This window comes from Amblyomma mixtum, chromosome 2 (genome assembly GCF_055824585.1).
Source record: "Amblyomma mixtum isolate Tamu chromosome 2, ASM5582458v1, whole genome shotgun sequence".
Lineage (NCBI taxonomy): Eukaryota > Metazoa > Arthropoda > Arachnida > Ixodida > Ixodidae > Amblyomma > Amblyomma mixtum.
In genome coordinates this window covers 97,012,441-97,071,660 of record NC_143013.1, presented here as the reverse complement: position 1 = coordinate 97,071,660, position 59,220 = coordinate 97,012,441, and the positions used below count along the sequence as shown (strand labels likewise).

General features: G+C 51.8%; 2 protein-coding genes, 1 non-coding gene and 1 pseudogene across 4 annotated transcripts; 3 read left to right on the top strand and 1 right to left on the bottom strand.

Annotated features, from left to right (window-relative positions):
* Positions 1-13,642: 13,642 nt before the first annotated feature.
* Positions 13,643-13,832, top strand: LOC149360228 (U2 spliceosomal RNA). Its single transcript, XR_016289304.1, has one exon. It is a non-coding gene; the product is annotated as a U2 spliceosomal RNA (small nuclear RNA).
* An 8,828-nt stretch (positions 13,833-22,660) lies between these two features.
* On the top strand, positions 22,661-29,639 carry LOC149360227 (uncharacterized; annotated as a pseudogene).
* Positions 29,640-36,012: 6,373 nt separating this feature from the next.
* LOC149360226 (uncharacterized) lies at positions 36,013-40,428 on the top strand. Its single transcript, XM_089567811.1, has 2 exons — positions 36,013-36,613; positions 40,265-40,428. The coding sequence occupies exons 1-2, from the start codon at positions 36,013-36,015 to the stop codon at positions 40,426-40,428; spliced, it is 765 nt and encodes a 254-aa protein (XP_089423937.1).
* Positions 40,429-43,973: 3,545 nt separating this feature from the next.
* LOC149360225 (tubulin beta-1 chain-like) lies at positions 43,974-57,356 on the bottom strand. 2 transcript variants are annotated; one of them, XM_089572216.1, is made up of 7 exons: positions 57,213-57,356; positions 56,285-56,393; positions 50,643-50,753; positions 46,710-46,954; positions 46,364-46,563; positions 45,417-45,853; positions 43,974-44,222 (listed from the first exon to the last, which is right to left on the bottom strand). In XM_089572216.1, exons 1-7 carry the CDS (start codon positions 57,267-57,269, stop codon positions 44,050-44,052), a joined length of 1,332 nt encoding a protein of 443 aa, XP_089428342.1. In that variant the 5' UTR covers positions 57,270-57,356; the 3' UTR covers positions 43,974-44,049. The 2 variants fall into 2 exon arrangements, with proteins under 2 accessions (XP_089428342.1, XP_089428343.1); XM_089572217.1 differs by having other exon boundaries at positions 50,643-50,750.
* Positions 57,357-59,220: the final 1,864 nt, after the last annotated feature.

Genomic DNA, 59,220 nt, shown 5'->3' with positions numbered 1-59,220 from the left:
TGATCCGTATAAGCAGTGAAAGGATTGCCCCACAAGTACTGGTGGAACTTTTCAACACCAAATACAAAGGCTAATGCCTCTTTGTCGAGTTGGCTGTAGTTTTGCTCTGCACGAGACAAACATCTGGAGGCAAAAGCAATGGGCAGTTCTAGACCATCAGATTCTCGGTGTGCCAAAACTGCGCCGATCCCATACGGTGAGGCATCGCAGCTGAGACACAGTGGCTTCCATGGGTCGAAATGTACTAGGACTGGAGCGGATGAACTGCTTCACTGCATTGAATGCATTTTCTTGCTCTTTTCCCCACACCCACTTCTTCTCGTTCATGAGAAGTAAGTGCAAAGGGCGGAGGCGTCCGGAAAGGATTGGTAGAAAACGCCTGTAGAAGTTCACAAGTCCCAAAAAACTTTGAAGCTCTTTGACGCCCCGGGGTGCAGGTGCATGAAGGATGGCAGATACCTTGCTCAAACTTGGAGACAGGCCTTGTTTGCTTATGATGTGCCCGAGGTATATTCAACTTGTCGGACGAAAAAATGACACTTGTCGAACTTCAACTTAAGTCCAACATCACGAAGTCTAGATAGGACAGCACTGAGGTTGCGAAGATGCTCTGAGTCATTCGAGCCAGTGACAAGGATGTCATCGAAATATACTGCAACATGTGGCAGCCCTCGGAAAAGGTTCTCCATCTCCCTTTGGAACAAGGCTGGTGCCGATGACACGCCAAAAGGAAGACGTGTATACTGGAATAATTCCATGTGTGTGGAGATTGTGACATACTTTCTAGATTCTTCGTCAAGAACTATTTGCTGGTAGGCGTCCCTCAAATCCAGCTTTGTGAACTTCTCACCTCCTGACAGCATGGCCCACAGGTCCTCAATTCTTGGAATTGGATACTTTTCCATCACAGCCACATGGATTAACGGTAATCTTGAAATCTCCGCAAATCCTGACGCGTCCATCCTTCTTGGCCACTGGAACAATTGGTGCAGCCCAAGCTGAAGAAGTGACTGGCTCCAGGATGCCTTCCCTCTGTAGGCGCTGAAGCTCTTGTGACACCCCATCCTTCAGGGCAAAGGGCAGTGGCCGTGGCTTGAAAAACTTTGGTACAGCATCTTGTGGAACATGGATTGTGGCTTCTGGACCCTTGAAAGTTCCCAGGCTCTGTTCAAACACCTCAGGAAACGCTTGAAGGTCCTCAACATCAGAAACAGCATGAACGTCTGCTTCCACGCGAGCAATGTCAATGCCCAGTTCTCGAATCCAGTTCCGGCACAGAAGTGTAGGTGAACGTTCCCCAGTCAGGAATAAAGGTAGCACTGCTTTTCTGTCACGAAACTGCACTGTGACATCCGCTCTACCTTGAACTTGTGTGAGCTCACCCGAGTAGCTTCGCAGGGGTAAATCAGACGGCATGACAGGTACTGACGGTAGCAGCTCCTGACAGCTCTTGACAGCTCCTGACAGCTAGCAGCTCCGAGTCGCTTCTACTGCTAACCGGGGGGAAAGGCCGGGCGTAGCCTTGCGTGCGCTAAGACGCTAAGACCCCCTCCTCTGCACTCGGACGTCGGCGACGGCGCCATGCCAGAACTAGCCCGACCTCTGACCAATGGGGACGCACGGCCGGTGGGAAGTGGAAAAGGAGACAGCACTGCCGATGCTGCGTGTATGTGCGCGCCTACTTTGGCGTGAAGAACAGAGAGACGTGGAGCGAGCCTATATAAGAAGGGCGTTGATCGCTGTCAGTTTAGTCCGAGCCGCCGTTTAAGCTTCATCGAAGCGCGCCCGTTCGACTCCCGGGAAAACACCACTCGGCCAGCATCGGACCGACGAGGCAACGTTCGCCAGTCTGCGGGACGGCATTGTCGTGGACCTCTGGTCGTCGGACTGTCGCAGTGCCCGGTGAACAAATTGTGTTTTGTTTGTCTGCCTCTCTCTTGTGTTAGTGCACTTTAGGTGCAATATCCCTTTTGTACTGTAGTCTCTCTCTCGAGTTTAACTTTGCACGAGTTGCATTGTTTTGTTAATCACTTTGTATGTGTTTGTACTAGTGATTGTGAAATCCTCTGTATCGTCTCATTGCTGTATAAACATTGTTTTGTTTGTGAACCTTTGACTCCGACCAATTCTCTGGCTTGCGACCAGCGAAAGCTGTGCACCAAACGCCCAAAAACCCCTTGTCACTTGGTAGCTGGTCTCCGCAGAGCTTGCCACGCTGAGTCGAGGGCATCTTGAGTCCCAGACCGCTACCCCCACACGCTTTAAGGGTGTCTGGGAGCTTCACGCTTAAAAGTGCGCGAAGTTAGGTGACAGCGACTCAGGTTATGAGAGACGCCGTAGTGGAGGGCTCCAGAAATTTCGACCACCTGGGGTTCTTTAACGTGCACTGACATCGCACAGTACACGGGCCCCTAGAATTTCGCCTTCATCGAAATTCGGCCGCCGCGGCCGGGATCGAACCGGCGTCTTTCGGGTCAGCAGCCGCGCCGCAACCACTGAGCCACCACGGCGGGGCTGTGGTGATGGTATGCTGACGTGAAATGTGCATGCGACGATTTTTATCGCTGTTTTTGACCTCTAGGGTATAAATGTGCAACTCTCTATAAAATAAACTAGTTGGAAGTCGCGCATTGTACATGTCGTTTGTGTGTCCTCGTTTTCGTCTCGTCTTTTGCGCAAGCGCGTACCCCTTTCTATCAAAATGTCTGTAATGTCTGAAATAGGCGACGCAGGTAAGGAATAAAAAATGAATAAATAAAATGTTCGAGGCAGGCTTGCAAGGGCAGTCTTTCAATTGCTTTGTTATCAGCCAATGTAGAAGCACGAGCGTGTTGGTGGCGGATAATTCTTAAAAGAACATCAAACAGACACGGACACAAGGAAGGGACGTACACAAGAGCGGACGTCGCGTAGTGCCTATAAATTACTACTGTTTCTTTCAACATCTTGCACCACGTTCTTCCGAGAACGGGACATCCAGCGAGGGGAACAGCTTAAAAGTGAATAACACCCGAAGAACACTACACCCGAAGAACAGCTGTTCTTCGGGTGTAGTGTGTGTATGTCGCTTTCATTGGGTAAATGGTGACACATAAGCCTGTAATTGATTTTACTGCACTATACTTGAAAAGTACTAAATTGATTGTAAAACATTTTATTCGCCGGGAAGAGCTTGGCAAGAGGTCGCGTTAAGTGGTCGAGAGTACATAGCCCTCGACGACTTTGTCAGCCCACTCCACCGCCAAAACTTGCGTTCTGGGGTCAGAGCTAGCCAGCACGGTCTCCCACCGCTCGAGAGAAGGAGCTGTAACTAGATCACCCGGAGGTGGCTCTATTTTGCAGTCCCACAGGATGTGATCGTAGGTAGCACGTTGGCCACAGTGTTTGCAGTTTGGGTTGTAAAGATCTGGATAAATGTGCGCGAGGAGTGATGGGATGCGTATCGATCTCGTCTGTAGACGACGCCACGTAACCTCTTGTTCTTTAGTAAGTCTTTTGTCTGGAGGGGGGAAAATTCTCCTCTCTAGTTTAAAATGATTGGTGAGATCATGATATGTGATCATGGAGTCCTTCGTGAAATTCAGGGAGCCAGACTCGTCCACTGCCCGGTCGACGAAACCTCGGGCTTTATTGTGGGCTGCCTCGTTCCCCGGATTCCCCGAATGGGCTGGGACCCATATCAATTGGGAATAATTTGGTGAGAATTTGGTTACGTTAAGGATTCTAAGGGAGATGTTTGTAATTCGCCCTTTAGCGAAATTATTGATACCCATTTTGGAATCGCTGAAGATGATGCTCCCTTGGGTATGCGCTAGGGCGAGGGCTATAGCCGCCTCTTCTGCCGTTTCAGAGGATTTCGTTTTGATTGTCGCCGAGACGATGTGGTCACCATTCTCGTTCACAACCACAATTGCAAAGGCATTGGTATTTTTGTATTCTGCCGCATCTACATAAAGTGTTCCAGCGCACTGTCTGTATTTGTTATGTAAGGCTTTGGCTCTTGCTTGTCTTCTACCCTCATGGTGTACGGGGTGCATGTTTTTGGGGAGTGGTTTGATTAGTAGGGCCGTCCTATAGTCGCGGGGTAAGTCTACTTTAGCATCGTTATTCGTAGGTTGAAAGTTAATTCCGAGCCTGGTAAGAATACTCCTGCCAGTTCTGGAATTGGCTAATCGCGCTGTTTGAGCCATTAAATGGGCTTCTTTCAGTTCGTTGTAGGTGTTATGTATTCCTAACCTCATAAGCCTTTCGGTTGAGGCATTTAGTGGGAGTCCTAACGCAGCCTTATAGGCCTGCCGTATCATACTATCCAATTTGTCCTTTTCTGCTTTCGAAAATTTGAGATAAGGGGTGGCATAGAGTATCCTGCTTAGCGCAAAGGCCTGCACTAGTCGGCATAAATCTCTTTCCCTCACCCCTTGTCTGCGGTTAGCTATGCGGCGGATTAATCGTGCCGTCGCTTCTACCGTCTTTAGTAGACGAAGCTAAAGTACTAAAGACAACGCATATGCCGGAACGGCGGTTTCAAATTGCCCGCGCTCCTTGCAACGCTCGCCACGGCGCCCTGTCGCGACGCTTTCCACCGCAGAAGACAGATGGCGCTACTGCCGCCCTTCAGCAAAAACTCGGTGTTTTGGGTTTCGGCACGCCGATCTCGTCGCAGACGATTACGCTTTTGCATCATTCACGGCTCAACTAAGTAAGTACCGTTGTAAAACTTGCTACGAAACAAAAGTTACCATACTGCGCAAGCTCTGTGTGCAGTTTCACCGCAAACGAGCGAGCGGTTGAGGCAGGAAAATTTTTGAAAGTCTTCACGATAAAAACGCACAATGCTGTATATCCTGGCATAACAGAGCTAAGCCACTCCCAATTTTTGTTAGTGTGAAAGCAGTACTGCAGACGTAGTGACCCCGAGCGAGAATCTTGTCTTCTCTTGTACTGTTTCGTGCTCCAAACTAGCCCGAGATTACCCGAGTTACCCGAGATTACCCGAGTGTCGCGCAAGCTGCAGCCAATGGGAGGAAGCTAGGGTAAGTTCGGAGGAGCCTGGCACCAGCTGTAGAAAATGGGAGGCAGGTGACAGGTGGCAGCTAAAGGAATGATTGGTCGCGAGAGGTTGCTTGGGAATAGCAACATGGGTCGCACAATCCCTATCGGTGGCTGTGATAGAAACAGCCACCTGCTAGTACTGTGGCATATCCCTCAACCGCTGCGCCACTGCGCCGGTATACTGGTACGAGGACTCGTCGCCATCTATGAATGTTAAGCAGGGAATGACCAATTCTGCAAGTATGGGCATTAACCCACTAAAGCAATCACGTCATAGCCTTAAGAGAGAGCTTAAGTGCCCCCTCCAATTGAACAATGAACACCTGCTTTCGCACGACTACTCAGTTTTTCAACGTGAAATCCCTACCGCTTTTTTTATTCGACAAGTGTGCCGCACGGCGTAAGCTTAAAAATCGGGATGGCGGATATAGGAGAAATATAAAAGGAAGAGTGAAGACAGGTTATATTCAGAAAGCCGTAAAGTTAGTCGTTGTAGCGCTTGTTCACTCTCCATTTTTCATAGTCACCTCCGCGCTTAATTCATAGCATAGCTCGAGGGACGAACACATTCGCTGTGCCCAAGCCACAGAACCTGCGCATCTGAGCCGCGGTTAGAAGTATAGGTACAAAGAATGAAACTAAACTTACTGTGGGCAAGGCTTAGAGCCTTATAGTGGGTGGACACCTGCATCGTACAGCGAAGGAAGGGGTTAAAGAAAAGGCGAAAGGGGCAGATTTTTCAATGCGAAAGCACTACTTAACACGATCCCAAACAAAAAACTCGTACGAAGCCTCGGAGCAACTCAGTTGAGCTCGGAGGAGCGTCGCGCAAGCTGCAGCCAACGGGAGGGTGACCTTGAGGGTGACCTTGGTCAAACCTAGCACTACAGCAGCCCATGCAGAAATAAAATCAATATTGTCGCCACGGGGTTTCGAACCCGCCACGAGAGCACTTACCAACGTTACAGCCTTAGTTTTTTTTTTCTTTATTGCATGGAAGAACTTCCGTAAAAAGGGGGAAAACTTCAATCAAACTGGTTCACGTCTCAAGTTACCGGGCTGCTTAATACGAGCCCACCATAGCCCTAACTCAACACTGCATCCCCATCAAAACATCAGAATTCAGGGAGGCACACACATGCGTCTAGGCACGGTAGCCAGCTTGGAGGTTCTTCGCGTGCAGCATATACACTCCTCAACAAAGCACACTGTTCACGAAACACAGATTTGGACGATCTTGGTGGCTCGGCATGTCTGTCCATCATACGGCATTTCCAAAGACTGAATAGTCCCATCAACACACACAGATCATAAGGCACAACAGAGTTTTTGCCAACAGGCAGAAATCTAATAGTGTGTGGTGTAATTTCAATGTCCTTCTTAAGAGTTCGTTGTAGTATGTCCCAAAAGAACATGGCATCACGGCACAGGATGAAACAATGATCAGTTGTCTCAGGCACGTTACACAGACGGCAATTCACATTCCAGGGTACAAACATCCCTTGTCATTAAGAAATCTTGACAGGCAGCGTCGCTGAGTGTAGTTTGAAAAAGAACGTTTTAGCGGCTGCCTGAATGCACATCCGCCTAACACGCTTTAGAACACTGATGTCCAGAGACCCCAGATAAGGCTGCCGATACAATGGTGTAGGGAACAAAGACTCAGTGAGAGCCTGGGCCATCTGTTTTCTCGAGAGGCTATACAGGTAATCTAAAGAGAAGCGCACAGTGAGGAAATTGAAAGTGTCAGCAACCTCCTTAAGGAATCCCCATAAAGTACCCTCACGAGCCAGCACAGTCGGTGCGAATAAGTAAGGCAAATGAAAACTAAGCCGCCTAATGAGCACAGGTACCAGAAACGGGTGGTTTGCCGATTTGAAAAAGAAAAAACGGGAAACAAGTTGATGCACGAACAGGTGAAGGGCCACTCCACCACCCTCTAAGGGAAGGAACAAGTTGTCACGCCTCATGGGTTCCCATTGAGAGCGCCACGCGAATGTTGCAAATATTCTGTGTATTGCTTGCACCTTCCTCCTCGCACAATGCAGGACTTGAAGGACATACGCGAGCTTTGCAAACAAAAATATGTTACAGACCTGTGCCCTCGCAAACACTGAGAGTTCCCTACCCATCCAAGCCTGTGTTTGCCGCCGTAGAGTTACAATTTGTGAATCCCAGTAGGCTGTACTGTTGCGAACTTGGTGCAGCGGAACGCCTAGCTACTCAAGAGGGCTACAGTCCCAGCATACGAGGTCTGTTAGAAAAGTATCCGACTTTATTTTTTTTTTTTGCGAACACCTGATGGATATGAAACAAGCGCGCTTACAGCAGCCGACCTTGAACCCTCGTGCGCATGCACGAATTTTTTCCCGCCTGCCGATAGCGTCAGTCGCTGGGAAGCAGCGTTTGAGTGAGGCAGTGCGCAGTGCTCTCGTCGGTTTTTTGTTGCAAGGAAAATGGCGGCGCGAGAGGAGGAGCGCTACTACCTCAAATTTGGCCCGAAACTTGGCGATAGCCAAGTGGAAACCATTCGAAATGTTCAGGCGGCTTTCGGTGATGATGCTATGAGCAGCACACAGATTAAGCAGTGGTGCAACTGGTTTAAAGACGGCCGCACATCCGTGGAGAGAGAGCCACGCTCCGGTCGGCCATCAACATGCCGAAATGACCAGGTAATTGCCGAAGTGAACGCTGTGGTGATGCGGGGCTGTTGTGTGACTATCCGAGAAATTGCGGAAGAGGTGGACATCAGCAATTTTTCTGCACATTCCATTATCACCGAGGATTTGGCCATGGAGAGAGTTGCGGTGAAGTTCGTGCCGAAGCTGCTGACGGTGGAGAAAAAGCAGCTTCGTGTTGAAGTCTCACAGGAGATGCTGGATTCCACAAACAGTTACCTTGACTTTACCGACGCCGTAATCACTAGTGACGAGTCTTGGGTGTACGGGTACGACCCGGAAACCAAATCCCAGTCGTCACAGAGGACGCATTCCACGTCACCAAGACCAAAGAAGGCCCGCCAAGTGCGCAGCAATGTCAAAGTGATGCTGACTGCTTTTTTGACTCCCTCTGTGTGGCACACCACGAGTACGCATCCCACAGGGTCAAAGAATGACTAAAGAGTACTACAGGAATGTCCTCCATCGCCTACGTGGTGCTGTGCGGCGCAAGAAACCGGAATTGAGGTCAGCAAAAAATGGGCGCATCCCTCGCGGCATTGCTCCTGCACATTCCTCGCATTTGATTCAGACTTTTATGACGAAAAACCAGACTCCTGTAGTTCAACAGGCTCCTTACTCTCCTGATATGTCCCCCTGCGTCTTCTGGCTGTTTCCTAAAATCAATATGCCATTGAAAGGAGCGCGATTTCAGAAAAGAATGGACATTATGGCTGCAACGACAGCAGAGCTAAATTCCATTCCGAAAAGGGCCTTTTCGGAATACTTCCAACAATGGCAGCACCGCTGGGAGATGTATATGGAGTCCCAAGGGGACTACTTTGAAGATTATTAGGTTTTTAACGCTCCAGTTATGCCAGTTTTTTTTCTTCGGGCAAAGGTCGGATACTTTTCAAACAGACCTCGTATGCCACCGAACTGGCTTGGCCTAGTTCCCCAATAACCCAACCAAAAGCCTTTGGATTTCTCCAAATTAAGAGCCGCGCCTGATACATCGCAGAACTGTTTAGTCAAGTTTAGAGCCTCAGGTAGTATGCTATCGCCGCAGCCGATCACGCCTCGTGTTAAACTGCAACAAATTCTCGCGCCGGGCATTGCACATCGTCGTCTCCATCAACGTCCATCTGTGTCGCGAACAGATCAGATCAGCTTGGTTGGATGGAAACAACTTTATCACACACACACACACACACACACACACACACACACACACACACACACACACACACACACACGCACACGCACACGCACACGCACACGCACACGCACACGCACACACACACACACACACACACACACACACACACACACACACACACACACACACACGCCGCCGCGGTGGCTCAATGGCTATGGTGCTCGGCTGCTGTCCCGAAAGACGCGGGTTCGATCCCGGCCGCGGCGGCTGAATTTCTTTGGAGGAGAAATTCGAGGCCCGTGTACTGTGCGATGTCAGTGCACGTTAAAGAACCCCAGGTGGTCGAAATTTCCGGAGCCCTCCACTACGGCGTCTCTCATAGCCTCAGTCGCTTTGGGACGTTAAACCCCATAAACCAACCAACCAACCAACCATGGAGGTAAAAAAACTAGGAGGGAGTGCGCTCAGCCTCTGCAAGCCATCCTCCTCTGACGCCGCTGCCGAGGGCCCTTTTGCGCACTGACTCATGGGAAATAGGCCCTCCTCCACAGTTACCAGACTGCCAGCCAGCGGTGCTTTTTAGTGAACGTCCGTGCTCCGAAGTAGCGCAGCGCAGCGCTTTGGCGGAATGCGTACCGAGCTCGAGGTTGTCTGAACGCTCCGCGTCTCTGTTGATTACACCCTTGAGTTTTTGGGTGCACTGTAGAAAACTGCGGGTAAACTTTTCATCAAAGGGTGCGGCCGCGACCTCGTCACTGTCCAACTGTGGTTCATAAAGAGAATGGAGAGGAATTCCTTTCGTCGTTATACACACATACGGAGCGTTTATTTCAGCGCATGCTATGAGCGGAGAACTCGAGAGTAGGCGAAGAAACGAGCCTCTAAAAAAGGGCGCAGCGGCTTCCAGAGCGCTCACGGCGGACGCACGTGTTGAACGAGCGCTCCGGCGCGCTGCGCAAGATTCTATTTCTCGGGCAGGCGGACTTCGGCCCGCCCATGGGCCCTCCGTTCTCCGCTATTCTCAAGGCACAAGTCGTGCCGAATACGCGCGCGCACATAGGCGGTTCCGACGTGAAATTCAGCAGTGAAGTATTTCTCTCTCTCTCGCTGTCGAGAGAGAGTGCCGGCGGCTTTACGTCTGCCCCTGCGCGGAGTCTCCCGGCCACTGCACACAATCACTTACAAAAAGAAGTAAACTGTATGTATAGATAGCCGCGCGCTCGTAGCGTCCTGTCTCGGACTAATCGCGCGCGCGGCATACTGCACTAGCGGCCGGGGTGGGGCGCCCGGCCGCGTCGGAGGTAGCACCCACGGAGCGTTCGTGTCACGCGTGCACTACCTGGCGAAGAGCGAGCGGAAAGTCAAGCCCGCCTGTTCGATGAACGCACAGAGGCTCACCACTGTTCTGTCACGGGTATAGAGGCTAGAATATCACGGGTGCGCGCAGTGCCGCGCGGCCACAGGAGCGCTTCGAGACTGTCCGGGATGATTCCCAGCGCCCTGCAGGCCGCGAGTATCTCGCGACGCGGCACTGCAGAAGCGGCACAGCGAAGGAGCATGTGCTCCAAGTGTCTCCACTGCGCCGCAGTCAGCGCACGCGTCGCTCGGGGATGGTGGCCGCTGCGGCGAGCGAGCAGTTTGCGCTCACCACGTAGCCGTCAGTGAACGCAAGCAGATGGTCGCGTAGTTGCTCGTACAGCGAGAGAGCGAAACCGAAACCGAAATCCAGCTAAGAGCTACCACTGCCTTGTCACGTGAGGGCCTATTTCCCATGATGCTTTCCATTATATTTTTTATGACTAGGCTTCAAGATTGTGACGTCATGGTCCCTCCTAGTTTTTCTTCCTCCATGCAACCAACCGACCGACCGACCGACCGACCGACCGACCGACCGACCGACCGACCGACCGACCGACCGACCGACCGACCGACCGACCGACCGACCGACCGACCGACCGACCGACCGACCGACCGACCGACCGACCGACCGACCGACCGACCGACCGACCGACCGACCGACCGACCGACCGACCGACCGACCGACCGACCGACCGACCGACCGACCGACCGACCGACCGACCGACCGACCGACCGACCGACCGACCGACCGACCGACCGACCGACCGACCGACCGACCGACCGACCGACCGACCGACCGACCGACCGACCGACCGACCGACCGACCGACCGACCGACCGACCGACCGACCGACCGACCGACCGACCGACCGACCGACCGACCGACCGACCGACCGACCGACCGACCGACCGACCGACCGACCGACCGACCGACCGACCGACCGACCGACCGACCGACCGACCGACCGACCGACCGACCGACCGACCGACCGACCGACCGACCGACCGACCGACCGACCGACCGACCGACCGACCGACCGACCGACCGACCGACCGACCGACCGACCGACCGACCGACCGACCGACCGACCGACCGACCGACCGACCGACCGACCGACCGACCGACCGACCGACCGACCGACCGACCGACCGACCGACCGACCGACCGACCGACCGACCGACCGACCGACCGACCGACCGACCGACCGACCGACCGACCGACCGACCGACCGACCGACCGACCGACCGACCGACCGACCGACCGACCGACCGACCGACCGACCGACCGACCGACCGACCGACCGACCGACCGACCGACCGACCGACCGACCGACCGACCGACCGACCGACCGACCGACCGACCGACCGACCGACCGACCGACCGACCGACCGACCGACCGACCGACCGACCGACCGACCGACCGACCGACCGACCGACCGACCGACCGACCGACCGACCGACCGACCGACCGACCGACCGACCGACCGACCGACCGACCGACCGACCGACCGACCGACCGACCGACCGACCGACCGACCGACCGACCGACCGACCGACCGACCGACCGACCGACCGACACACACACACACACACACACACACACACACACACACACACACACACACACACACACACACACACACACACACACACACACACACACACACACACACACACACACACACACACACACACACACACACACACACACACACACACACACGGGCTTGTGTTTCACGTAAAGCCTCATACACCAGCGATTTCTGGCCGGCGGGCTGAGCGGTCTGTAAAGCAGCCTCCCAGGAAGAATGAGTGGAATTGGGGATGGGGGCTACTGCCTTTGGGGAAGGACATTCCCAAAGGTAGTGGAAAAGTGTGGATTTTGGCACGCCACAGGTGTTACAATCAGGAGGAAAGGTAGGGTGAAAGCATGAGAGACGGTGGGGTGAAATAAAGCAGCCTGTCTGTAATTGCCGCCATGTGGCGCTGGATAAAGGCGACAAGGTACTGTGGGGTGGTGGCAGTGTCATGCGGCTGAATTTGTAAAATGTGGTGATTTTGTGATATGTAGAGAGGACCGATGGGGCTTCTTGCGCAGGGTTGGGTGCCTGATCCTCCGGGGTCCGGGAGGAGAGTACTCGGGCCAGCGCATGAACGCTGGGCATGCCTCGATCCCCGGTAATGAGCGCATGAACGCGCTCATTACCGGGGATCGAGGCATGCCCAGGGACCCTCGACAGAATAACCGTTCGGTCGAGAGAGGTGGCCGTGGTAAGAATACGGTGTGTTGCCGGAGTCGCCACGCCCTTTAGGTAGTGGCGGTACGCGGCCTGTGAATCTGTGCAAATTTCGTAACCCGAGTGTAATATCGTTGACAGACCTGCCGACAACTCAGCAAAGCAAAACAATGAGCTAATCAGGCTAAACACATGCTTTCGCATGTTCGTGTAGTTTTTTTTCTTGCTATTACCATTTTGAGTGCACCTGTCAATTTTGCTGTCCTTTGTTTTCTCCTCCCCGTCCTTGCCTTTATAGGCTCTTTGATATAGTGCAGTTCTTTTTTCCTTTACAAGCACAATGTACTGCGTACTGAACTTAGTACATGTCTCATTCTCTGTACCGAACATACGTGTTTTTTCTCCTTACATTTTGTTTGATGTCGTACTACGCCGCCGTCAATGCTGCACTGTAAGAGGAAGCTAGGACCTCTCAAGCTGTCTATACAGCTTTTTTCATGGCTGTCCTCGCAACACCTAGTTGCGGAAATAAGCCTTCAACCTACTAGTTTAACTACGTTAAAGCCCTACCGCATCTTTTTTAATCACATTTACGCTACCTCTCGCTGAACTTCCTTATTTACGCAACAGGCAACGAGTGCAACTTTTATTAACTCTCAGTGATGAACACTATGGCAGAGAGGGAAAATGAAGAACACAGTGCTTTAAATCCTTGCAATGCATAGCAGCAATATGATACTCGTCCACATCATCCACGTGCGCTGTCTCCGTCAGGTGTTAAAACTGCGCGAAGGAATTCCACTAACGAACTGTATCAAACTGCTTTGAGTTTTACGCGCGGCGTATTTGCAGAATCCTGATAACGCTGGCAATGGCGCATAAGCCATAATCGAGCGAAGCAGGTTGCGCCACTGCGTCAACAGGGACCAACACTTATTCATACACCGCCGTCTTCAGAAAAACAAGCATTTATATTAGATTGTGCGAATTACAGATGAGTCGAATGTAACGCTCGGATAACAGAACGTTGCGAAGATATATCGCCGTAATTCTCAATGCTGTCCCGTTGCTTACTGATGAAGTCAGTGCTTTTTAAATGTTAACTTTTCGCTGGCTCTAACTAGCGTTTTGTGTCGCTCCATCCTGGATGGTGTCTGATGTCGCGACCGGAGGTCGCCATCGCTTCTCGGCCTTTTGGCTTAGATCGTATGCAGAAATCTGTTCTTATCAGCTTGATATCTGATATGGTCTGTACTGGGCCTCGGATATTGAACTTATTTTTGTGATTGGGCACTGATGTGAAGCTTGCTTTCTCAGTGCCACGGGTTGTCCTGGCATTGCAGTATCGCCAGGTTCGGCCCACCCCCGATGGGGGGCATAATCAAATCAAAAGAAAGACGTCAGCGTCACCAGACATAGTTATCTCAAGGGATGTACAGCGTCAGTCGTACGACATGACTAATTAATGCATTAATCTAACTAACCTTAATTAAATTAATTTATCTGTAGTCAATTTAATCGAAATAAATCCATCGTATCCTTGTTGTGCTGCTACTTTTCAGGACGCGAAAGCATATACCTGTTCTCACTTCGAGTTATTGATCAATTCGATCTCCCCGTACCATAACCTTGCCGTTCCGGTTAGAGCAATTGGTAGAGAGACTGCTCCGGTGAAACGGTGGTACCGGGATCGAACCACGGACCAGGACGAATTTTTCTTTAACTGCGAATTTTCAGAGAAAGCTGCATAGCTTTCCTTTGTAGCCGTATGGCTGCGCTTGGGTGGATGTCAATGAGTAATTACTCCCTTATTACAAATTTACTCCACATTGGGGGATTCCTCTAAACATTTAACCAACACTGTTCCCACTTCGAGTTATTGATCAATTCGCTCTCGCCTTACCATAAGCTCGCCGTTCCGATTAGCGCAATTGGTAGAGCGACTGCTTCGGTGAACCATTATTCTGAAAAAACTAACACTCGCCAAGAAAAGGAAGAACAATAGGGTAAAAAACAAATCACGTTTCGGGACCCCTACGGTTCCCTTGTTCACACATGAAAACGAAAAACGGATCGGCCGTGTTTATACGAGTGAAGGTTGCTGTAATTAGCATGCGTATGCTGCAGGCATGGACCCACGTGTCCGATTAATTAAGTGTGTGCGGAGTTGATTGGATATGGAATGACTCTAGGAGTAGGCGGGATGATAATGATTTCTCGGTGGATATGATACTGGCTGCGTCCCAGGCGATAATGTCACCGGTGCATTTATGATGATCTGCCAAGGCGTTTTCCTCGGTGCGCCTCTTGGCAACGTCATTTTATGAAGCTCCGGTGAAGTGGTAGTCTCGGGATCGAACCCCGGACCAGGACGAATTTTTCTTTAACTGCGAAGTTTCCGAGAAAGCTGTATAGCTTTCCTTTGTAGCCGTATGGCTGCGCTTGGGTGGATGTCAATGAGTAATTACTCCCTTATTAGCATAAACATAGTAGGCCCGTAAGAGGAGGAAAATAATTTTATTGTCCAACAAATGCATTCCCCCACCCCCCTCGGCACTAGGCCGCGGAGGCAGGAGGCACCGCTTTAGATGCTGGCCGGCAGGCCTTGTGTCCCGGCGGCCTCTTGAGAAAGTCGGACGAAGCGGAGCTGGAGCTCAGTGTCCGAATTACGCAGCAGGGTCTGTCAGGATTCTTTACAGTCGACATTTAGCGCCCTCTCAGAAGAATTTGGTCATTCCCAGATTATATGGTCGAGGGACCCTCTCAACCCGCAGTGGGAACACTCGTCTGATCTTACCTCTGGCAAAATAAGGTTCACCAGGACCGGGTGTGGGAACCTGTATGTTTTAAGTCGTCTCCGCGCGACTGCCACCATATTATTTAACGACGGGTCTGGTGGGGGTACCAGCCTACGTTCCAATAATGTCGAGTAATTTCCCCATATTTTGCCATGCGTTCACCGCTCCCTTGCCCGGAGGAGTCCTCACTATCCCGGTGGTATAAACCTCGAGCTAGCTCGTGAGGCGCCTCGCTGCCGGGGACGGCGGCATGCACCGGTGTCCAGATCATCGTAATTTTTCTCGCAATATGTCGCTGGCGGAGAATCTTCGCCGCCGCGGACGAGATTATGCCTGCACTAAAATTTTGGATGGCAGTTTTACTGTCGCTTATTATGAAATTTGTTTCCGTGCCGGCGCAAGCCATTGCTGCCGCAACTTCTTCCGCCACTGCAGCGGAGCGCGCCCTTAGGGAGGCAGCAGTAACGGCATTTCCGCGACCATCTACTGCCGCGGCTACCGCTCGTCCGTCGTGGCCACCCGCGGAGTCCACATACGCTACCTGCTCTGAGGGTATCTCATTCTGCTGGAGACGAATGGCCTCGGCTCTTTCCTCTCTTCTGATCTTATTATGCTCCGGGTGCGTATTCTTCCGTAAGGGAGGATGGTTAGCCACTTACTGATTCCCTCTTCAATATCGGCCTTCGGGGTGGGGCCCCTGTGCGAATTGATTCCAACATTAGCTAGGATAGGATAGGATAGGAACATTAGCTAGGATTTGCATGATCGCTTCACACCGCTGTCCCCCCCCCGCCCCCCTATGTATTGGCCCAGACGGGATCTTTTAGGGTACAATAAATGATGATGATGATGATGATGATAGTCGTGCCCATTTTTGTGGCGCACAACCTCTCAGTCTGAGATTCGCGCACCGCTCCCGCCAGTTCCACCCCCGTGTTGTGCATCCCGAGCGACAGAAGTCGCTACGTGGGGCTCTGTAGGCCTGCGTCATCTCGCCACGGAGCGACTTCGCCAGCTCTACCTCGTGCCCCACCCCTCCCTAGATAACAAACACGCAACATCCTGGCGCAGACTACATACACACACTCTCCTGTCACCCCTTACCCTAGCCCACTATCATCCCTACTTCCCCACTCCGGCATGCGCCCTATGCCCAGAACCCTTCGCCTCTTCCCTCCACATCCTTTCCCTCTTCCCGGCGGACCCTCCCCCGCGGGACCTAGAGAACCTCAAGACCTGGGAGGACTGGGAGACCCTGCTGCGCTCGGAGGACCCGGCCGTGCAGACCATGGCCACCGGCCGGGCTGCCAGTGTTATGGACCTCAGGAACATAAACACTTGAGTGCAGTGCGGCCGTGTGGGGACCCTGGGGTGTGCCCCGAATTCCTGTTATAATAAAGTTCTTTCTTTCTCTCTCGCTCTGTGGATGTGCACGTGGGCAGGCCCAGGGCGCCCTTGACGCATGTGCGTATTAATGCCTTAACTTTCATCTTTGCCGCCGACTGCAAGTCGAGATAAGGTGCAGAGTAAATAACTCTGCTGAATCTGAAAGCTTGTACCAGCGTCATCAAATTCTTTTCTTTTAATCCCCGCCATTTGCTCGCAATCCGCCTGATGAGGCTCAGTGTCTGCATTGCGTGGCTCTCCAATCGCTTTTGAGTCTTGCAGTTGTAGCCTTTAGACTGGAGAACTAGGCCAAAAAATTCGTACCTGCTCTACTTTAGGGACTTATGCTCCCGCTACCTGAATTCGAATTTCCGACGGTGCCTTGCAAATATTTGTGCATCTCAATTTGCGATTGTCTTCGTACATTCACGCATTTTTTTTCGTCTACAGGTATTTAATGTGGGTTAAGAGAAACCATTAACCGTGAAACCATTTTTTTAAGCTTGCAGGCCGTCGTCCCATAGAAATGAAAGCAAAGCGTCAACAGGGTGTATTAGAAAACATACCTACTTACGCTGGAAAATTTTTTATGACCTCGAACCCGAATAAGCCGATTCGGACAGGAACTGAAAGTCACCCTGCAGGCGAAGCTGAACATAAGTATACAGCCGAAGCAAACCGGGAAAAAATTTCTGCTCGACCCCTGCTTCTGACTATGCGTGGTTGCAACTCGTCCTGCGACGCCTTTGTCTTTTCCTTCAGAATATCCTCGCACGAGGAAGAAAATTACACAAAAAAGATGTCTATCGTACGTTCATTTGTAAGCTCAGCCTAACTATACGTCGGCGAAAGGTAACATGCACTTTTACCATTACTGCTTTTCTTGTCTATAGTGTCTGCGAAAATACGCAGCAGAAGTAATGACGACAACGTCTCATGAAATGCCCCGCAGTCTTCTAGGCTTGCTCCTGTTATGACAAAACTATCGGTGTGACAGCACGCTACGTCAACTCGAGAACGTACACCTCGCCCATAGGAGACCAACGGAAGAGGTCTTTGACCAGTAGAGGACAGCCGGCACCCACACGAGCTCAATACGCCTATCGGAATTTAGGGTGCACATTCTCAATACCTGCCACGCGGGGGGATGTACGCGTCCGCGGGCGAAGTTGAGAACGGCTGTTTTAGAATCGCTAACTATATAAGCCGCATTGCTTTGGGCAATGGCTATTGCTATAGCTGCTTCCTCTGCTTCTTCTGGGGCACAGGGGAGGTGGGGGTGTCAATGAAATGGGAAAGTAGGGGGGGGGGGGGGGGGGGGGCTGCAGGACGGTAAGCCACAGCTACTGAACGGTCTGGACCACACGCGGCGTCTACCCAGCGCACATCCTCTGAAGTGCCATATTCTTTATGGAGAGCTTTGGCTCGCGCGACTCGGCGGGATTGATGGTATTCAGGGCGGACATTCTTCAGAAGGGGTTTGAGGATAAGCCCGGTGTGTACGGCGCGAGGGAGAGATATGAAGTCTGTAGCGTGTGCGGGTATACGAATTCCCAGATAATCCAGTATATATCGTCCTGTTTCCGTGACAGCCAGACGAAGGTACTGTGTGTGGCGATGTGCATCTATAAGTTCTTGTATAGTGTTGTGCATTCCTAATTTTAAGAGCCTGTCCGTGCTAGTGCTCTTTGGTAGGTTGAGCACTGCTTTGGTAGCCATGCGGATTAGAGCATTGATCTTTTCTTTATCCGCACAGGAGAGGTTCAGGTAAGGAGTGGCGTAAAGAATGCGACTAAGCACAAAGGCATGCAGCACTTTGAGATTGTCTGCTTTCGTCTAGGTTGGCTCGTGAATGTGAAACTCTTCTAAAGAGATGGATGACGGAGTAAGTGGACTGTTCTAAGGCGAAAGCTTTTATTTAATGCCTCATACTGTCGTTAGCAGACGCGTCGGCAGCCGTGTCGACAGACGTGTCGACAGACGTGTCGGCAGGAGTGTCGACAGACGCGTCGGCAGCCGTGTCGACAGACGCGTCGGCAGGAGTGTCGACAGACACGTTGGCAGCCGTGTTGACAGACGCGTCGGCAGATTCGTCCGCCTTTCGGCGTCACTGCTTAAAAGGCTCAAGGTCCCAGCATGAATAAAGGTGCATCTAATGAATGCATGGGCTTCATAAATAAAACAAAAGGAGTGAAGTCATGAAAAGGAAAATAAAAAATAAAAATAAGAAAATAAACTCAAATAAAAATAAAATAAAAATAAGATGTGAAACTAAAAATAAAAAACAATAAAATTAAGAAAAGGAGCAAAAAATAAAGAACAAAATATCAAAAATAAAAACGTAAATAAAAACATACAGTATACCCAGGAAACGCTTTCGCCTTGCAGCACTTTAGAGACCCAAAGTGCCCCCTGAATTTTTCACCACCACCTCCGTTACCGTGCCTCTTTCTCACTTCTTTTCTCCCCCCTCCCCCAATCTCCCGACCCCTAACTTCAAGACGCGGTTGAGGTGTCCACCAAGAAGTAAGACATTTGCAATGTCTTTAATTCTCTCAAAACCAGGTTTTTTTTTTCACTTCACGTATTCGTCGGGGTGATTCAGTGGTGGTGGCGGTGTGGCACTTTATTAAAGCAGCCTTTATTTTAGGCGTTCAATAGGTCCTGGGCCACGGTGACGAGGGCGCGGGCGCGTTGAAGTTTTAGATACAGGGAGCCGAGCCAGATGGGCCACAGTGGGGGTGCGGGAAAGGATAGGCGGGGGACTGGAAGGTTGCGTGGCACTGTGTAAGGCAGTGTTCTATGTCTGCATATGTGTGTGGACAGTTTGGGCACTGAGGTGTGGAAGTGTACTGGTACAGATAAAATTTGGCTGGTGTATGTAGGAGATTAAACTGTATTCGACGAAGAATGCGAGCTTCACGGATCGATAAGGATGGGTGTGGCGGTGGTAAATAAGCAAAGTACAATTTTTGCTGCGCGTAGCATTCGTCAGCAGTGCGTTTGTAAGCCCTGAACGCCTGCTCGGTCGGTGGGCTCGTCCATGGGATCCCCGGCGCCCGGTGTCAGTAGCGCGCTCGTCTACTGAGCCGCAGTTCCCGGGTTCGAACCCGGCAAAAGGCGCCCGTGTGTGTGCGATGTAAGCGCAAGTTGACACCAGACGGCCGAAATTAATTCCGGAGACCTCCACTGCAGCACCTTTTCCTCTGACTCCGCATCCTCCCTTCCAACACGGCGTGGTTCGTGTATCTCCCGAGTTGTTATTGCTGTTGCTGTGACTGAGAGAACGAGGAAAAGGGAAGTGCGCGGGCCTGCCGACTGGCTCAAGCCAACACCACCTAGAGGTGGTGTCGATTGACGCTGACAACGTTTTACACTCTGATCATTTTAAGCAAAGGAAGTGCGCATAATGGCTCCCTGGGTCAGTGGACGCCTGAATCGGTCTGTTAGGTAGGTGGGGTGATGAGAGAGAGATGTGGGCTGCAGGCATTGACAAGGTTGTGCCAGAAGCGCGGCGCTGAAGCCATAGGCCGTCGGCGTTCCTTGTGTTCATTGGCGTTGACAACGTTTTACACTCTGAGGGGGGCGCTACGAGCGGCTGAGGCAAGCGGACGCGTCTCACATCGCCTCCGCGGTTTTTCGATGCTTTCTGCGGATTTAAGTCTGCGTCTTCAGAAACTTTTGCGGGGACCGACGCCGGAAGTCTGCAGGACTACCGGGATAACAAATCCACGGCAAGTGAACTGACTTTTTGTGCTCACATCACGATCTTCAGTTCGCCAGCTTGACGACCAAGCTAAGCCTAACGTTGACTCTGGCCGCCGACGCCCGTAGGGTGCCGGCGAGGCAAGTCACCGGCCTCTTGTGGCCCAGGACTGCACTCGGAGGCCGACATGGAAGTTACGGTTGAAGGTGAGACGCTATCGCCGGAGGACTTTTCCATCCAAGCCGGATGGTTTACGATTGATAAGTCAAAACGCAGCGCTCGTAAGAGCGACAGCCATGAGGCAGGGGGACGCCAGGATGGCGTTCCGAACGAAGGAAGACAACAAGATGGTCAGCGAGGGGCTGCCAACTCAGCTAAGACGGAGGGCTGGAAGATGGCAATGCGTTCGGTGGAAACGCAGCACGTTCGTCTTCCCCCCGGACTACATAAAGTCGTCATTAGACCGCAAGGCGGACTTCGACCGCTCTCAGCATGCAAAACTGAGACGGTCTCTGACATCGTGAAGTCGGCGGCAGGTATTGCGGCGGCTGACGCAAGAGATGATATCGTCCTTCTGAATCAGAAGCAAAACACCATTCTGGTAGGCACCGACAGCTCTGAACGAGTGCGGAAGTATATGAATATTGGGCATCTCACTTTAGGGACGGAAAAACTTGCAACGTTTGCGTATCTTGTGACGCCGGATGGACACGGCAAAGGAGTTATTCACGGAGTTCCGCTGACTCACACGATTGAACGGGTGCGTGAGAACCAGATCAACAAGTACAACCCTGAGATTGTCGGGGTTAGAAGATTAGGAAAAGACTCGAGCTCTATTCTGCTGCTCTTCGCAGATGAAAAGGTGCCATATTGGATCTACTACGCGAGCACCCCCTTTCGGTGCCTATTATATAAAAAAAAATACGAAGTGTGTTTCAAGTGTGGCCAGCTCGGACATCGCGCCGATGTCTGCCCGAACGCAGGCGTGGTCAAATGTCGAGGATGTGGCATGGACAACCCAACGCAAGACCACTCGTGTGAACTTAAGTGTGCTCTTTGTGGCAAGGGACATGAACTGGGATACAAAAAGTGCCGTGAGATGTATAGGATTCCTTACATACTCAAAAAGCGCCAGTGGGAGAAGAAGACCCACGACAAGACGGCAAATTCATTAGACAATACATCAAACCGGAGGAGCCGACCTAGGACCAAGGAGGAAGAGGGCTGTCGCGGCCGCTTGGTTTCCTTCCCTCGTCTCGGGTCACGGGGCCATTCCAGCTCTAGGGACCGTTCCGGCTCCAGGGGCCGTTCAAGATCCAAGCCCCACTCTGGTTCCAGGACCGGGTCCCAGTCCAGGGGCCGCTTGAGCTCCCGAGGGCGATCACCGTCGGTGTCTTCAGCCAAGAACAAGACGGCAGCCGACCATAAAGAGGTGAGCTGGGTAGGTCGATCCTCCCAAAATAATTCGGATAAGGGGGCAGATGAGCTCCTCCAATTGAGAAAGATGGTTGAGACCCTTACTGACACCGTAAGGAAACTTACTAAAAAAACAGAACAGTTAGAGAAGGAAAATTCAGAACTCCGGAAGATGGGCCAATCCCGGCTTACTCAACAACCAAAGATAACGCCTGCACTGGTGGAGGCGGCGGCCGGTGTCAGTGATTCCTCGGTGGCGCCACCATCGCTTCCCCCGCCTACAAAAAAGAGGACGTGTGACAACACGCAGCCCGAGCTCACGCTCGCAGAGGTATGCAGGAGGCTAGAGGACAAAATTGATGCCCAGGTTCAGGCCACAGATAACAAAATTCAGGCACAAATTCAGTCCATTTTTAACGTTGTTCAGGAAATCACTACAGAAACCAAAAGGCTAGGAAACGAGCTGTTAGCTATGAATGCATGGCGGCAGGCCGTAGAGAATAAGACAGACGCTATTACGATAACCCTTCAACAACTTCAAAATGGCCAGGCAACATAAGGACAATAGATATACGCTCTGGCAGTGGAACTGTCGGGGATACCGCCGGAAGCGAGCAGTTCTTCAACAACTCCTCATTGTTAAAGACTGCCCGGACGTGATCGCTCTTCAGGAAACTGGGGGGATTGCAAAATTATCAGGCTATCAATCTTTTAATACCTCTGGCGAGAAGGCGGGAGTTACCACCCTCGTCAAAAGAAACATAACGGCTATTGCGCATGACACGGGGATCAGTCACGTAGAGCACGTTCTTCTAGAACTCATTCCGAACAATAAAATTAAGACCAGCCTATTTGTGCTGAATATATACAGCAGTCCAAAACAAAGACTCGCTTCGGGTCGCTTCTTCAAAAAACTCTACGCATTGCTAACAAACAAGCGGTGGTGGTAATGGGGGACTTCAACGCCCATCACGCTGCTTGGGGGTACCAGAGAGAATGTGTCAAGGGTAGAGAGCTCTGGCTCGATATGCAACAAGGGGCCTTCACCCTACTTACGGACCCTCAGTCTCCCACTAGAACGGGAAATAGCGTCAGTACGGACACATCTCCGGACCTCACCCTCGTTAAGAACGTCGGCAGCGCAAACTGGGTTAACACTCAAGAAAATTTAGGCAGTGATCACTTTATTTTGGAAACGGTAATTACTGCTGGGCCCTATAAACGCCCAGGCCGACGTCACTCACTTGTCGAGTGGGACGCCTTCCGAAAAATCCGGGAACAGAGCGCTAACACCACAGAAATTGATGACATTGAGGAGTGGATAAGGCAGCTCCAATTGGACGCTCGTAAAGCGACCCAGACTGTGGCGGAAGACTCAGGCCTAGAAACAATGGACACCCGCCTCCTCCATATGTGGCAAGCCAAAACCAGTATGGAAAAGCGACTTAAAAGTCAAAAGTGGAGTCGTAACCTTCGCAGAAGGATAGCAAGGCACAACAAAGAGATAGAGGAATATGCGCTCAAACTTTCTAGGCAAAACGGGAATCGCTATGCGACAAAATGGACGGGAATATAAGTCTGGCTCGCACATGGAGTTTACTCAGATACCTCCTAGACCCTGACGGATGTAAAACGGCCCAGAGGCAAAACCTCCAAAAGATCCAGCATAAACATGAGGGTACAGAGCAAGAGCTGCTCGATGAGATTCGATCTAAGTACATAGGGGACACCGAGAAGGTACCTCTGCATGGTTACTGTGGGATACCCAACGATCGCTTGGACGAACCCATTACTGAATCCGAAGTGCGAGCAGAGCTTGCTAGATTAAATACTCATTCAGGGCCCGGACCGGATGGGGTAAGCAACAAATTGCTCAGAAATCTCGACGACAACTCTATAACAGCACTCACTGCCTACATGCAGAAATGTTGGGAGGCGGGTGAGATTCCTAAGCAGTGGAAGTCGGCTAAGGTGGTACTTATTCCTAAACCGGGGAAACCTTTGTCGATCGAGAATCTAAGGCCTATATCCCTAACCTCCTGTGCAGGGAAATTGATGGAGCATGTAGTGCAGACACGTCTCAACAACTACATGGAAGACCACCATCTTTATCCTATCTCCATGGTGGGATTCAGGTCTCATCTCTCAACGCAGGACGTGATGCTGCAACTAAAACATGAAATTCTGGACTCACAAACGCGGGACGCGAAGGTCATTCTGAGTCTTGACCTGGCGAAGGCTTTCGATAACGTCACGCACAAGGCGATCCTGGATAATCTCAGCCTCCTGGGAGTAGGCCCGAAAACCTACAACTATGTTAAAAATTTCCTTTCCGACAGAGTGGCCCAAATTAACTTCGGGGAAAGTAAATCAGACTACATAGAGCTAGGTAGCAAGGGGACCCCGCAGGGATCTGTACTGTCCCCGCTTCTTTTCAACGTGGCCATGATCGGGCTTCCTAGCAAACTAGCAGCGATTGAAGGTCTCAGTCATTGCATGTATGCGGATGACATTACTATGTGGATTGGCAAAGGAACTGACGGTCAAATAGAGGAGACTCTCCAAATGGCCATAGGAGAAGTTGAAAAGTATGTAAATGATAGGGGGCTTAGGTGCTCCCCGCAAAAATCGGAAATGCTTTTTTACCAACCAAAGAGGAAATCACGGTCGGATCCCCCGCGGATATCTCTTAAGGCTCAGGGACTCGATATCCCGACGGTGGACAGGATTAGAGTCTTAGGGCTGTACATTCAAAACAACGGTTTCAATGGAGAAGCAATAAAGAAGTTGGAGATATGCGCGCAACAGACTATGCGGCTCATCCGCAGAATGGCAAATAGGCGCTATGGCATGAAAGAAACGAATCTAATCAGATTAGTTCAAGCCTTTGTAATAAGTAAGATTGCTTACGTAGCTCCTTTCCTTAATCTCAAGGCAGCGGAGAAGTCCAAGCTGGAAGGGATCATTCGCAGAAGTGTCAAGCAGGCGCTGGGTTTACCAATTCGGACCCCCACCGCAAAACTTTTAGAACTAGGTCTTCACAACACATTGGATGAAATTGTGGAAGGCGTGACAGTCTCGCAGTACGAAAGGCTGTCGGGAAGCGTTACAGGCAGGCAAATCCTCGCGAAACTAGGAATAAATTACGAGAGTCAGCGAGGTCCGAAAGTGGACATGCTTAAGAGCGTGCGCGATAGGCTGATGATCCCACCACTACCGAAAAACATGCATCCCGTCCACCACAAGGATCGCAGAGAGAAACGGGCTGAAGCCCTCGGCAAATGTTTCAAAAACTATCCGATAGAAGACGTGGCCTACGTGGACGCAGCTAATTGCGGGAGGGGGAGAATGGTGATAGCGGTAGCTAGCGCCGAGACATATCTCCGAGCCGGCGCTTCGATCACGACGGACAGTCCCGAAATTGCAGAAGAAGCCGCCATCGCACTTGCAATAGTGGGCACGGATGCGTCAACGATAGTCAGTGACTCAAAGGTAGCAGTGATGAACTTTGCCAAGGGGAGGGTCTCCCCTCTGACGAACGGAATCCTGCGGACTGCAAGGGACGACCGCAAAATTCGCATAGTCTGGACACCTGCACACGCATCCCTGGCTGGAAATGAAGCAGCTCACGAACTGGCTCGAGGTCTTGCTTTCCGAGCCAGTGGCCATACCGAGGGCTTCGCAGACAGGGATCGTCTTGTAGGTTACAGAGAAATCACACAACATTATAGGCTCAATCGAACAAAGTACCCCGCTGCTGATAAATCATTGACAAAGAGTCAGGCCACCTCTTGGCGCCGTCTCCAAACTTATACGTTTCCGAACCCGGTTATGTGTAGTCGTTATTATCCGGGACAATATTCAAACGAGTGTAAGCAATGTAAGGCCAAAGCGGATCTCAACCATATTCTCTGGAAATGCCCTTTTGCCCCCCTGGAGGGACAAAAAATAAAGTCACTTGAACAATGGGAGGCTCTCCTACTCAGCTCCGATCCGGAGACTCAAACAAAAGTCGTCCAACTGGCCGAAGACGCCGCCAGGAGCCAAGACCTTCTGGCCGTCGTTTAGGCGGGGGGCCTATATGCCCTTCAGACTGTTGGCAATAAACGTTTTACAATCCAATCCAAAATACACTTTGATCATTTTAAGGAAAGGAAGTGCGCATAATGGCTCCCTGGGTCAGTGGACGCCTGAACCGGTCTGTTAGGTAGGTGGGATGATGAGAGAGAGATGTGGGCTGCAGGCATTGACAAGGTTGTGCCAGAAGCGCGGTGCTGAAGCCATAGGCCGTCGGCGTTCCTTGTGTTCATTGGCGTTGACAACGTTCTACACTCTGATCATTTTAAGGAAAGGAAGTGATCATAATGGCTCCCTGGGTCAGTGGACGCCTGAATCGGTCTGTTAGGTAGGTGGGTTGATGAGAGAGAGATGTGGGCTGCAGGTATTGACAAGGTTGTGCCAGAAGCGCGGCGCTGAAGCCATAGGCCGTCGGCGTTCCTTGTGTTCATTGGCGTTGACAACGTTCTACACTCTGATCATTTTAAGGAAAGGAAGTTTGCACATATTGGCTGTTTGGGTCAGTGGACGCCTGAATCGGTCTGTTAGGTAGGTGGGTTGATGAGAGAGAGATGTGGGCTGCAGGCATTGAGATGGTTGTGCGAGAAGCGCGGCGATGAAGCCATAGGCTGTCGGCGTTCCTTGTGTTCATTGGCGTTGAAAACGTTTTACACTCTGATCATTTTAAGGAAAGGAAGTGCGCATAATGGCTCCCTGGGTCAGTGGACGCCTGAATCGGTCTGTTAGGTAGGTGGGGTGATGAGAGAGAGATGTGGGCTGCAGGCATTGACAAGGTTGTGCGAGAAGCGCGGCGCTGAAGCCATAGGCCGTCGGCGTTCCTTGTGTTCATTGGCGTTGACAACGTTCTACACTCTGATCATTTTAAGGAAAGGAAGTTTGCACAGATTGGCTGTTTGGGTCAGTGGACGCCTGAATCGGTCTGTTAGGTAGGTGGGGTGATGAGAGAGAGGTGTGGGCTGCAGGCATTGACAAGGTTGTGCCAAAAGCGCGGCGCTGAAGCCATTACCCGTCGGCGTTCCTTGTGTTCATTGGCGTTGGCGTTGACAACGTTTTATACTGTGATCATTTTAAGGAAAGGAAGTTTGCACATATTGGCTCTTTGGGTCAGTGGACGCCTGAATCAGTCTGTTAGGTAGGTGGGTTGATGAGAGAGAGATGTTGGCTGCAGGCATTGGCAAGGTTGTGCCAGAAGCGTGGCGCTGAAGCCATAGGCCGTCGGCGTTCCTTGTGTTCATTGGCATTTTCGTGGACAACGTTTTATACTCTGATCATTTTAAGGAAAGGAAGTTTGCACATAATGGCTCTTTGGGTCAGTGGACGCCTCAATCGGTCTGTTACGTAGGTGGGTTGATTAGAGAGAGATGTGGGCTGCAGGCATTGGCAAGGTTGTGCCAGAAGCGCGGCGCTGAAGCCATAGGCCGTCGGCGTTCCTTGTGTTCATTGGCGTTGACAACGTTTCACACTCTGATCATGGGGCTCCTCATCCAGAGCAATCGGAAAAAACACCGACACTCTAGCTAAACTTACAGTCTCTGTATCGCAGACCATTCGTCTAATTCGTCGCATTGCTAATAAACATAGAGGCATGCGAGAGGCTGACCTCCGACGTCTTGTTCAGGCGTTTGCTATCAGTCGCCTCACATATACCCTCCCTTACCTCTACCTTAGCTGCCAGGAACAGGACCGCGTTGACTGCCTTATTCGACAGGCTTACAAGGCGGCTCTTTATCTCCCCCACCGGACCCCCACGTATAAACTACTGGCGTTAGGGGTCTACAACACTGTGACGGAGCTCTCGGAAGCTCATCTCACTTCTCAGTACGAGCGTCTCACTCACACCTCCACGGGACGTCACATACTCGACAAGCTTAGAATACGCTTGGAATAAGCTTCCACACCATATCCACAGTAACCTTATCGTTACCCCTCTTCCTAAAAATATGCACCCAGAGTATCATGTCGCTCGCCGCAAGCACAGGGCTAAGTCTCTGCCCAAAAAATATTTAACAGATCAGACAGCAGTCTATGTCGACGCCGCCGAATACCCCGATCGCGAAGCTTTTTCGCTCGCGGTTGTAAACTATGTTGTTGTTGGTGTGTGTTCTCTCCCCTTGTGTCCGTCGTCCTGGTTTTGCGCTACTCTTACGTTATGTAAACTACTGTGGACGGCCGCTAGTTGCGTGCTCCATTCCCGTCAGATCGCCTGAAGAGGCGGAGGCGGCCATAGCCTTGGCGATGGTCTCCACCTCTGCAGAAACCATCTTCAGCGACTCTAAATCGGCGATTCGTAGTTTCGCCAAAGGCCGGGTCTCCCCTGTCACCCTGTCTCTCCTCCACTCCACCAAACTTCAACTCCGCCCGATCCAATTGATCTGGGTCCCTGCGCACTCGTCGCATCCAGGCAACGAGGCGGCCCACAATTATGCCCGAGGATTCGTCGACCGGGTTGTGGTGTCGCCCGTCCTGCGGACGGCGAGAGATCGTATGGTCACATTTCATGACATAACCATGCACTACCGCTTAGGTAGACTTCTATATCCCCCCGCACATAGTTCTCTCACCAAACCCCAAGAAGTTGCGTGGAGGCAACTCCAAACGAACACCTTCCCCAACCCCGCGATATATGCCCGCATATACCCTGGGGTCTACTCCCCTTCCTGTCAAATGTGTGGGCAACATGCCACTCTATCCCACATACTCTGGGCTTGCCCTCGGGACTACCCCCCTAGAGGCTTGCAGCTCTCGAATCCAGACCAGTGGGAGGCCGCATTGCTCAGCTCCGACTCGGACACACAGATCCGGGTTGTGACAAGAGCCCTAGAAGTCGCCGAACGCCACGGGCTCATGGCCACTTGATGGGGCTATAACCCCACACCGTCAGATACATCTGTCGACGAAAATAAAGTTTATCCTCCTCTACACTCTGATCATTTTAAGGAAAGGAAGTGCGCATAATGGCTCCCTGGGTCAGTGGACGCTTGAATCGGTCTGTTAGGTAGGTAGGGTGATGAGAGGGAGGTGTGGGCTGCAGGCATTGACAAGGTTGTGCCAGAAGCGCGGCGCTGAAGCCATAGGCCGTCGGTGTTCCTTGTGTTCATTGGCGTTGGCATTGTCACCGTTTACGCTCCGATCATTTTAAGGAAAGGAAGGCCAGCGCGCGCGGCGAGGCACGCCAGCTGTGCGCCGTGTGACGTCACTGATCCTCGCGCATGCGCAGTACGGCTCTCCAGGAGCCACGCGAAACTGCTCAACCTCGGCCAGTGTAGCTCACGCTACAAAAAAATTCCGACAAACCCGGGAAATCTCGGTGTGCTGTGTATGTGCGGCGTGATGTAGTACAGCACGTCCTCGTTGGTTTGGCGGCGGCGACGAGTGACGCGCAGGAGTGTGTGGTGGTGACTGCGCGTCGGTGGTGTTGACACGTCGGTGGCTTGCGTCTTCGTGCGGCCAGTTGTTGCGTGGAACGCGCTGTGGTTTCGTGCAATGTCATCATGCTGTGCCCCGCGACAGATCATTGTGGGTGATTTTAATACCCACCACTGCGCGTGGGGCCTAGAAGGCGTTGGTGGGGCAGTGCGCGAAACAGTGCGCGCGGTGATCAGCTGCAGGACGCAGCTACGCAACTGGGCCTCACCCCCCTCAACACCGGCGAGCCCACCTTCCGACGACGCGGCACACCTGGCTCCTGCATCGACGTCTCCTTCGCGTCAAGCGGAATCGAGCACCATCACTCTGGGGCTCAGGTCACCACTCCATTCTCATCGAGCCCACTGCTACGGAAGCGCGCAATAAGCGCACGTACTCCATCGTGAACTGGAGCCGCTTCCGCAGCGAGGTTGGTGCTGCAGCCGCATCCAGCGCGGACTTTTTAAGACGAAAGCCTTTAATGCCTCATACTGTTGTCAGCAGACGCGTCGGCAGCCGTGTCGACAGACGCGTCGGCAGAAGTGTCGACAGACGCGTCGGCAGATTCGTCCGCCTTTCGGCGTCACTGCTTAAAAGGCTCAAGGTTCTAGCATGAATAAAGGCGCACCTAGTGAATGCATGGGCTTCATAAATAAATCAGAGGAGTAAAGTCAGGACACGGTGGAAGAATATAATTAAGAAAAGGAGCAAATAAATAAAAACAAAATATGAAAAATAAAAAGTAAATAAAAACAAACAATGGCCAGGAAACGCTTTCGCCTTGCAGCACTTTAGAGAGCCAAAGTGCCCCCTGAATTTTTCTCCAGCCTGGTGCGAAGTGCGCTCGCAGCTACACGGCGCACTGAGGTCCGGGCAGGCCAACCCACGCCCGATAACAAGCATCTCGACGTGCGCGCCAAGCGAGATCAAGCTGAACGACGCGCACGACGGACCGACAGACCAGAAGACTGGACAGTATACAACCAGCTGGATACGGCAGCACGGCGGTACGCTAGCAAATTGTCCCGCCGGCAGTGGGCCTCGCTCTGTCAGAGGATGGGGAGACGCGCCTCAGCAGTCGGGAAGAGCGGACGTGTCTCACGTCGGCTCCGCCGAATTTTATGATCCTTTCCCGAAGCATTTGCCGAAGCGCTGCGACACCATCTGACTACACTTCCAGAACAACGAGGAGACCGCCCACCCTTGTTCAGGTGCGACCGTTTTCTCAAATCCTTCGAGAATTTGAAGACTAAGCGGATCGCGCGAGTTGCTAAGCCTAACAGTTAGGCCACGACTCAGCTGCCCGCCGCGGCTCCGCGGGCAAATTCTGCCGCAAACCATGACGACCCTGATGGGATACGACCCGGAGGGGATGCAGATTGTCACCATGCCGCAGGCGAAAACCCCAGTTTTCGACAAGGTTACGGAGGTGATTATCCAACGCAAGATAGAAGAGTGGGAACGCGCATCAGCCCGTGACAACCACTCGGCACGGCAAAAAGGTCGAACGCCACATGGACGCGCCACCGCGGCAGGGGATACGCCGCTGCAGCAATCGCCCCGCACGCAAGTCAAGCGTTGGAAGCCTCCGCAGCCGCGTCTGGACAAGCAAGATGCAGTGATCAAACCTAAAGGAACGCTGGATCTCAGCAAATTCAGGGGAAGCAACGCGGTCGGAAACGCCTTGCACATTGCTGCTGGCGTCGACAAGGGCTCAGCCGAGCTCAGCGTTTGGCCCATATGGGAACAGAACATCATCGTCGTCGGGGTGCGAGACGCCCAAATAATCAGAAAGATCCTGGCAATTCACGAAATTCAGCTTGGGGACAAGGCACAGGCAGTGTACTCCTACCTCCGCCCCTCCGACGACACTTGCAAAGGAGTAATACAAGTGGACCCGAGGGTTTCCAACGAAGACATCACGAACGCGCTTCGCTCCCCGGACGCACCAGTGGTGAGCGTGAGAAAATTAGGTTCCTCCAACGTGGCGGCCATCACGTTTGAAGGAAGAAAGGTTCCGTTTCACGTCTTCTACTACGGTGAAGCGGTTCCAGTACGCCTATACAAGAAAACAACGCCAGCCTGCGCACTGTGCGGGAAACTTGGACACCGGGCGGATGTTTGCCCTTGCCCTTCGAAGTCAAGATGTCCGCAGTGCGATCAGCAAGATGTTCCAGAATCCCACGACTGCCAACCCAAGTGCACGGTCTGCGAAGGTCCACATCCCATGGGGTCGAATCAGTGCAAGTACAAGTACCGAACATCACAAAAAACCAAGCCCAAGACAGGAGAAGTCAACCACTGGTCAAGATCCAGGCTTCGGAACCGGTCCGGCAGCACAGGTCCATCGAGCAGCGGGGACCGACTGACCCACCAGGACCAGTCCAGCAACAACTCAGCACCACCCGGCTCACGCTCTTCAAGCAATGGACCTGGGACTACCGATAATGTGTCGCACAACAACGGCAGTCGTCCAGCCGAGAAGACAACAGGACGCCATAACAAGGAGCAGCGCAACGGCAGCAAGGTGAGCTGGGCAGATGTAGCTGCCTCCTCCCCCGAAGCGTTGGCTTACAAACGACTTAAAGCAGAGATTGAACAACTAAAATCAGAAAATAGCACATTGAAACAGCAGTTAGTCATCGCAGTCAATCCAAACAACACATTACCTCCATCGACGCAACAGGCATGTCCGGTGGAAGAAGATAGGGCAGAGCTACACCCTCCGTCTCCACACCAGTTAGATGCTAGCACCCCCGAGAGGCAAGCAACTACACCAGACGCACCCCACCAGGCACCAACTCCGCAGGCACCACCATCGCAGGCACTAAAGAAGCAATGTACAGAGCACCCCCAAACCCAGGAACGCATCACTCGCTTGGAAAAAACAATTCAAGACCTCATTGAAAATAAATTACAAATTATGATCGAGACGACAATCAAAAGTATGTTCGAATCAGTTATTAAACCCATGATGGAAAACATCGAACCAGTTTTAATAAGGATGCAATCGCAGGAGATTAGAATTGACCGCAAACTTCAGGAATTATCAGATGTTTCTCACAACAGGGGCACAAAGCTGCAGGGTAAAATGGGAACTCGTCGTCTGCCAAGCACTCAGCCAGATCTACAACCTGAGGGCGCACCACATAATGAGGCACAAGTTTCTAGTGTTCAGCATGGCTCCACAACGTAGACATAAACTTACTATCCTACAGTGGAATTGCAGGGGACTAAAACGGAAGAGGGAAACATTACAGCAATACATAGACTCTCATCCCGATACGCCGCAAATAATAGCCCTGCAAGAAGTGAATATGGAGGCTAAGATCAGAGGATACTCACACATCAAACAAATCCCTCGACATGCATCTTGGTCCACAAATCATGCACGGCAATCACTGTAGACCTTAATCTAGGCAGCGACATTGAATATACCTTCATAAAAATACTGCCACAGCACAGAAACAGCAAGGGCACCTATATACTCAATATATATAGTCGCCCCAAACAGCACCGCGTAGCCTTCGACGTGATCTTTCTTAAAGCCCTAAGAGAAGCCCAAAAAGCTCCCCTAGCTATAGTTGGCGACTTTAATGCTTCTAGCCCCCTATGGGGATACCCCAGGGAAGACACGAAAGGCAGAAAACTAGCATCCGCCATCGCTGACATGGCCCTGACCCTACTCACGGACCCGCAGCACCCGACGCGAGTCGGCACCAGCGTAACGCGGGATACTTCTCCCGACCTCACGCTCGTCCGCAATGCCCGCAACTATGAGTGGCTCAATACAGGAGAGACCCTAGGCAGCGATCACTACGTGCTGCAGACCATCTTCGAAAGCAACAAGCACAGCAAACCACGAGGGCAAGCCAGAATTACAGACTGGGAGACATTCAGAAAGGACACCAAACTAACCACATCCGAACAAATAACCAGCTACGAAGATTGGGCGGCTTCCATTCTCGACCTTAAAGAAAAGCTCACAAAGTCTCTTGCCACCACGGAGGACCACCCAGCTGTTGACAACCACCTCCTACACCTTTGGGAAGCAAGACGTAGTCTTATAAAACGGTGGAAAAAACAAAGACACAATCGGAAACTAAGACTTCGAGTAGCCAAGCTTACTATTCAAGCAGACCAATACGCATGGGACCTCGCTCGCACCAATTGGCTAACGAAGTGCGAATCCCTCAAAGGCCGCCTAGACACCAAGGCTACATGGAACCTTCTGCGATGCCTAATTGACCCTCCGAAAGCGAAGAGTGAACAACACAGAAATTTGCATGGAGCCCTACACAGCTTTCAAGGCACGGATCATGAACTCGTGGATGAACTCACGCGTCGCTATATCTGCACCGCGCGAGACCCACAACCCTACAATAAGGAGTACCGTGGGGAACCGAACGAAGACCTAGACAGAGATTTCACTTCAGAGGAAATCATTGCAGCACTAGCAGATATGCGCCGAGGCACAGCCCCGGGACAAGACAAAATTACTGTCGGACTTCTGGCCAACCTCGGCACGGAAGCTCTGCAGCAACTGACGGATTACATAAACGAATGTTGGCGTACCGGAACCATTCCACAAGCGTGGAAAACAGCCAATGTACACTTTATTCCCAAACCCGGCAAGAAAATCAGCATTGAAAACCTGCGCCCCATATCCCTCACGTCGTGCGCAGGCAAACTCATGGAAAAGGCAGTCCACACCCGTCTCTCCAATTATCTCGAGGACAATGAGCTACTGCCACACACGATGTTTGGATTCCGGGCACACTTGTCCACCCATGATGTGCTTCTGCAAATCAAACGTGAAGTCATTGATCCCGCACGCACAAACAGCAACCGAGCGCTTCTAACACTTGACCTCAAGGGAGCGTTTGACAATGTCAAACACTCCACAATCCTCAACAACCTCCACAGCATGAACTGCGGACAGCGAGCCTACTCGTACATCTGCGATTTCCTTACGGACAGAACCGTCAACATCAGCACCGGCTCAAAACACACAACGCAAGTGAAGATGGGCACGAGAGGCACTCCGCAAGGGGCAGTACTATCCCCACTTCTCTTCAACATAGCACTCCTAAACCTCCCACCTCTTCTCAATCAGGTACAGGGAATACGCCACGCCCTGTACGCTGATGATATAACCATCTGGACAACCACGGGAAGTATGGGAATGATTGAAGAACAACTACAAACCGCGGCGACAATAGTTCAAAATTATGCCCGGGCGTGTGGACTAACGTGCTCACCCGAAAAATCCGAACTGATAGTCTTCCGTCAACGCAAGAATCAAGACACCATCAATATCCGCGTAGACAACTCACCCATCAAGGAAGTTCAGACCATGAAGATATTGGGTCTGTACATAAATAACAACGGCAACAACCTTCTTGCCCTCCAGAAACTACGGCTCGTGAGCGAGCAAGTCGCCAGGATGATCGCCAGGATAACGACGCGCAAATCGGGGATGCTTGAAGACGATACTCTGCGACTGGTGCAGGCTTTCGTTGTAAGCCGCGTCGTCTACGTAGCGCCCTACCTCCGCCTTAAGAAGCGTGACATCAAAAACCTCGACATCATAATCAGAACTGCCTACAAGAAGGCCCTGGGAGTCCCTCTTGCGACATCGACGGACCGGCTCTTGCGACTGGGTGTGCACAACACGATCGATGAGCTGATAGAGGCACACCTTACGGCGCAGGTGGTACGGCTCTCCACAACTCGAACTGGCCGACAAGTCCTGAGTGATTTAAACATCAATTGCCCCCGACAGCTAGACACCAAACCCGACATCCCAGCCTCGTGGAGAGGACAACTCAAGGCAGCTCCACTACCCAGGAATATGCACCCTGATTTTCACCAGTCAAGACGACAAGCACGAGCCGAAGCCATGAAAAGACACTACGGCGGGCGCGAGGGCGTGTTCTATGTCGATGCTGCGGGTCCCGAGCAGGTAATGACAGCCGTCGCGGTAGTGCACCAAAATACAACAGTCGACGGACTAGTACTAGCTAGCCAGGACATACTGGCTGCGGAAGAAGTGGCGATTGCTCTAGCTGCAACACACACTAGCTCAATATACATTCTCACAGATTCACAGACAGCGTATCGCAATTACCTCAGGGGCAGGGTCGCACCGCTAGCAGCTAAAATCCTGCAAGATAGCTACATCCGTGGCTACCAACCCACACACAAACACTTAATATGGGTACCAGGTCACCAGGGCATCCCAGGGAACGAGAGCGCACATGCCTCAGCCCGAGCATTTCTCCCCCGGGCACCCAGTGCGGATGCCGTGGAACCTCCTACCCCACTACTATCTTACAATGACATACTTCAGCACTTAAGATTATCCCGTCGGGTCTACCCTCCGCCGGCTAAGACACTAGATAAAGGGGAGGAACAACACCTCCGAAAGCTACAGACCAACACTTACAACAACCCACGAAGACTACATGCCATAGACCCGGAGTCATTTGACTCACAATGCAAATTCTGCGGGGAGGAGGCGGACCTGTACCATATGGTATGGGCCTGCCAACGAAATCAGGCGATCACTGTTAATAACCAGCCAACGCAGGAGGGGTGGGAGGCAGCTCTGTCCAGCTCGGACGGAAAGAGTCAAAAGCAACTCATCGAAAGAGCCCGGACAGCAGCCTACGCCAATGGGGTTCCGGACTGAGAGCTCCAACCACGGCTACAACCTCCTAAACCATTTCATTAAAATATTTTCACCACCTGTCAGAGGATGGAGGAAGACAGCTGCTCGCGGCGGCTTTTTTCCACCTTGCGGCGCGTCACACAACCGCAGACAAACCCCCAGCCGCTGGCCGCTCTCGCTATATCGAGCGGCCTCAGCTGCGAACAATTGGCTGAGCGGTTTGCTGACCGGTTCGCGCCGCAACGCCCCGTGAGCGCGGCCACTGCGGCTGCACTTTCGAGCCCCGGATGCGATGACGGCGTCCCCACATTCACCTCGGACGGTCCATGCAACGCACCTTTCACCGCAGCCGAGCTCAACCACGCGCTGCAGCGGTGCAAGCGCCGCTCCACCCTTGGACCGGATGGGGTGACCTACCAGATGCTGCGCAACTTCGACGCGGAGCAACGCCAGGTCCTCCTACAGCAGGTGAACTTGGTGCGGGAACGCGGGGCCCTCCCTGAGGACTGGCGCACGGCCGTCGTTTGTCCCATCCCAAAGTCAGGTCGCTCACCCACGGAGCTGAGCGGATACCGTCCAGTGGCACTAACATCTACGGCGGGAAAGCTCATGGAGCATATGGCGTTGCAGCGCCTGAACGAGCGGGCCGCGGAGGCGGATTTGTTTGACGAACGGCAGACGGGTTTCCGTGGGACGCGGTGCACGGCCGATTCCATCTCTGACGTTGTTGCCGCGCTCGAGCAAGCCGTCGCGGCGAGGCAGGTAGCTCTGCTGCTGCTGCTGCTCGATGTGCAGGGCGCGTTTGACAACGTCAGCCGTGCACATGGGCGTTGTTGTGATTTGAGGCCCAGCCAGAGGTGACAGCAGAGCCAGGCAGGCGCCATCGGGCTGCGTTGACCAAAGGCGCTGGTTTTCGGAGAAGACTCAAGGAACGCTGGTGTGGGGGCGCCTCCGGAGACTGCGTCGCCATGAACAAAAGCAGCTAATCCACTTTGCCGAAGATTCTCAAAGTGGCGCTTCTACCGAACTGCGCTCTCCCGTGGATCGCAGGAGGCAGCGAGCGGCGGCGGCGCCAACTCATCGCCCGCTTGCCCCTGAGCAGCCCGACAAAGCGGGGGTGGACACGGCTGATTTGTCCTTCCCTCCTGAAGAGTTCATCGGTGGCCGGGGTGTGCACTGTCTGCCTCCGTGTCGCTATCTCTCTAGAGATCAAAGAACAGGCACCCATCTCGAGACGGCTCGAAACACATGCTCGCCGGTGCCGCTGTATGTCTGCAACGACGCGTGCCCGGACGCGGCACTTCGCAGATGTGACCCAAAGCGTGGAAGCGGGGCCGCTATTACTCTTTTGGCTGAGCGCACCGCCGCCCCTAGCGTGCGGCCATCACTTACGGTTCGAGTGAGTGATTTTCCAGGGGGGTGCAGACGCCCCCCCTTGCCCCCCCCCCCCCTCCGGACGCCCATGTCCACGTGCGCCGTGTCTTCCTGAACGGAAAATCGAGAAGTTTTTATTGCGAAAGCAATACTGCTAGCACTTTTCTGCCGTCGGTGGAGGTCGTTTCTTCGCTGTCACGTGGCACGACCACGTGACAGCGTGACGTCACGACCAGAGGAGAGGAGGGGCCCCAACTCGTCTCTTCGGCCGTAGTCGTTCCTTCGCTCGGCGCGGCGGCTACCACGTGACGGCCTTGTCGGCCCGCCGCCGCAGGCGCGCTCCGCTTAGTCATGTCTGAGGAGTTGCACAAGGCGTCGCTGGAGCGACGTGCTGCGCGCAAACGCCGGCGCCGTGCCGAGGAGACAGATGAAGAAAGGCAAGAGCGGTTGGCTAAGCAACGCGCTTATGCCGCTGAATGGCGAGCCCGGCGGCGTTCTACAAGTTCTCTTTCTTTCAGTCGCAACAAGGCATCGCGCCGAACGGGTGGTGGCGTTCATCATCATCATCATGGGTGGTGGCGTTCCTCCCTTCCTTTACGGTGCGGTTAGGGTGTCCACCGAGATGACAGGGAATTACTGCGCCATTTCCTTTCCTCAAAAAGCCGGTAGCCACGCGTGGCCTGTAGACGCGGCACTCTGCGTTCCTTCAGTTGGAGGCGCTGCGCGCTTTCGCAACCTACCAGGCTTAACCAAAGCTAAGCCCCCACCAATTTTTTGTGCCCTAGCCTTTCGTCTGTCCGTATCGCAGTGTGGATGCATGTTTTTAGGCAGAGGAGGGAGTGTTAAGTGTTCGTGCACGTGTCTTGGAATTGGCAAGGTGTGTGTACGGATTCCTTCATATTGTATTCCTGCTTTCTTTAGGATGAAACGTCCCGTTTCAGTGCCTGATAGTCTTTCATATTGTGCGGTGAGGTGTGCTTCCATCATTTCCGCTAAGGTGTTATGAATTCCTAGCTGTAGTAGTTTTTCATTTGGAGTATGACGAAGGAGGTTGAGCGCAATTTTGTACGACTGTCTAGTTAGAGAATCCAGGTCGTCTCTTTCTCTGACTGTGAGGGTGACGTATGATGTAGAGTAGACTCTGCTAAGAACAAAGGCTTGTATTAGTTTCCTGGTCTCGGCTTCTTTAACTCCTCCTCGCCTATTCGCGATGTGTCTGATGAGGAAAGAGATTTGGTTGACAGTGTTTCTCAGCTTCTTAATTAGTGTGGTTTTTTTGGTTTGACTGTATCAGCATTCCCAAGATTCTTATCGTTTCCACTTCTGGGATGGCTGCCCCTTCCGCGTAGATTTTGATCTCAGGCGCTTTATTCTTTCTTTGACGCTTTGGGTGTAGGATGAGGACTGCAGACATTACGGGGAACACGCGAGTCCCGCGGCTTGTGCCTCCTCTACTACTACATCTGCCGCTTGTTGTAGCGTGTCTTGTATCGTGGCGATACTCCCCTTGGTGGTCCAAAGGGTGATATCGTCCGCGTACAGAGAGTGTTCTAGGTCTGGGATTTTTGCGAGTGCGTGTGCCATTTTGATGAGGGTTATATTGAATAAGAAGGGGGAGAGGGCCGATCCTTGCGGTGTTCCTCTCTCTCTCCTAAACTGAAGGTGTCGGATTTGATGGTGCCAATTTAAATTTTAGCCGTTCTATCGGAGAGAAAGTCCTTGATGTAGTTAAAAAGTCTTTCGCCTACATTCAGCGATGAAAAAGATTCTAGGATTGATTTGTGTTTGACGTTATCAAACGCTTTCGTCAAATCTAGAGTTAGGATTGCCCTGGTGCTCTTTCCTTGCTCCTGAGATAGAACTTCGTTTGCTAGTCTGAGCATCGTGTCCTGTGTTGATAAATGTAGACAAGAGGCAACCATAGTGAGTGAATATAAATAGACAGCTAGTGCACCATTTCTTTCCCTCAAAATACAGTAATCTCCCGCCATGGCCCTGTAATGCTCCCAACATTAAAACGCCAGGCTCTTCCTTACAGCGCGGCAGCCACATATCTGATACCAGCGTGCGTGCGAAGAAACGCTTTCCGATTTTAGAGCGAAAGCTCTATTACTACGTGTCTCCCATAACAAATCTTGATGGGCCTTTGACCTTGAGGCCCTGGAGCTCAGGCAGACCACGTGACTGCAAAACAGAGGCGCAGCTGCGTGCGCTAGCCGGTTCCGCCGTTGTCATACCACGTGACTAGGAGACTGCGTACAGTAGTTGCGTCGGCATGAGGCCATGGGCTCGCCATGGGTTTCATTCACGAGTTTCGCTGTGGATGAGGCGCGTGCCGGAGCGTGTGCCAACTCTTCGGCGTCGCCGTCAAGCCGTGTTCGATCATCTAGTCGGCGTAGCTCGCCGAGAAGGTGTACCGTAGGACGCGAGCTAAACGAGCCGCTGAAACAGAGGAGCAACAAGAAGCTAGACTTGTGAAGCAACGGAATAGAGCTTCCTGTGTATATAACCAGGTTTATAAGAGTAAATAAACCTTACAGAATATTTTCCTTAGCTGCGCTGCGTGCGTCTGTCACTTAGACCCCCCCCCCCCCCTTCCCGCCGAAGCGAAGCAAGGAGCCCAAGTCCGCAAAAGCGGTGCAGCTCGGCAGCGATGTCGCTGGCGGCACGCCAGCTGCTCGGCGGCGGGGAATGCCGTAGCCCGCCACAACAACACGGACGTTGGGCTTCGATGTTCCTCAGGTAGAACACAAGCCAACGAACGCCGCGGTACGGCTGCTAATTGGGCGTGCTGCTCGGTGGGTAGCGGGTGGGCAACCGAACGCCACGTTCTGTCGAGCTGGACGCGGCGCGACGTTGGACGGCGGGATCCCGGCGGTGGCAGAGGCCCAGGCCGATGATGCCCGGTGGAAAGCAGCGGCGTCCGCAGTGTACTTGCACTCTCCGGCGTCTCCTTTCGTCGCAGAACTGCAGGTCATAACGCACCGACCGGGCAGCTCGCTGGAGCTGCCAGCAGTGCCGACCATCTTTGATGACGCGGCCTGGCGCTGCCGTAAGGGATGCAGCGACGTCGTCGTCGAAGTCGACGCCCTTGCGGTGGAGCTGGGGTCGGCGCAGTGCACGTCTTAACCGGCCAGGTTTTCAGCTTCTTCTGAGGCGCCCGTGTTCCGCGGGTCACGAGGTCTCGAGGAGCGCGACCGCGAGGGAGGCCGTGATCCTTTTCTTCCTCCGCCTGGTTCTCGAACTAGTGTGTCTGCAAACAACCTATTCTGGTGAACCGGATTGGATTGGATTGGAAAACGTTTATTCGGGAAGGAGTGGCGGCAAAAGACAATGTGCTTGTGGAATGAGCGCCCACTCAACTAACGTCGATTTATACTGTGCATTAAATGTTTTTCTCACTCGCTTTCATACATATCTCGACTTCTGAGGGCCATTGGTAATAATTTTTAGACCTACGCTGCCCTGCAAGAGTATGTATGTACCTCAATACACAGCGTATATTTAAAAGTGCAACGGGTGGAATATGGCAATAGATCTCTATCATGCGTGAAAGTTTGATAAATTTCTGTAAATGCGAGAGGACCCACGCAAAATAAAGGGGTCTTTGAGGTAAAAAAATTGCCGCCGCGGTGGCTCAGTGGTTATGGTGCTCGGCTGCTGACCCGAAAGACGCGGATTCGATCCCGGCCGCGGCGGTTGAATTTCTTTGGAGGAGAAATTCTAGAGGCCCGTGTACTGTGCGATGTCAGTGCACGTTAAAGAACCCCAGGGGGTCGAAATTTCCGGAGCCCTCCACTACGGCGTCTCTCATAGCCTTTAGTCGCTTTGGGACGTTAAACCCCATAAACCATAAACCAAACTAAAAAAATGACGCAATTGTCTCGCATCTCGGTGAACATCCCAACCACGCCTTAAGGAAAGGGAGGAATGTGGTGAAAGGAGAGAGAGAGGCGCCGTAGTGGTGGTGGTGAAAAACTTTTTTTTTAATACTCAGAGAGAGTTTGGGGATCAGAAGACCCCGCTACATGGTAGGTATCCTTAGTCCGGGACACCACACGACGAGGCCCCGTCTCGCGCCCGCTTTACTAGAGCCCTTTGAGACTCCAGCGTGGAGCAGTTGAGGAGGGCAGTCTCCCATGCCTCTCGGGTGGGGGAAGGGGGAAGGTGATGATTCTGATTACATGCCCATACCATGTGAAAGACATCGCAGAACTCTCCACAGTGCGGGCAGCGCCCATCTGTGTTCGGATCAAAATGTTTGGCGATGACAGGACAGAGAAGAGTTCCTGTCTGCAGGCGCCGCAGAGTTCGCTCCTCCGCCTTACTCAGCCCCTTGGAAGGTGCTGGGTAGAGGCGGTGGCTATCGTAGTAATGCATTAAGATTTCGCGGAACCGCAGAAGCGGTTTATGAGCTTCTGAGCCAGGAGAGCTAGAATGAGGAGCCCGGCGTGTGAGCGCTCGGGCGGCCGCATCAGCGGCCTCATTGCCTCGTAGACCCTGGTGGCCAGGAGCACAGATTACCTTTGTGCGAGTTGGATCGGCGGGAGCCCGTCTTAGAATTTAGGAGGCAGGACGTGATAATTCCTCTACAAGATAATGTTCACAGGCCCGGCAGGAGTCTGTGATAACCTTTCTCGACTTTGGATCGGCGGCAGCAGAGCTATTGCGACTTCCTCCGTTCGCGTTGAATTTGGGGCCCGAAAAGATAGCCCATCGACATTCAATCCCCGGTGAACTACGGTAGCCGTATAGAATCCTGCGGGCGACGGCCCTGTGATGTCCACGTAGTAGATTCCCTCTTTAGATCCATATTGCCTCTCAAGCGCGCGAACCAGCGCTTGTCGTCTGTCTTCATGTGAAGTCATGTCCACGTTTCGCGGGAGCGGGGAGCGGAGCGACCCATAGCATATGGCGCCACAGCACCGGAATGTTCTCCGTCCCCTCCGGTATGCATGTGTGTTGGATGTGTAAGCGGTTTAGCAGGCGGCGACCATGAGCCGTCTGCGAGAGCCGCTTGTATTGGTTCACGAGGTGAGCCTTCCGCAACTCCTGATAGGAGTTTACCACTCCCAACGCATTCAGTTTGGCGCTGGAGGTAGCCACCGGGAGGTCCAGTGCTCGCTTTGTTGCCTTCCTGATGATGGCGTCAATGCACTCGTCGTCTTTTTTGGTGGTGCGTAGGTACGGCACGGCGTAGAGGATCCGGCTGGTCACGAAGGCATGGGCGAGCCGTAGCGCGTCCCTGCCCCGCAGACCACCCCGCTTGTTGGAAACGTGGTGGATCATGCGCCCTACCTGGTCACCTATGCGCTTGAGTTTCGCTATAGTAGAGTCCGGCCTAAGCCTATGATGGACAGACCCAGCATCCGGAGCTCTGCCACTCTCTAATAGGACCGCCCGACAGAGAAATGTTGGTTGGTTTATGGGTTTTAACGTCCCAAAGCGACTAAAGGCTATGAGAGACGCCGTAGTGGAGGGCTCCGGAAATTTCGACCACCTGGGGTTCTTTAACGTGCACTGACATCGCACAGTACACGGGCCTCTAGAATTTCTCCTCCAAAGAAATTCAGCCGCCGCGGCCGGGATCGAACCCGCGTCTTTCGGGCCAGCAGCCGAGCACCATAACCACTCAGCCACCGCGGCGGGGAACAGAGAAATGTGTAGAGACGTGTTGTCCTTGTGGTTTGTCCTGACATGTAGAAGCTCTGATTTGGCGGGAGCACATTGAAGACCACAGTCGGCAGCATATGCATCGACTATGGGTGCGGCCAGCTGAAGGCGATCCTCCATCTCTCCAAGGCTCCCCTCGGTGGTCCAGACTGTACTATCGTCTGCGTAGAGCGTGTTTTATGCCCTCCACCTGAGCCAGTTGGTCTGGGAGGTGCTGGTGAGCGAGAGTTCTTGGGCAAAATTTAGAACGGCTGAGTTAGAATCCGAGAATATATATTCTGCATTGGTTTTAATGGCCAGCGCTATAGCTGAATGTTCAGCCTTGACAGGATGTTGAACTCGATTGAGAGTTAAAACTGACCAAAGATTATGATCACGGTTCAGGATGTTGAACTCAATTGAAACTTAAAACTGACCAAAGGTTATGATCACGGTTAAGTACCATGATGGCATAGGCCGTGGTGGTAGGATATCCTGCAGAATCTACTTTGTGAATCTTGGATGGCGTAGTGCTTATAGAAGATTCGAGCTGTTCGACGATCTTCATACTAAGGATGGGTGTTTTTTCGGCCGATGTGGATTATGACGAGTTCTTGCGAGGTCTGGAGAAAGTTCTCCTGATCTGAAGTTTGATCATCGAGGGCGATTTTGAGAGTTTTAAGGAGATAGTAGTAATGAAGCTACCACACGTTTCTTTTTCTTAAAACAGATTCCATTGCTTGCTCGGACGGGAGGGGGGAGGGGTGAGGGCTATTCCATTGCGGAATGCGTGAGTGCGAGGGTACTCTAACAGTTGCACTTGGTGTTGCATGTGATGCTGTGCAAGGCGAAAACTTTTCAGACTTGCAGCCTTTACTGCTAGGCGACGCCTGCCGAGCAGCATTGCAGATTCATGAAATACTTGTCAGATCCTAGCCTGTCGTACATTCCGACTCTCGACTACACTCGTCCGGCAACCTGAAAAATGCTGTTGCACTATAGGACAAATTAGAAACAAGCTGTCACAGGAAATAAAACTTTATTGAAAAGCACAAGAAAACAAAAAGGTACGTTTCCCTCACAAGTAAAACAAAAAAACTACGCCTCTGCTTGGTTCTCCTCTTCGAACTCTCCGTCGTCAGCTGTGGCTTCCTGGTACTGTTGGTATTCGGAAACCAGGTCGTTCATGTTGGACTCCGCCTCGGTGAACTCCATTTCGTCCATGCCCTCCCCGGTGTACCAGTGCAGAAAGGCCTTCCGGCGGAACATGGCTGCGAAAATGTAAATAACTTTGTTCGCTTGTCACAAATCACGGCTAACACGTACCGTCATGAGCAAAAGACTGCGGAATTCCGATTCCCGGAAAAGAAATTTGGCGGAGACACTGTAGACTGGTTACGCGTGAGAGGGTGAAAGCCCGCCTGCTCCTTCATCAGGACACCACCTGGATCCATCAGAAACACAACGACCTTCTCGCTAGTGGTAGTCTAGTGCTAGCGCATGAAAGAGGAATGGGGGATTTCTCTGTATTCACTTTGCCACCCGCAACTTGTCGCCTGCCACACTCCATCGTATTCCCTCTCCCACCCGCATTTCCGTCTTCTCTCAATGGGAGAGAGTGATTTCCATCTGTCTGCTTTGCTACCTACCAACCGTGGCAGCTGGCAGGCAGAGGCTTCGTCCGCAGACAGGACGGCTTTTTCGCGAGTGAAGAGGCATCCAGTGGCATAGTCGGATACAGCTCGAGAACCAAGAGGCAAATGCTCCTCAATGGAGGCCCGCCAGCCAATGGCATCGACCGTTTTTTTAACGCCGTGGTTAATCCGATTAAGCAATTGTTATTCCCCATTCTCCCAAGATTTCACACTAGCTGGCCCAAGAGGATGGGTAGAAGAGGAGAGGGGAAGAACCGGTCAACGTCACTGACGGAAGGGGCCTCTTTGAAGGGCATCTGCTGCTTCGTTTTGAGGCGAAAGCCTTTAATGGCTCATGCTCGCGGTGTCCGTCCATGCTCTTGGTGTCCGTCTGTGCGCTGGAATCGTGCCAACTGTGGCCTCTCCTCCGCGCAGCAGCGCAACCTCCTCTCCTTCGTAGCAACCGTGACGTCACACAGTAGGCGTAAAACGAGCGCGCGCGCGTCGGCGGTGGCAGCTGCACTGCCGCTCCTTCGCCAGACGTCTCGTTGCAGTCGAGCGAGTGAGACGCATGGCTCCGAAGCGGCCCAGTGGTTCCGCGCCAAGCGGTTTGGGGAAGCGGCAGTCGGTTGACCACAAGGCTTTCGCCAAACACACTTTCGAATTTCCAAAGTGTCTTCGGTATTTTTTTTTTTTGAGTAGCACACTAAAAACACGTTAAACGGTTTGTTAGACAGTTTCCGTTTGTCGGAAATTGAAGCAAATGGTACACATGAACCATGCTGGCCTACACAGAGTTAGAACGACAGCTCTAGAGAAAACAGTGCTTACCGGTGAACTGTTCGGAGATCCGCTTGAACAGCTCCTGAATGGCTGTGCTGTTACCAATGAAGGTAGCAGACATCTTGAGGCCACGAGGCGGGATGTCGCAGACGGCAGTCTTGACGTTGTTCGGGATCCACTCGACGAACTGGCCCGAGTTCTTGTTCTGGATGTTGAGCATCTGCTCATCCACTTCGCGCATGCTCATTCGGCCCCTGAACACAGCGGCCACCGTCAGGTAACGGCCGTGTCGGGGGTCGCAGGCAGCCATCATGTTTTTGGCGTCGAACATCTGTTGCGTCAACTCCGGCACAGTCAGAGCCCGGTACATCTGGCTGCCTCGGGACGTGAGCGGAGCGAAACCAGGCATGAAGAAGTGGAGGCGCGGGAAGGGAACCATGTTGACGGCCAGTTTGCGAAGGTCGGCGTTCAGCTGTCCGGGAAACCTGAAAGGGAATGTTGTGAATGTTGGTCCAAATTCGCGAGAAAGGCGAATTAGTTCAGGTACTGGCACCGGCAATTATACGAGGCTGAAGGATTATGATCCCATGCAGGAGATTCATAATCGAAGTATAGTTAACCTCAAGCAAGGTTCACGAAGTAACTATGTGCTGGACTTTTCACGAAGAAGCACAGAGTAGTGTTCAAATCCCGTGCGGCCAACAGAGTAGCGTCACTATCGGCCGTCTGACAAGCGGACACCACAGTCATCAGCGGCGAGTTTTCGAGTGCGCTAGTTAGCCGGGTAAATGGTTGTCTCTTCAGGCTTGTGTAGCCTGCTTGCATTCCTACCACCCTCCACTAAATGTCCTACGCTCATACACGCCTGCCCGAGTTGACATTGTTCCCATCAAAAATCATTGCTGTGCTCTAAAGTTAGAACTCGCAATTGGGATTCGGGCTGAACTTGCATACCGGGTTTGTTGCGAAAGTACAGACGCACGTCATCCACCCACCTGAGGCATGTAGTGACACCCGACATTGTGGCAGAAACCAAGTGGTTGAGGTCTCCGTAGGTTGGTGTTGTGAGCTTGAGAGTCCGGAAGCAGATGTCGTATAGCGCCTCGTTGTCGATGCAGTAGGTTTCGTCCGTGTTTTCCACAAGCTGGTGCACCGACAGGGTGGCATTGTAAGGTTCGACGACGGTGTCCGAAACCTACAGAAAAGGGCGGAAAGACCATCAGAACCACTTGGACGAGGCATCAATGAAAGGTCAGCGCAGGCAGCTTAAGGAAAGGAAAGACATAAAGGTCATCTACGTAGAGCAAGAACACGCAACTTCATAACTTATCAGTCACCAACCTTGGGAGATGGGACAACGCTGAACGTGTTGATAATGCGATCGGGGTACTCTTCACGGATCTTCGAGATCAGCAGTGTCCCCATGCCAGATCCAGTGCCTCCGCCAAGGGAGTGTGTGAGCTGGAAACCCTGCAAGCAATCGCAGTCTTCGGCTTCCTTGCGAACGACGTCGAGCACCGAGTCCACCAGATCGGCCCCCTCCGTGTAGTGGCCCTTGGCCCAGTTGTTGCCAGCACCACTCTGGCCTGAGGGGGTAGATAGTGAAAGGTGTATACTTTTGACGAAAGGATTCAAACTCAAATCAACGCTCAGAAAGGTGCAAGAGAAATTCATACACTAAAAGCACTGCTGACAGCAGTCACAAAGGAACCCGAAAAGAGCTCGCTTACTTTCTGCCGTGGTGTTTACCATTAAGCCACTCTACTTGCTGCTTCTTTTGCTGCCTTCCAGGGCGGCAGCAGCCTTTCTCGGGCCTCAGCGCATTTAGTGGCGGTACAGTACACCTGTACTCTCAAACACGTGCAAAACTAACATGCGTGCCCTCCAGTCAGTACAGGGTCAGGCCCTTCGCACATGCCTAGGTCTCCCTCGGAGCGCATCAACACTGGGCAGCATTGCACTCGCCAAAGACCACCCGATATCTACTTATATTGTCCTAGACTGCTTGCGAATGCACATACGTCATATCTCAAGGATTCCACAGCATCACCTTGCGCCTCTGCCACTGCAGAGACCACATTCTGCGTTTGCAAAGGTGATAACGACGCAACAGTCGTCGATCCCACAACAGTTCACCCCGGCAGCACTACCTCCCTCTCCTCTGTGGTGTATGCGGCTCCCAAGTGTGCGTCTTGCTATTCCGGGGATAGCGAAGAAGTCAAATTTATCGACGCCAGCCATTAAGCAAATGACACTATCCATGCTCCACTTCGAATATTCGGACCGTACTCACGTCTATACGGATGGATCAGTAACCTCTACTAGTTCCGCTTGCGCTATGGTTGTTCCTGCGCGACAGACTCAAATTCACCAACAAATTTTGCATCGGACTTCCTCTATTGGAGCAGAGTTGGCCGCACTTCTTGCGGCGGTACAGTATATCTCACAACAATCACCTCAAAAATGGGCTGTTTTCTGTGATTCAAAAGCTGCCCTACAATGTCTTCAATCTGCCTTGAGACATAGTGACCATGAGCAACTTACAGCGGAGATACGATATCTGCACCACCAGGCAATCGAACAAGATCATGAAATCATCTTCCAGTGGGTACCAGGCCATAGCGGCATTGTTGGCAACGCCTTAGCTGACGATGCTGCTCGATCGGCTCACGATACAACCAACACTGTCCGCATACCACTGACAAGAGCTGACGCAGCAAGGCACCTTCAACTGCACGCCCGAAACCTGACTGCAACGTCGTGGTCTGCCCCTGGAGGTTGGACACCCCGCTCGCATCACTTCAACCTCTTGCTCCAACATCGTATACCATTCGGCCTCCCCCGCGGTGATACTACGCTGTTGTGCCGCCTGTGGCTGGGAGTGGCGTTCACAAACGCCTATTCCCATCTCATCGCAGTGGCTGACTCTCCTGCGTGTGACCAGTGCGGTTGTGACGAAACGATCAGCCACCTCCTCTGTGACTGCCCTCGTTTTGAGCGAGAGCGCGGTTTCCTAAGTGCTTCTCTGCTCCGCTTGGACTCGCGTCTTTTAACAGAGTCTAACGCTCTGGGGCCTTGGACACAACCTTCCAGACAACGGAAAGCGGTGAAAGCGCTCCTGACTTTCTTAAGGGACTCGGGGTTGCATTCCCGCCTATAATCTTTAAGTTTTCAGTGCGCGCCCTCTGTCTCTGTGACATAGTGGTCGCTGGACACTTAGAAAACTCATTTCCTTGCCGCTCTTTTTCCTTTTTTTCCCTTTGTTCCCCTCCCCAAGTGTAGGGTAGCCAACTGGGCATCGCCTGGTTAACCTCCCTGCCTTTCCGTCCTTTTCTCTCTCTCTCTCTCAGATGCATGTGCCTTGTGAAGCAATCAAATGATTAAGTGCAGAAACGTATGAGTGGAAATAATATTTTAGAAGTGTCAGAGGTGAGGCCAGTTGCACCCTTATATCCCATGTCACGACTATTAACAACACTTAATGGAACTCAGGAAAGCTGCCGAGAGCGAATGTGCTGGCCAAAATGTGAAGTCAGCGCGAAAACCTGACGAAGGATACAAGAGAAGACACACGACACATTCACCAGCGCCTTATGTGTCATGTCTTGGACATTCTGGTTACCAGTGTCATGGTCACCAGGGAAACACAGCGGTTTACGACTATGACATTTATGACCATGGCGTTCGCACAACATGAAGTGGCGTATATAGGCGTTGCTATTGAACTTTGGAAGCAACGGACGTTACACACATTGAAAAAGGAGCTGGCATACAGCAAGTAGGAAAACAGCGAGAAAATAAGGAGGCCAATTAAGTTGACAGACAGGTGCACACACGAAAGCACACCCGAATGGAGGGAGACAAAAGAACAAACAAGACAGAGCAGCAAAAAAAAAAAACGCCCTCCAATAGACACGTCTTCGTTTTTATTTTTTGAGAGAGAGAGACAGACGAACATAGTTCGTTGGCCCACGCGAGAGAGAGAACCTCGCGTGGGTTGATTAACTTTGCAGCCACTGAATTAACTGACATTCCACGGAAGCTAGCCAGCGTCCCAGATTTCCAGCTGACACAATCGTATCCACGATTGTCCTTTGAGGACTAAAAGAGGCCTTCGCACTGGTTAAAAACTGGTGAAACTTCTGAAACCAGGTAGTGTAAAAAGTGTAAACGTCCTAAATAAACAGGGGAATTGGTTGGCCTGCATTTTAAAGCCGGCAAAAACTGGTCGATCACCGTCATACGCGCTGCACACATATAGTCCACCGATAGACGTGCTTACTTCGTATAAAAAAATTACCGCTTCCTCTCCGCGAGTTGACATCAACAGTCCAATTACCTTATCCACGAGAGACTTCCTAGTCTCAGTTACCTACCTGACAGTACAAGCGCATTTCGTATTTTTTCCCCGACGGCTAGAAGACTGCTAGCTGGAAGGGTTAACGGAAACCACCTGAATTCTCCAGCACCCATGGCCCACTAAGGGTCTTAGTAAATCAGAAGAATGTCACCTTCGAAGTACATTGAAGAAGCATGGATAGCTGGGCGAGTTTGTAATAATACATCTGGGAGGGAACAGCGCGAACAAGACGACAGACGAAGCAAGAGGACACAAAGACGAGCGCTGCGCTCGTCTTTGTGTCTTCGTGCTTCGTCTGTCGTCTTGTTCGCGCTGTTCCCTCCCACGATGTATCACCTTCGAAGGCTACGAACTATGTCGTTTAATAATCCAGCTACGCTTCACGCCATTGATCCCGAGTCCTTTTCCCGAGTCCAGAGGCTGCTTTTCGACGCGGTGCAAATTTTTTGGCCAGAAGCCAAACTTATACCATATGGTATGGGCTTGTCAGGAATATAGCAGTATTGACATCATAAATCAGCCAACGCGGGAGGGCTGGGAGGCGGCCCTGTCCAGCTCGGACCTCGAAGAACAACGAGCCCTCGTCGCCAGAGCACGGGCAGCGGCTTTTACCAACGGTGTCCCAGACTAGGGACCCTATCAGCCTTCCCTTAATCTAAGTCATTGTGGCTTTAAATAAACGTTTTCATCATCATCCAGAAGCCGTGTCTGTTTTCTCGTGTTCGCGCTTCAGTTATTGTGTTCACGTTTGCTTTGACGCTGACGGCACACAGCGACTGAAACGTCTGAAGCTTTTGGCTGTAGACAATGCGCTCGAATGCGCGCTTTAGTTCTGCTGGTTTTCCTCGTTCAAGGATGACAAATGCATAAGCACACAAATACTTTCGGACAACGAATGAGGAGCAGGCGCTTACCGAACACGAAGTTGTCCGGACGGAAGAGCTGCCCAAAGGGTCCCGAGCGCACGGAGTCCATGGTTCCCGGCTCCAGGTCAACCAGGACGGCCCGAGGCACGTATTTACCTCCTCAAAGAAAAGGAAACTCAGTCACACACACATCCGTAGAACACACTGCGTACGCTTATTGCGGACACTTTCATCGCTTGGCGGGTGCTCTTATAGAGAGAGAATGCTAGAGACGCGAGAATTCCTCCACTCGAAGACTACGAAACCAAAATGAAATACGCAATAGGTAAGCGATCAATACAAACAAAGCGAAATGTACTACCACTATTTCCGACGCAGGTTTGTCGCATCACATTGCATGATCGCCTGCAAGTTTGTTTTTTTTTTTACATGCTTAGTTGTTTCTCGTGTCATGTCTGATATGGTATGCGGTATAAGGTCCCACAGCAACTCAGACAGCCGTAGTGGAGGGAGGATAAATTTAGATCACCTGGGCACACACGGGAGCCTTTTGCGTCCGAGCGGCCGCGTTTCGATGCAGGTGAAACGAAAAAGGCGCCCGTGGGCTGTACGGTGTCGCTGATTAAGGTAGACGGTGATTGTGGCTACATCCTTTGAGCCGCAACATTAAAGTGAAAAAAAAAAATCGAGGACGCTTGAGCTCCGCCTTTAAGAGAGGAACGCGACAGCGTTTTGCAGCGCTGCCAGGAGTCCACGGGATGCCATCGCCCGTTCGGCACGATGCCTTGCCCGATTGACAAATCGAAAATTATTTTTGAAGCGATAGCTCCACTACGGCAGCCACTTCTCGTGGAGCGTGGTCGCACCTGGGCCGTATGCCCGTGGCTGCAGTGGAGGAGGAGGAGGAACACCCGCCATCCGCTTGTAGAGGAAGGAAGAAAATGAATTTGAGGAAAGAAAATTACACATTAACTGTCTCACATATCTCGGTGCACACCCGTCATCCGTTTGATGATGTCAAAGATTAGCCAAGTTAATTATCAGTATCATTACAGCGCTTAACCACAGCGAAGCCTAAGCGTAGTCTTGGCCTGTAGCTCGTTAATTAATGGCGCAGTAATTCTCTCTCACCTCGGTGGATACACGAACCGCACCGTACAGGAAGGGAGGAAATGGAAGTGAAAGAAGAAAGAGAGAGAGGGGCCGTAATGAAAAAAAAAATGAATTTGAGGAACGGAAATTGCGCAGTAACTGTGAATCCACGTCCAGGGACGATGATGAAGAAGGAACGCCCAGCGAAAAGCAACGGCGAAAGACCGACCTTGCAATTCCACTGAGCGAGTTCCACTCGGCCAGCTGTAGCTATCGTGTCACTCCAGGTTTAACCGGAACTAATTTTAAGGCGAAAGCCTTTAATGCCTCATACTGTCGTTAGCAGCTGTGTCGGCAGATTTGTCTGCGTTTCGGCGTCACTACTTAAAAAGGAACTGCGTGGAGGATCGAGCCAGGGCCTTTGGCATTTGAAGCGGAGACACTACCACTCCGCCACGAAGGCTCAAGGTTTCAACATGAAAAGGTGCATTTAGTGAATGCATGGGTTTCATAAATATAAGACAAAAATAAAAATAAGAAAAATAAAAACTCTAAAAATAAGAAAAGAAACAAAAATTTAAAATAAAAAAATAAAAGAAACCAATAAAGAAAAATAAGAGTACAATATGAAAAATAAAATAATAAAAATTCAATAAAATTAAAAAGAAACAAAAACAAAAATAAAACAAAAAGTAAAGATAAAAAATAAAAAATAATTTGACAAGGGCTTAGCTTTGGTTAAGCCTGGTAGGCTGCAAAAGCGAGCGCAGCGCCTCTAACGGAAGGAACGCGGCGCGCCTCGTCTACCGGTCACGCGTGGCTACCGGCCACCGCTGCGCGATGACTCGACTTGGTAGCCAATCTCTCACCCTTGTATGACGTGACGGTATGACGTCACTAGGCATGGGATGACGTCATAGGTCATTCTAAATGTCACGCGTGGCTACCGGCCGCCGCTGTGCGACGACTCGACTTGGCAGCCCCACTCACACCCTTGTATGACGTCACGCTGTGAAGTCACTAGGCATGGCATGACGTCATATGTCATTCTAAATGTCACGCGTGGCTACCGGCCGCCGCTGTGTGACGACTCGACTTGGTAGCCCATCTCTCACCCTGGTATGACGTCAGAGGTCATTCTAAAGGTCAAACGTGGCTACCGGCCGCCGCTACGTGAAAGGCCGTTCATGAGCGTAGTATTGCTTTCGCAATAATCAAAACCAAACAGTGCGCCAGGAAACGCATTCGCCTTGCACCACTTTAGAGAGCCAAAGTGCCCCCTAATTTTTTTTTTTTTTGAGGAAAGGAATTACACAGTAATAGTCGCACTTGTCTTGGTGGACACCCGAACCGCGATTGAGATATGTCGCCGGTTCCCCCCGATTATAGGTCACTGGTTCGAATCCCTGCCGCGAGCTAGGCTGTGACTTAACTAGTACGTCTATGCTGCACGATTATAGGTCACCGGTTCGAATCCCTGCCGCGAGCTAGGCTGTGGCTTAACTCTGATCCCCCCACGTACCTGTAAGCGCGACTAACCAAAGCAACGTTACCCGCACTTCCTGTCCTTAAAATCATCGGAGTGTAAAACGCTGTCAATCCAACGCCAATGAACACAATGATCGCCGACGACCTATCTGGCACAACGTTGCCAATCCCAACGTATGCAGCGCAAATGCTGCTTTTGCGATTGAAGGATGAAAAGGAAGGTGCATGGGCCTGCCAACTGGCTCACCAGAGCCTCAATCGCTGCCACGTGCAGACAGGGAAGAGCTCAAAGATGCAAGAGAAAAGATTGAAAGAACAACTGTAGCGCACATCTGACACTACCGCCACATAGCTTAGAGCACGACTGAGGTGTCCACTGTTCCAAGAGGGCAGTTATGCGCCTTTCATTTGCTTTCCAAGATCCCGCTCCATTGGTTTCCTAGCTTAAAGCGCGACATGTGTCCACTGTCCCAGGGAGCCAGTTATGCGCCTCTCCTTTGCTTTCGAAGCTTAAGGTCATTTGAAGGGTGAAAACTGGTCACCAGGCGATCGAAGCATGAGGTCCCGTAGGGAAGTTTTCGCTTCAAAATTCTGTGCTGGTTGATGGTTTCTGGCGGTTTAACGTCCCAAACCAACTCACGCTATGATGGACTTAGTAGTGAAGAGCTCCGGAAATTTCGACCATCTGGGGTTCTTTAATGCCAGGTGGTCGCGTTCTATTGTGAGACATTCCAACGGCTGAAAAGACAGGGACGAAGGTAGACGAGACAGGACGAAGTCCGGCGTTCGTCCTGTCTCGTCTACCTTCGTCCCTGTCTTTTTAGCCGCTGGAATGTCTCACAATAGTACTACCAACCAACTAACCCAACTTTCTACGCTTAATGATCGCGTTCGTTGTGGTCGAGACAGGACGAAGTCCGGCGTTCGTCCTGTCTCGTCTACCTTCGTCCCTGTCTTTTTAGCCGCTGGAATGTCTCACAATAGTACTACCAACCAACTAACCCAACTTTCTACGCTTAATGATCGCGTTCGTTGTGGTGGGCACAAAAATTTCACGGGGCACTTTGACTGTCTAAAGTGCGTAGGCGGAAGCGTTTTCCGCACCACTTCGCCTCTGTGGCAGTGGTGACGTCACCACTGAATGACGTCACAAACAATTAAGCACTAATTACTAAGTAATGACACATCACTAATTGCTCATTAACCCGCCGCGGTGGCTCAGTGGTTATGGTGGTCGGCTGCTGACCCGAAATATGCGGGTTCGATCCCTGCCGCGGCGGTCGAATTTAGGTGGAGGCGAAATTCTAGAGGCCCGTGTTCGAAATTTTCGGAGCCCTTCACTACAGCGTCTCTCATAGCCTAAGACGCTTTGGGACGTTAAACCCCATAACGCAACCATAAACCAACCAATTAATTGCTAATTACATATTAATGACTAAATACTAATTAAGTGCTAACTAATGACGCCTAAGCCAACGTTACTAGATTAGTAATCTAGTAACGTTGATCTTGCTTAATCTTCGCCTTTAGAAGTGGAACGCGACAGCGTGTTGCGCTGCCAGGAAGCCCACGGAACGCCACCACCCATTCGGCGCAATGGCTTGCCCTTTTAACGCAACGCTTTTTGAGGAAAGCAAATGGCGCTATAATCTGTTATCTCGGTGGACACCCGAACAGCACCGTACAGGGAGGGAGGAAGTGGGAGTGAAAGAAGAAAGATGGGCCGCAATGAAGAAAATGGCGGAATTTCTTTGGAGGAGGAATTCTAGAGGCCCGTGTACTGTGCGATGTCAGTGCACGTTAAAGAACCCCAGGTGGTCGAAATTTCCGGAGCCCTTCACTATGGTGTCTCTCGTAGCCTGAGTCGCTTTGGGACGTTAAACCCCATAAACCAAACCAAACCAAACAGCAGAAAATGAAAATTGTATCTGAGGAAAGGAAATTTTGCAGTAACTGTATCACATATCTCGGTGGACACCCGTTATCCGTTTTTAGAACGAAGTGGGAGTGAAAGAAGAGAAAGAGGGGGGCCGCCGTAATGAAGAAAATGAAAATTGTATTTGAGGAACGGAAATTACGCAGTAACTGTTCCACATATCTCGGTGGACAGCCGTCAAACGCGTGACACTGCTGAGAAGTGAAAAGTTTCTGCTGCCAACCTTCTGTCGAGTACGATGAGGCATTAAAGGCTTTCGCCTTAATAAATACTTTGCCTGCTGGCTTATTACATGATACATTTGCCATGCGCTTGATTAAATGTTCTTATTGCTGTCACTTTCTAGCACATTAGATAAGTCGACCACAAAACAAGCGCGAGGTAACATGCCTAACTTTTTCATGCAGACTACTTCCGAGCCTTTCACAGCGTTGCACATATACATGAAACGTAGTATAAAAAAAACCCAGTGTGATCAGATTAATCCAGAGTGCTTCACTGCGGGGCCCCGCTTTCTCTTGTACACCTTCTCACCTTCCCGCATCGCCTATTGCGCCTTTCCTTTCACATAAATCCTCGCCATTGTCACGGACTAAAAGACGACAAAGTGGGCAGTGCTGCCACTTTTTTCGCCGTATAGTCCGTCACAACATCATTAATGTTATGGTTATTGGGGTTTAACGTCCCAGAGCAACTCAGGCTATGAGGGACGCCGTAGTGAAGGGCTCCGGACATTTCAAGGCTTGGGTCATGAGTGGCGTGGACGGAAGTTGTATACGGAAGTTGTCCGCAAAAGTGTCCGCACGAACTGTCAATCATAAGTTGTATGGCAATTAAAATAAAATTAAAATTTGATTAAGCAACAGTTGATAAGCAACATATATATGTAATGATAGTTAATAAATTGATAATAAAATAGTGATAATGATAGCAACTGATAGTGACAGTGCTAAACAGTGATATTGATGGTAGCGATAATGATAGCTGCCCATAGTGATAGTTGGTGCTAGAGATAGATAGTAATAGTTATGACACTGAACGCACTGCGCTCGTTTAAAATCAGCAAGCATGATTGGGGGTCTTTCAACAGCTTGAAAAAGCAGTAGTGCATCCACACACACGAGATGAAAACTTTACACTGAAAGTAACAACAGAAATGCAGACAGGCACTTACCAGACGCTTCGTTGTAGTAGACATTTATCCGCTCTATCTGGACGTCCGAGTCGCCGTGATAAGCGCCAGAAGGATCAATGCCATGCTCGTCCGATATCACTTCCCAAAACTGCGATCAGGAAAAGTTCCATAATCTGCGTGGGGCCACATCGAAAAGCCATGCCCACACCGCACACACAGCGACAAAAATTCATGCAAAGCATGAAATGGCGCGAAAACATACTTCAGAGATAACATGGCTGCTACCGGATGCCTCAGTCAACGAGGGAACGCTAGCTCACGAAGCTCGGACGCGCCAACAAGCTCGCCGCTCTCGGAAAGTTGAGAGGGCTTTAACAGTCATAAAAAAAAAGCTCAGTAGGAAGCTCTACAAGCTTCCGAAAAATTACCTTATCGTAAACTTGACACTGCGCAAGCAGCCATTAAACCGAAGCATAGATAACAGCGACCAAGCACCGAAGGTAAAGGGTCTGTCAAAAGTTCCCAGGCCACGGGGTCTGCTTTTGAGCAGTATAGCCAGGCAGTTAAGACAGCCCCGAAGCTCAAAATATCTGTAGAGGGTAGAAGATGTACAGTTCTCACCTCTGAGAACCTTGATAGCTTTATCGACATCTTAATTGCCATGATATGCTGATGAAAAGCAGACCGTGTGGCCTGGGAACTTTTGACCAACCCTGTACGTGCGCTTGGGCTTATAACAGCATTCTCGCTCAAAGAAGCCGCCAGTGAGGGAAGAACTGCGACTGCCGTCAATCTAGACTTGTACACAGCTCATTACTTACGCCTGTAGCCTGCAAAGAGATTCTCAAAAATGCCGCCGCGAATTCAACGCAAAACATGAGCACAAAACACATACGGTGGCAAGACTCGTGGGCAGCGAGAAGGCAATGTGCCACTAAATATTCTGCGTCGCACAACGGTCACTTACTTTGGCGCCGATTTGGTTGCCACACTGGCCAGCCTGAACGTGCACGATCTCCCTCATCTTGTACGAGAACCACAGCACCGAACGCAAGCTCTCCGAACGCCGAGTGCCGCTGGGAGCAGGCGCAGGGATACTTATAACCGCGCGCCGCTGCTCCACTTCTGTTCGCACTCGCAGGCGGAGCAGTTTTGTAGCCAGTGAAGAAAAAAAACACTTGGGCTTGTTTTATCGAAGTTAAAAGCTATTGCGTAACTTTAATACGCAATCTTTGTTTCATGCGTCTTCTGAAATACAAAGGGCATGCGTAATGGAAGAGGAACTGTTTCTTGTTTCGGAAAGCTTTCTGAGGAATGGGGTAATAGGTGTGCCTTCGAACGGCGAACGCGGGAGGTCACGTGTCGTGACTATCTTTGGTTCGTTTTCTTTTTCGTGGTTATTAAAATTACTCGCGCTAGAGTTATTGGTAGTGTGTATTCTGCAATATTTTACTCCTAAAAGCTGTTTTAGGGAGCCTGGCCCGAGCAAGGCCTCAGCATACAGCCAGCCGTGGAAACGCAGGTGGCGGAAGAAAGTTAGGTGGGTGGATGAGATTAAGTTTGCGAGGATACGGTGGCCGCCGCTAGCAAAGGACAGGATTAATTGGAGAGACATGGGAGGGGCCTTTACCGTGCAGTGGGGGTAGTCAGGCTGATAATGATGATGATGATTATGGAAACGCCCCAGAAAACGCAGCATGACCGGTCCTCATGCGTCTCTAACCACTTCTTGTTTGCGAGGCTGAGCGTTAGTGCTGGCGGTGTAGTACACTGTAGCTAGCGGTGGCGTTGCATCAAGACCACGTGCCTAGGCCGAGCGCAAATCACGTGCCCGCGTCGTCTTTGCGGCTCAGGTTGGTGGTCTCGTAGAAAGCGTAGAGCTCCTTCGCCATGGCAGCCGTTGTACCGTCGGATCGACCGCAATAAGCAGCCGAGATTCGGCGCACTCACCAGCATAAGGAGTGCCAGCCACGGCAAAATTCATCCGTACGTGAGGCGGAACGAGTAGCTGGATTCGAGGTCAAACCAAACATCGTCGCTAAGATGAACGCATCATATGTCCGGAAAAGAGAGAGAGATAAAACTTTATAAGATTTTTAAATGTTCGACGAATCAGATGGGTTTACTCCTTAGTTCAGGACTCCGGATGCTGCTGATGATGAAAGACTTTTATTGGTACAGGCAGGCATGTTTGGACCGACTCTTAAGGGGCCGACCCTCACAAACACTAAGTGGGGTCTCTAGTACGGAACCACAGTGGCGTCGGCCGCTGCCCGTGCGCGCTCAACCGGGCCCTTTGGGCCTGTAGGGCAGAGCAGACCACCAAGGTCCCCTACCAGTGCTCCCGGGTGGGGTTGGGGTGAGGGGGCGATAACAGGTTTGGAGGGGCAGGCCCACACCTTGTATAGATGTCCGAAAACTTGTGATAGATGCCCGCACTGTCCGCGCAGTGCGGGCCGCTGCCCTAGAAAGAAGGGTCGAAGAGTTCGAGAGCTGCCGGCGCAGCAAAGTGTTAGTATATAGGGGGAGCAGAAGCAGCTCCTCCGCCTTTGAGAGACCTTTACACGGGCGGGGATAAAGGCCGTGGCCATATTGATTAGAATAAAAAATGCCTTTGAAGGAGTAAGCCGGAGAGAATTCGATCTCCTGATCTTCGGAGTCTGAGGGGAGTGCCCGGTGAGAGAGCGCACGGGCGGCGGCGTCAGTTGCCTCATTTCCCTCAAAGCCCATGTGAGCAGGAGCCCGAACGATATTCCGGTGAGCGGAGTCCCCGGTGTAGACGATGTTTTGGAGAAGGCGGTAGGCTAGGTACGGTATCCAGCCCTGCTCAACGTTCCGACAGGCCCTTGGCGAGTCGGAAATAATTGTTTCGAAGTGGGATGAGATGCAGCCAACGCAATATCGACCTCCTCTGCTTATGTTATGTCACGGGCTCAGAAAGACAGACCGTTCACTGTTTTGGATTGGTGGACAAC

What these genes read in the sequence shown, in the direction of transcription:
- LOC149360226 (XM_089567811.1), top strand. Translation starts at nt 36,013, where the DNA reads ATGGAGGAAGACAGCTGCTCGCGGCGGCTTTTTTCCACCTTGCGGCGC. An exon ending in CGAACGGCAGACGGGTTTCC is followed by an intron (nt 36,614 to 40,264) that starts GTGGGACGCGGT and finishes CTTTCGTCGCAG; the next exon opens with AACTGCAGGTCATAACGCAC.
- LOC149360225 (XM_089572216.1), bottom strand. Translation starts at nt 57,269, where the DNA reads ATGAGGGAGATCGTGCACGTTCAGGCTGGCCAGTGTGGCAACCAAATC. An exon ending in GGTGTCACTACATGCCTCAG is followed by an intron (nt 45,854 to 46,363) that starts GTGGGTGGATGA and finishes ATTCCCTTTCAG; the next exon opens with GTTTCCCGGACAGCTGAACG. An exon ending in GATCTCCGAACAGTTCACCG is followed by an intron (nt 44,223 to 45,416) that starts GTAAGCACTGTT and finishes ACATTTTCGCAG; the next exon opens with CCATGTTCCGCCGGAAGGCC.